The sequence below is a fragment of the Phragmites australis genome, chromosome 8 (genome assembly GCF_958298935.1).
Source record: "Phragmites australis chromosome 8, lpPhrAust1.1, whole genome shotgun sequence".
In the NCBI taxonomy this organism is placed as follows: Eukaryota; Viridiplantae; Streptophyta; class Magnoliopsida; order Poales; family Poaceae; genus Phragmites; species Phragmites australis.
This window is the reverse complement of record NC_084928.1, coordinates 24082397-24154485: the sequence shown is the minus strand read 5'-3', so window position 1 is coordinate 24154485 and position 72089 is coordinate 24082397. Positions and strand designations below refer to the sequence as shown.

The following is a 72089-nucleotide window of genomic DNA, read 5'->3' as shown; positions in this document are numbered from 1 at the left end:
CCCCACGAGTCAGTGAATTCCATGTTGCCGTGTTCGCGAAACACTTAACACACGCCAGTGGTGTGTCGCCAAGAATCACTGTATGACACTTTCCACTAACCAGACACTAATCCAGTGCATGTCTGCCCACTAGGTTTCACCGCCAGGCTTTACGCAAGCAACAGCTCCTACCCAGAAGCCCCCTTTTGTGCTGACCCAACACACACTGGACAGACTCTAATCAGTATGTCACACTTTACCCATATCAGCCTCGTGGTTGGTACGTTACTTCTTGGGTTGTCGCTCCACGAACCGGTCCTTACTTAGGTTACTTGAGCAAACACTAAACCAACATCATAACCATGACAACCATCAAAACCACTTTGCTCAAGGCCTAAGGTTCCATGTTGCTAGACCATTAACACATTAACGACCATTGTTGCATATATTCATTAGTCAAGATTATGACACTTCTCAACATCCCAAAAGCATGGCTAAGCAATCTACCCACAAAGGACACCTAACCATAAACCATCTAGGTTCCAAGGGATGATAAGGGAAAATCTAGGGAAAACCCTAACATAGGTGACGCTCAGTGTTGTCGAAATCTTGGTCTTGAAGTCCCTCGAACTGCTTCGGAATGTTATCGACTAATCGCGAGAACTACCGACAAACAACACAAAGGAAAACACTAAGAACAACATACCAACATCATTAAAACACATTAAAAATACTATGGTTGGATAGGGATGATTTTAGAAATATTTAGACACAAGAATCGTCTAAATTGGAGTTAAGATGAAAAGAGAACAGCTTTCGAGAGATGGATTAGACTGAAAAGAAAAACTAGTTTACTAGAGTTATCTTCCTATAGGAAAAGAGTTTATTGCACAATCACTGTGTTAGGCTTGACAACGTCATTGCGTAAGATTCAAGAAGTGTAGGGCAGACTAGACTTCACTGACTAGACTAAAGAGAATGATGTGGCGCTGACTTGGCATGCTATGCAAGTACCATCTTGGATTAAAGAAGAGATACGCTGAGATCTAGTATCGACCACCTATGATGGATCAAAAAGGTGGAAGGTTGCGCTTCTAGGTTAAGGATACTACTAGTGACTATGTAGCAGTGGTGGTTCGGGTTTCGTCGGAGATGACGATCGGGCATGTGGCCACAAACATCGATGTCGGCTTCAGTGGTGTTTTAGTGAAACGAGGGGAGCATGGCGTAGAACGCAGAAAGACTAACTCAATGGTATGGTTGGTTTTGGAAGGGTTCATCCGAGGTAGCGGCAAAACAACGATGACTGCTTCTAGATTTGGTGGTGACCGCGAACAGATGTAGGAACGAAGACGCTCGCGTTCCAGGAGATTGGCTATGAATTTTGAGGAACCGTTTGAACAAGGATGTTCATATAACCCGGGAACACAATGCTATGGCATGAGTTTTGGTAGATCATCCACTAAGAGCAAGAACGATCAGCATAGATGAAACGGGTGATGGCTGCGACATGCTGTGGTTGGCAATGGCGTCCTGGTCGTGTCGTTGCACAAACGGGGATGGGCTCCTAGGGTAACATAGAAGACTCCATGGGACACACCGTGACGCGGTTGGTGCATCCATACGGCTTTCGGATTGACGGGGGACGCGAATGCAAAACCGGTGCGCGTGCTGAACACGTGCAGAAACCGGACAGCAGGTATGTCGACCTTTATTTCGATAGTTTGGCTAATCTACTGGCCAAACCGGTTGGTGAGGGTGTGGGGAACATCATGGGACATGCACCGGTGAAAGGGCTTGGTGATTTGACCACTGGTCGGTCGGAAACATCGATGCCAATTAGCTACAGCGCGGCTGTCTCGCGGCTGTCCGCGACGGTGACGACCATAGCGGCATAGATCGGGGCTAGGGCTTTACTAGGGACTTAGTATGATGCTAAAACAGTAGTAAGGGAGGAGAAGAAGAGGTCCTCACCTTGCTTTGATGGTGGAAGAAGAAGGATTCGCGGAGAAGACGACGTAGCGTATCACGGGCGGCGGCGGCGGCGACTCCGGCGAACGGCGGCGCTCCGGCGACGCACGGACAGGGCAGCAGCGACTTCTAGGGCTTGAGGACGTGAAATAGAGGTAGGAGAGGGCGTGCAACTCATATATATAGGGCTAGGGGCGGCTGGATGAGGTGGAGTCCAAACCGAACACGATTCGGATTCGAGTCCGAGTCGGTTACGATTTCCTTTTTCGCAGCTCTGTATTGCGAGGATGATATCTCCGTCGTCCGGACTCCAAATTGGACGTTTCTTGATTCTAAATTGTAGTATTTGAAAAGATCTACAACTTTGTTAGTCATTGGAACTTCTGAAAACGTCATCTTGATTTCCAAAAATGCGCCACAAGATAAACTGTTTCAACTTGGACTTCTCTGCGCAGCACTGATTTCGGGGGCCATAACTCCCAGCTCCCTTATCCAAAAGAGGACTTCCATAGGTTCAAATCGAAGCTCTCGACGAGACCTACAACTTTGGTATTGTAAATATTTGCATTTGAGGCCGTTTTGAACTCTGAAACGTCATGAGAAGATGAGCCTGTCCAGGACTCCGCGAAAATTTGCTGATTTCGTGGATCCTTTGTTGGGCCATCTAGAAGACTTGGCTAAAGGTTTGGACTTAAGCAAGATTGAGCCCAAAGACAGTTTAGGTATATTTAGGGTTTAGAAAAGAAACTTTTGCAGAGAAATTTGAATAGAATTTGAATTTGAATTGAGTTTGGAGTGAATTTAGAGAAACGAAAAAGATGAGGTTGAACAAGAATAGGACTAGATAAGGAATTTGAATTTAGATTTGGGTAGAATTTGAGAAAGAGAAGAGATTGGCCTTAAACAAGAATTTGGATAAGATTTGAATTGAACTAGACAAGGATCAGATATGATCAAAAATTGAATAGATGATGAATTCAAAGATTTTGATTTCCAACCATTAAGATCCTTAACTTATTCACTACTGAGTTTTGTAAAAACCTTTTCAAAATCTTTTTCACTCAAAACACCAAAGAGAAATAAAAGGAACTCTAATGCATTTACCTGGCTCCTAACAAAACTCAGCATGCAATGCACAGAAAATAATAACCTATGTTGATTGATTGATTAAGAAAATAGGTTTTAAACCTATACTACTAGTGAAGCTATTCAATACTCTTGGAAAATTTTAGAAATTTGAGAAATCTGAAAATTAGGGTGTTACACACCACCAAACCGTGGGGACTCTTGGTCACATTTTCACCCGCACGTGTCTCTGGTCTGCTTGTTTGAGAGGTCGCATAATGGAAAAGTGTTCACTGGTCGTAGCATGCTCCGTGCTTGATGGACTTATCTCCCGAGCAAGGAAGTTCATGTCTGTGTCTATTGACTTAGCAGCTGCGGACTCGCGAGGGCTCAGGGGCTGGACGCTCGAGTGGTCCCACTACTCGTATGATGAGTGGTCGGGGCAACTTCACTCTCGGGGGAGGAAGGCCGGGCTCGGTCCGGCTAAGTACTCCTCGGGACATCAAACGAAAAGCAAACAATATCAAGACAAGCAAAATGGAGTTTCGATCCCAAAGAAAGGCTTCTATTATATTCCAAAAGAACCATTCTGGAGGGGATCACTCCCATATTTACAACATTCAAAAAACAAAAAATCTAAGCTAATCCGCAGGCTCCAACGGGGGCGAGGACGCGTCGCTACTGCCGCTGCTACTCGGTTCCGGTGCCAGATCCCACGTAAAGCACGCTGCCACCTTGGCGGCAACATCCCGAATGGCTTCCCAGGCGGTCGCTTCCTCGACCTCGACCACTCCCTGCTGGACTGGCTCCAGCGAGAAAGCAGGGTCTCGGCTGCGGTAACAGGCGAGAACGTGCTTGGCCACTGCCTGGGCCAGAGCACGCCCCTCCCGGGACGCCAGCTCCTGCACAGCCTTCGGAAGAGCCTTGAGGCGCCGGGCGATCTCTTCCAAACCGAGGGCGATGTGGCCGATTGTCTCTTTGTCCAGCCCCTGCTCCCCCACGTTTACGTGCCAGAGCCCGGCAGCCTTCACGAACTTCCACGCCTGATGAAGGATGTCTCGCATCATCAGCTTCACGTTGGTCTGCTCGGCAATGATGGTCTCGAGCTCGTCCTTCGTGATCTGCAGCCGGTCCTCGAGGCTGACATCGTCGGCAGCGCTGGCAGGGACGCCTCTGGTGGCTGGGGCCTTGGCTTGTGCCTGCTTCAGCTGCTCAGCCTAGGCCACGACGGCCTGCTCTCAAGCGGCCAGGTCGGCCTCCCGCTTGGTGGCCAGCTCCTCCCGGGCAGTGAGGGCCGACGATGCCGAGGTGGCCTCCGCCTCGCGTCGCGCAATCTACTCCTCCCGGGCATCCAGAGCCGTAGCCGTGATCTCAACGTCGGTCTCATGGACCGCGACCTCCTCCTCCCGACGAAGGACTTCGGCACGGCCGCGCTCGAACTCGTCGTTCCTGCGGGCTAATTCCGCCTGGGCAGACTGAACGGCCTTCTCGTGCTTGCCGACCACCTCCTCCCGAGCCAAAAGCAGCTGCTGCCGAGCGAGCAGCTTCGCGGCCTGCCTCCAGGATGCCTGGTTGCGCTCGGTCGCCTGCCGCTCCATGCGGCTGGCCTTCTCCTGCGCGGCGATAGCCTCGTCGCGTGTCTCCTCCAACACCTCCTGCTCCTTGGCCACCACGCGCATTGACTTCTCGTGGGTTGCATGAGCCGAGACGATACGAGCCTCCAAAAGCTTGCCGACCTCTTCTAGACGTCCCCTCTCTTCAACAAGGGTGGCGCGCTCCTTGTCGAGCTTGGCTCGCTTCGCTGCCACGGCCACTTCAAGCTGCTCGATAACCTCCCGGGCGCTTCCGAGCACATCCGGGAGGGGTTCTGGGGCCTGGCTTGGCGGTGGCCGGGAGTTGGGTCCCCTGCGAGCCCTCTCTGCAGAGGCGCTCGGACGGCACTGGCTGCTCAGGAGCGGCCGCTGCCCTTGGCTCAGGGCAGGTCGGCACCCTCAGCTCCAGGCTTGCTGGCGCGCTCGGCTCTGGAGCAGGTGCACTCGGCCCAGGAGCGGGAGCTGGCCTCAGCTCCTCTGGCTACCTTTGGCCTCCTACTGGGTCCTTGGGTGGCTTGAAAACAAAAAAGGTTAGTGCCTAAACCAACATCCGGGCAGACATGCTCGAGATAGAAAGGGAGCTTATGTGGACTTCGGCCTGCGGTACTGCCACCGGGACTCGGGGATTTTGAAGCCGAGGCCCTACAGCTTCAGTCCGGGCTTCGCCTTCCTCCTCTTCGGTGGAGGGCTCTGGCCCTCGGGCCGTTGAGGGGCCGCTTTGGAGCCTGCCTCCTGCGGTGGGTCGGTTCGGGCGCCAGCTGTTGAGCCACCAGGCGGGCCGTGCTCCTCGGGCTCCCGTGCCCTAGACCTAGCCTCCGTCCCAGACTCTGTGCCCGACGATTGGCCACCCCGGCCAACCTCCGTCGCGCCGCCTGCTGTCGGCCGTTGTCGTGGAGATTATGGCAACGACGAGGAAGATGGCTGGGGCACGTATGACCGAGGTCGCTTCCCCTTGTCCCCTTGGGCCGCCGCCCTGTCGCCTACGGCGTCCTTGTCGCCGGTCTGCTGGCTGCCGCCCGCAGCGTCCCTACCTCCGGTTTGCTGCCCACTGCCTGCCTCTTTGTCCACCTGGGGATTTGTATAGTTCCGGGGTTCCGGCGCCCTGGACGCTCCGCCAGGCCCTGGGCGTCGAACTCCGGCAGGGTCGCTTGCAGTGCCACCCAGCCCGGGTCCGCGCAGAGCGCCAGCTCCTCTCGGGGCAGGACCGCCCAGGTGAGGTCCTCGACACCGGTTACCACCGTTAGCAAGGTCGCCAGTGCTCCCTCCTCCAGGTTCCCATCCGTGCCGATGTGGGTCCTCGTGATGTCGTTCGGACCCATGTACATCAGGCGAAGCGGGCCCGTTCCCGCAAGGGGGCCAGACGATGACGCAGGTAGTCGGCCACCACCATCACCGAAGTCAGCCCCGCCCGGTGCAGGTCGTCGATGCGGTTCAGCATCGGGCGCATGCGCTCATCCTCTGTGGGGGCGACCTCCCAGGTCAGCCTGTGGGGTTCCGCCGGCGTCTCGGGCAGTGCGAGGTGGTCATGGGGGCTGACATCGACGTAGACCCAGTTCCGGCGCCAGTCCTCCCATTTGCTCCGCAGCACTTACAGAATGTAGAGTTTGCCAAGCCCATCCCACAGCCAAAAGTTACAGCAGCCGGCGACAACCACGCGGGAGGATCCCCTCTTCTTCCTGGCTGCTCAGAGGACGAAGAAGTGCCAGAGCAGGGCCACCGACAGTTGCACTCCCACGAACATCTCGCAGAAGTGCACGAAGACGGTCAGGATTACCACCGAGTTTGGACTCAGGTGGACGAGCTGGATGCCAAAGGTGTCCAGCACTTGAAAGAAGAAGGTGGAGAAGGGCGGCACCAGCCCGGCGGCGACGAAGGAGACAAAGATGACAATCCGCTCTGGCCGGCGCGTGGAGGGTGGAAAGCTCGCCGATGTCACCACTGATGCCTCCCGCTGGCCGGCGGGCACCATGAGCTTGCGCACTTTCTTCGCCCCCTCCTCATTCACGATGCGCAACTCCAGCAGCACACTGCCGGAGCCTGACTTGTCCCGGCGACTGCTTCCTGTCCTCAGCATCTTTGGGGGTGGGGAGTGTGCTGAAAGGAATGAGGGAGAGAGTGCGCTGCGGGCCGAAAGAAGGGCGAGAGCTCCTAAGCGCAAGGAAGAAGAAGACAGAGATGATGATCGCAAGAATGTTGTAAGGGGCAATGGTTCGCTCCCCTCTCCTTTTTATGTCCTGGGGATTTCAAACGGTGCTTTCCACAGCGCATTCGATGAGGCAGATTCCCTTGATCGGTGCGGGTGCCAGGCGAATCTCCCTCGATTTGTGCGGTTGCCAGGCGCACTATCCTCGATTCGCGCTGTTACCACGCGCGCCTCCTGCCTCATTATCACACTCCTCGGAAGTCAGAAGGACACGCGTCCTTTTGGTTCCCCGCTGGGACGTACTAAAAGCCTGGGCCAGAAAGACCAGTGCCCGAGAACAGGCCACGTGGCATCGGTGCTGGGATCGGCCTCGATGAAAACAAGGGCCCCATCCGCAGTCTCTGGGCCATCACCTACTAATGGGCCCGGGGGCTGCTGTCGGTGACACGAGAACCAGGGGTCCCCGAGTCCCGAGGCTAGGACAGCAGAGTGCCATGTGGTGCCCTCTCTCGGGAATTATCTCCCCGAGGTCCGAGAAGACCAAGTCCCGGGAGAGGGTGCTCGAGGCCATGAACAGTGGTCCCCGAGTACCCGAGTTTCCCGATGACCCGAGAAGGACGAGTTCCGGGAGAGGGTGCTCGGGGTCATGAACAGTGGTCCCCGAGCACTCGAGTTCCCCGATGACAAGAGAAGTCAGTTCCGGGAGAGAGTGCTCGGGGCCGTGAACAGTGGCCCCCAAGCACCCAAGTTCCCCGAGGACCCGAGCAGTTAAGTTCCGGGAGAGAGTGCTCGGGGCTGTGAACAGTGGCCCCCGAGCACCCAAGTTCCCCAAGGACCCGAGCAGTCAAGTTCCGGGAGAGAGTGCTCGGGGCCGTGAACAGTGGTCCCCGAGCACCCGAGTTCCCCGAGGACCAAGAGAGGGCATATTCGGGAGAGAGTGCTCGGGGCTGTGAACAGTAGTCCCCGAGCACTCATAGTTCCCCGAGGGCCTGAGAAGTCCTTCGCCGGTGGTCCCCACAGGGGCTTAGCGGTGAGATGACAACTGGTGAGAGGCCCGATACTGCATTTAAGAGGACGCGTGGCTTGTCACTTCCAACCACTCCTCCCATGCTTGCTGTCAGTCCCTGCCACAGTCTGGTAGGGAGGCGTGGGGACATTTAATGCGTGGGTCCCATCGCACGTCATCCGGTGTGCCTCGGGATAACGTCGCAGGGCTCGAGGCGTGACGCCTGCCACTCTACTGTGTCAGACTCACTCTGACCGAGCGAGCACGCGGGGCTGCTCGGTGGCTGCCTGGCGGGCCCTCCTCGCTGCATCCGCTGAAAAGCGGAATGATGATGACGAAGACCAGACGGGGGCGCATTTTCAACTCTCCCGTCACCTCAAGCTGCAGCCCATGATTGTTGCTTTCCATTTATGGCGCCTTGGAACTTGCACCAATCCTTTCTGGGCATGCCACCCGCCCCGCTGGGTATAAAAGAGGGGCGGGCTCCCCAGAGAAAAGAGGACCAAGACAAAGAGACGAGCCTGGAGAACACATCGGACGGAGATCGGTCAGGGCACATCCGACAAACTCCGGAAGACGAAGACAGAAGAAGCACGAAGCTCTAGACTTAGACAAACATTCTTGTAACATAGCAGATCCTTAGAGAGACGAGCCTGGAGAACACATCGGACGGAGATCAGTCAGGGCACATTCGACGAACTCCGGACGATGACGACGGAAGAAGCACGAAGCTCTAGACTTAGACAAACATTCTTGTAACACAGTAGATCCTCAGAGAGATGTTCTCAGAGCATTTATAGCATACACACAGGGGTAGAGTATTACGCTCAGTGCGGCCTGAACTTGTCTAAAAATCCCCTGAGCATTTACTTCCTCCTGCATCCTATCATCCACTCCACCTACATCTCATTTACTCCCATTTATTTCACGTACAAGGCGGACTCAGAAATCATCCCCTCAGCCGAATCTCAAAGGGGGTCCCTCCGGATCCCCGCTTGAGGAGTTCACCCTTCGACACCATGGTAGTGGAGAGATTAGGGGAAGAGGGTTTTTTGGGAGGGGGTTTTGGGGAAAGAGCGCAAGGAGAACGATGAGTGTGACGGGAAACAATTGATGACAGAAGAATGGACTTCGAGGTGGTCTATTCCTTTGCCTTTATGCAGAATGGAGGCTCCCGAAAATGGCATTTCAATTGAAGATGTGACATGACTCAAGGCCACAATATCCCTCTTCATCGTCATATCGCATTTAATGCCCAATGCATGCAGGGTAGTTGGCGCCATACCCTGAGGAGTTCAACTCCTTGTGCTACTACCGTAATCATGGTATTATGGTAGGAAAAGATTCTCACCACTACCTGAAATCTCTGCTACGATGTTTCAATTTCCAAAATTCACCAGTGACAAACTTTTTTCCTTCAAAAAGGGCAAAGCTAACAGAAAATCTACCCGGATGGAAAACCTTCTTGAGGACTCCCTTTGAGACTAAGAGACGTTCGGAATCCCGAGTAGAAAATCAAAAAACCCTCGTGTGTTCCCTTATGATTCATCTACTCAAAGCATCCCCTATTTCTTCAACAAGTTTATTAGATCGGCGATTCACAAATCGTCGACACGTTCCATTACACTTGTTTCACCATTTCATATGACGCATGGCTTTAGACTCGTCCATGTTGTTCCAAATATGCGTAATCTTGCGATGAAACATCTTCTGCTTTATGATGTCTAGATCTGGGATGTACCTTTTCTCCGGTCCAGGGTTTGTTATGAACGCACCAACTATCCCAAAGCTATATAGCTCATGGTTCCATGTGGCCATGATATCTTCCTTCATGAAAAACTTAGAGATATATATACAAGGCACTAATTGAGTCTCATCATAAGCAGCAATTACATGTGAGTATGGCTTGCATGATTGCCCCCCCCCCTCCATCGTCATCCTTTGTCCCTGCAAACAATTTTAAATCAGTGCTCTGCAGCGCCCATAGGCCTAGCCTGGTACATTTGTGCCTTATTCATCACATCGACCATTTATTAAGTTAATTTGGATCCATAGATGAATAGATCATCATTTATTGTCATAGAGGATGTTGCATACCGGTCTATGAAGTATTTGCATGTCCCATGTTGGGAATCCACTCACACCACACATGACCTAGCTGTACACCTTAGCTAAGTTCATCATCATGATGTCATATCTGGCCCCTTCGGTGTCATACAACAAAGCTCACTTCTCCTTTGTCTCACACTCAATCCTCTATAGGTCTGAATGATCTAGCAAGATCTGACCAAGAGCCATAGGAGGTCCTCCTCTCCAATCATCGGTGTCCTTTCTAGCTCTTTAGTTTGCTTCATGGTGAGCTTATCAAGTCTTTTCCACCGAGTGTTGTACTTACGTTGCTGAATCTAACTACACAATCTCTTGAAAAGATTCATAAGGTTCTTATTTTTGAACTTTCTGAAAAAGTTTGTACCCAAATGCCTCATGCATCACCTGCTCTTCAGGTCCGGCCAGATGGCTTGAACTCGGTGTTGTACTGAACCATGTTGCATATCAAGGATTGCCTGCAGAATGCATGCATGCCGGTCATGTATAAGACAAACATTCGACCGATCTATCACAACAAAATCTTCAGGCACTTGAGGAACTAATATAAGCTATTTGTGTTTTAACTCTCAATAAAGGCGAACACCATTGATAATATTTGGTTGTTTCCATTAACTCCAATTGTTGTGAGTGTCTGACCCTTGTACTTCCCGGTAAGGAACGTGTCATTGATGCAAAGGATAGGGTGGCAATGCCTGAAAGCTCGAATACAAGCTCCGAAGGCAAAGAATGTGTGCTGCAAAACCAACATACCGGGTTCCTTAACCGAGGAGTAGTGTATAATATCAAAGTAACTTATGGGGTTCCTCTGACAATGGTTGTATGGAGACATGGGACATTATCATATGATGTTTTATACGTTCCAAATCTCATCTCCACTGCCTTAATGTAACTCTAATTATGTAACAACTCTCCTCAATTGCTCTAATTATTGGTCTGAGCTTATAGTTTAGGTTATCCACAATCTACATATATAACATTAGCAACAAAACTGGACAACATGTTTATGTGGTACTTCTCCAATTCTTCTAACTCATAAATGTGCTTTGTCACTATCGAGCATTCTCAGTAATCAATCCACTTTCCCACCAATAAATCGTTCCTTGTATGGGTGAGCATACATTTTTTTTTTTACACAAACCAGCACCAAGTAATCAATCTCTTTGATTGCTTAAGGACAATAGGTTGCCTCTTAAAAGTCTATATGCAAAATTTATAGGGCCGTCCAGATTTGATGAACCGTAGCTGCAGAGTGCACCTGGAGCATTGATCAAAATTCAAGAGGTGAATTATCCCAATTCTATCAGCCTACGGTGCCCTGTTTGCTACATCAGCTTGACGTTACCTTACCTGCTTTATTTTCTCCTTGGATTCCAGGTGCTGTACGACTGTAGGAGTAGCTCGTGGATCTGTCAAATTTCTCTGCTCATAATTCATAATTCGAGACACAATTTCTTTGGCTGCAGGGAAAGAAATGACGAGAAATTTGTCGTGCTTCGCTGCAGCTGATGGCGTCGGGATCCCTGCGCCGCGCTTGGAGTACTGCCTCCAACGGGCAGGTTTCCTATTCCTAGTGCTACGGGGAAAAGAAAAAGGAACAAGCGATACTACTCTACCTGATAGGTCCCGCCCTACCCATCAGCACTCTCATTATTATGCCAACGTCACGTCGTGCACAGCTTCAGAGGCCCCTGCACGTGACACGTTCCGTGCGCCTTTCGGCAAAGCCACACGCGGGGTGTGTCGTTTGGTTGGAGCCGCATTGGGTAGTACCGGTATTCGAAACAATTAAAAAATAGACTATATATATAGTATCGTATTTATTAAAATGTATAATATATTAATATATTTATAAATTTAGTTTATATATTTGGTATTTTAAATATTGAAGACCTGATTTTGAAATATGAGGCATGGAAAATGGGTGAATCTACCTGCATTCGGTACATCAGATACCAAAAACGGTCTGTGAGTTGTCAAATACGATATACAGTGTCATATTTAGCACATCTGATACCGAATACAGCCGACCGTGCTGTGCACCTCACTCGCCGGAGAAAGGTCTTGTTTGTTTCAGCTCAGGATTATAATAAACGGCTTATAAATGGTGAATTATAATAAGTTAAATTATGATAAGTTGGAGGGAAATAAGATGTGAGCTGTTTGGCAAGCTAGATTATTGGTAAAAATTTATAATACCCTCAATAGAAGCGGGGGATTCGGGTGTAAGATAGGGGGAGTGGCATTGACGGGTAATTTTCCCTAAATTTGATGGGCAGTATAGTAAAAGACCAAAATAAACCAAAATAAGCTGAAATAAGCTCATTTTTATAACTTATGAGATTATTATAATCTGTGCTTCAGTTTATAATAATCTGAACAAATAAGTTAGCTGTTTATTTCAGCTCAGAACAAATAAGCTAACTTATTATAATCCTGAGCTGAAATAAACAGGACAAAGAAACTAGTTTGTACGTATGCGTTTAAATTTTTTATATTTAACTCTCAATTTTATTTGAGAGTATAAAATAGTCTAAAACTGTTAAACATTTTTATGAATAAATTAGAGCTCACTAGCAACCCGTTTTAATTGGTTTGATCTAAAAAGACTGAGCCAGTATTTAATTAAATTCTCTAAATAAGCATACTTTATAAATTCTAGCAATTTTTAATCTCTTAAATAAATTCTTAAAAATCTAGAAAAGTTCACTAATATTCTTCTCATATGATGTACTAATTTATAAAAATATTTTCAACCCTAGGTTATTTAGTGAAAAATGAGTTCTTTTTAATGCTCTATTTATATGCATTTTTATTATTTTTAATTCACATGAAATGATAAACATTCATATAAAATAGAGCATTATAAAGGCTTAATATTAATATAAGAACAAAGTTTTGTGTATATTTGAAATTTTTTTATTCAAATTGAATTAAAAAAGAATATCACATGAAATGATAAAAATACATATAGATGGAGCATTACAAAGTAACTCATTTTTTAACCAAATAACCTAGTGTTGAAAATATTTTTATAAATTATTACATCACATGAGAAGAATATTAGTGAATTATCTAGATTTTTGGGAATTTACTTGAGGCATTAAAAATTACTAGAATTTATAAAAGTATGTTTATTTGGAGAATTTTAATTAAATATTGGCTCAGACTTTTTAGATCAAACCAATTAAAACGGGTTGCCAGTGAGCTTTAGTTTGCTCACGAAAATGTTTAAAAATTTTGGACTATTTTTATACTCTCCTACAAAATCAAGAGTTAGATAAAAAATTTAAATGCACATGTACAAATTCTTCTAGCTTCTTTCTCCGGTGAGCTAGACGCACAGTATGGTTAGCTGTATTCAATATCTAAGTTACCAAATATGGTATATAGGTGTCGAATACATATCGTTTATGGTATCTGAGATATTGAATATAGTGTACAGTATCGTATTTAGTACCTTAGATATCAAAATCTGACGTGCCACCTATTTTCGGTGCCTCGCGTTCTGAAATTGGGTTTTCAGTGTTTGAGATGTCGAATACCGATGTTAAATTTATAAATACATCGATATATTATTTATTTTAACAAATATAGTACCGTATCTTGTTTATTTCAAGGTTTTTGCCACTGGTATTTACTACTGTAATTGGATTGATGATGGTCCGGCTACCTCCTCTTCTCGATCCCCACAACGGCGTAGCATGTAGCTTTCTGCAACCATCGCAGTGTTCTTCATTTTTCATGCCTAAACAATCCACTCGTGCGAAAAAAAGAAAGAGGTACGTTTGCATTTTTCACGACATTTTCAGTTCCACCAGAAATATTAAAAACTTCACTCCTTTCGAATGTAGCCTCGGCTCATGCATCTAAAGTCCTATTTATTTGAGCTTTTATAAGAAATGGCATCTTCAGAAGCTTGTTTGCAGAGAAAGTATATTTAGACTTGTTTCTGCCTTCCAAGTTTTATAATAGAAAATACTAATTTTACTTCTCAAAAATTATAACTAGAAACTAGGAAAAATAGACTAAGAAGCCAAAAACCCGAACAAACAGAACCGACTAAAATAGAGTAGGTAAGTACGCATGGCGCCTTTTTTTATGCTATTTTCAATAGGCAATGAGAATCGATGTTGCCAGAAAATCAACCACATTTTGGATCAGCCAATCATTTTGAGATTTGCCCAAGCCATAGTGCAAAATTAGCTTGGGACAGCCACTATGTACCAGGTTGTTGACATTGTTCGAACCAGCAACCTATAATTGCCTTCTTGTCATCACGCTTTGTCGTTCTCAGATCCATCTCATTTATAGCCAAAGTTGCAGTGGACACCATCGTCGTCACTGTTTGCCCCACGCAATTCACTGCCTTTTATCTCATCGTTACGCGACTAATAATGGCGCTAGTAGCTACTACTATATCTACTATCCTGTTCTTTTTTATTTATCTTGCTGATTTTTCAGGGTCTTTAACTACTATTCTTCATAATAGTGTATCAATATATACTAATAAAGTTAAATCTTTTATGAAATTTTTTCTAAATAAAAATCTAGTCATATAATTCTATATAGCTAGTCTTAATAGTTTTAAATATATTACTATATGGATTCAAAAGGACAAATAAAAAATAATAGAGGTAGTATTGTTGTGGTTGCTACAATGTCACCACTGTACCATTGGACACAATCATCTTAGTTTGCTCACACAATTCATCATCGTCATCACCCCTCTAATACATGCCCTATATTTGTTATTCTCAGCAATGTCGTCGTCATCTCAACATATCTCTATATTGCCAATTAGTGGCTACATGAATATGAAGTTAAGATTTGGTTTGGCAGAGCCTTGATTTCTCACTCTTCGTTAGATTTTAAGGTTATAGACTATAATGAATTAATTTAAATTATTATTTTTAATTTAAAATATAAATAAGATACCTCACACAAATACCGTAAGTATACTAATAGTTTTAACTTCATAAATTTTTGAATCCAATAATATACGGCTCTAAAAAATTCTTAAAGTAAGATCTGTGCCAAACAAACAATGCACCAATCGCAAAGGCACGATTTTCTTTTTTTAAGAAGAGAACAAGGACTGATATATGTAGCACACTTGCTTTCACATCATCACATGGCCATCACAACAGGCACGATTCTTCCTCCGACTTCCCCTTCCCGGCCCAGCTTGCCAGTCGCCCCCTCCCCCGCGTCTCCCTTCACACTTCTCTCTCTCCCCGCATCTCTGAACCCACCAGATACAGATTTGTACTGTACACAGCGGAATAGCAGAGGAAAGGAAGCTGAGAGAGCAGAGAGTATGATGGCTCAATAGTCAGAGAAGAAAGGGTTGGGCTGCAGGGGAAGGGGGGACACCCAAGATCGCAAAGGCAAAGCGGCGGCCATGGAAGTGGAGCCACCACCGGCTGCCGTGGCAGCCGCGCTTCTGAAATGCCGTGGTGACGGTGGAGGTGGTAAGGTCTCGAGGAGCTCGACCCGCGAGGCCACCGCGGGGCAGCCGCAAGAACCGGACAGCGCCGACGCCGGCACCACCCCCGGGACAGCCCGTCGCCGCGTGGAGGAGGAGGAGGAGCCGCTGCGGCGGGGGCTCGCGGCGGCGCGGGCGAGGGCGCGGCGGAAGGCGGGGCACGCCACGCCGTCGCCGTCCTGGAAGCTGGAGGCGTCGCCGCCGCGGCCAGAGGAGGAAACGCCAGCCGAGGCGGAGGCGGGGAGGAGGGGCGCGCCGGCCGTGTTGGCGTCGGCGCGGCAGCTGGGCGCCACCCTATGGGAGATCCAGGACGTTATCCGGGTCGCCGGCGCTGGGCGCCGGATCCGTCGCCGCGGCCGTAGGGCGCCCGCCGGCGACGAGGCGGGTGCGGGTGCGGATGCGGATCGGGTAAGAAATTTGTTAGCAGCGTCGCTTTTCCCCGGTCAACTCGATGACGTTGATTGTTTGTATGTGTGCATCATGCACTGCTTTCCTTTCCATCTTTTTGTTGGGTTCTTGATTGCGTCGTTCGATCTTGCGTCAAATTACGCAAGCAACTTTGCTTTTTTGTTACTTTTGGTGGATTAGTAGCGAAGTGCTGCTACCTATGTATGTTAAAATGATCTGTTTTGAGTGCTTATCAATGTTGTCAAATAGATGCCTTTCTGTGACAATTTCAGATAGAAGGCAAAATGGAGTCGCGGATCATCTCTCTGGTTCCGTAGGCTTCTTGGGATTTTACGATTTATTGCGTTATAAGATCCTAGGCAGCACAATGTACATCCTCTTCAGTTCTTTATGACAAACAATTCAAAGCCCAGAATCTAGCACCAAGCACACTGTGCTTCCGTCAGTTATCGGTATGATAGTATCCCTGTGAGATTTGTAGTGTACTCTTGTAACTTGTATAGGTTTTACATATTTCTTCTCCACCTACTTTTGTTGGATTGTCAAGGGTAGCAAGTAATGCGCAATAAAAGCTGCGTCCTAGTTTTGTGATAATTTTGTCTGAACGACCCTTTCAATTTAGTGTTTGCTGGTACTTATTTGACTCATGAAGTGCTGGCCATATGGTAGATCTGTAGATGGCCACTGTATAGTACACTGTAGTGATTTCGGCTTTAGTTGCTTGAGCGATAAACTTCAACACCAATTCTGTCGATCAGTAACAGCTATAGAATTTTTTTCCTCAGATAGTACTGATAGTCTGCCTACTATAGTGGTTGTTTACTTGCCTTATATAGCTCCCGATTATCTGCCTTTTGTGGCATCCTGTAGATGTATATATTCAGGCCTAGAGTCCTCATGATGAATACTAGTGCTATTCATAACTAGAGCGTAAGCTAGAGTTAGGGTTTTTTTTTCTTTTCTCTGGCCGCCGGTCCTTTGCGCGTTGTAGTTGCGCCTGCCCACCACCACCATCTTGCTAGTGTGTTCTTCGTCTTGAGCATGTTTCTGGTTTCTATTCCATGACGCCAATTTGCATCTTGATCGCCAAATCCACTTCATCCATACCATGTCGAGTTGCTGCTCTTCGTTCTGAGCCAATGTTTGTCAATGTGTGGATAGAAGTCGACGCATGGTCCTCCCTGTTGCTTCCTCTTCTATCAGCAGAATCTTCTTCTGCCAGATTTGCTACCAAGAACCGCCACCAAGGTCCATCGTCATCAGCTTGTCGTGGATCCACCATCGTCGGCTCATCGCGACCTCACCCCTGTTTGCGTCGTTGCGAACCCGTTGCCGTCTGCCTGTTCACCTGTCGTAGACTCGTCAAACGCCGTCGCCACCACCGCCGTCGTCGTTGGATCTTCGTCGCCAACTCCGTTGTCATCGCTACATCTTCGCCGCTACCTCTGTCGTGTTCTTTGTTCTGAGTAGCGTTTCAACCCTCTTGTAACAGAGTAACATAGTAGCAAATCGGTTTTGTTAAAAAAAAAAGAAAGAAAGAAATGTCGTTCTCTTCTGGTCATGTCTCTGTTCCATGCTGCTCGGTGCTTTTCAATGGCACATCTTTTGACACGCGTGGGATTTTCTTTCTGGAGAGCTACCTTGTCCTCCTATTACCGCCGCATCTTTTGAGGCTCAATTCTCCGATAACAGAACATGGCGGGATGAGGATGCTCGTGCATGCTTCATTCGTGTTGCCAATATGCAGGAGCGCTTTGCCGATGATGTTGGTATGGACATTACTCAGCAGATCTAAGAAGCTCTTCATCGATGCTATGAGCCTACTAGATAGGCTACTTTTCTCGTTGTTATACGTCAGGAGCAGGCCTTGCAGTAGGTGACTCTATAGTTGATGAGTTCTTTGATCAGGTGTCTACTGCATGGTGTCAACTTGAGACTCTTGGACCCAAGCTATCTCCTAGCACGTGTCTGTCTTGTCATTCTCAGAAGATTCATTTGGAGCTCCGTCATACCTACGACTTCTTAACACGTCTGCGGTCCAAGTTTGAGCCTCTTCGTGCTCAGCTCCTCGCTCATGATCCCCTTGTGTCTCTGATTAATGCTCTTACTGTTCTTCGTACTGAGGAGGCTCATCTTCGTTCTGCTGGTGTTCTCCAGCTACCTTCAGTTCTGGCTACTCATTCATCTGCGCCTTGTTCTACTATCCCTCCACCAATGGCGCCTTCTTCTAGGAATGGCGGGGGTGGTGCTGGTTTTCATTGCATCTACTGTGACAAGGATGGCCATGTGGAGGCCTATTATTCTGGAAGAAGGATCTTCATTGTACAGGGTGTCCTCCTAAAGGTACTGGTGGCTCTTCAGGCACCGGAGGTTCTCAGCAGGGTCTTATTGGTTCTGACACACCGGAGATTCTTATGCTGCTTAGTCGCCTTGTTGTCTCTGCACCCACTAGCGCTTCTGATTCTATCACAACGGCTTTTGCACTAACAAGTTTGGTGCTTCTGCCTCTCAATTTTCTGGTGATGGATCACCATCCACTTAAGATACTTTCCCATGGATCCTTGACTCTGGTGCTTCTTTTCATATGACTCCCGATCACACCAGTCTTTTTTTCATTAGTCCTCTGTTTATTCCCATTACTGTTCAGACTGCCGATGGTTCTCCGCTCTCGGTTGCAGGATGAGGCACCCATTTATTCTTTTCATGTTCCTGATGTTTTGTATGTTCCTAAACTAACCATGCAGCTTATGTCCAGCGGGCCAGCTCACAGATCATGGCTGCCGTATTATCCTTGATTCTGACTCTTGTTGCGTTCAGGATCGCAACACGGGTCTCCTAGTTGGTATTGGCCCTCACCGTTGTGTCTCTCAGCGTCTATGGGAGCTTGGCTGGCTTTGTTTTCCTTCCGTTGCCTTAGCAAGTCTTGTCGGCTCGGCTTTAGCTGCTTCATTCACTTCGTCCTTCGCCCAGTGGCATGATCGTTTGGGACACCTTTTTGGATCGCGTCTCTCTGCCCTTATTCATCGTGGTTTTTAGGGTTTGTCTAAGGTAGTGTATCTTTAGATTAGTGTCAAGGTTGTACACTTGGCAAACAAATACATCTCCCCTATTGTTGTAGCAAGTCAGTGTCAAAGAGTCCTTTTAATCTTGTTTATTCTGATGTATGTGGTCTAGCTCCCTTCGTTTCGGAAGGGGTCATTGATACTACATTACTTTTGCAGATGATTTTTCTTTCCACACTTGGATCTATTTTTTGTCACATTGTCGCGATGCTTTATCTATATATAAGAAACTTGCCACCATGATTCGTACTCAGTTTGACACTACCATTCGGGTTTTTCGTGTTGACTCTGTTGGGAGTACCTTTCTGGAGCTCTTCACAATCTTCTTTCTAAGCATGGAACTTTTGCCTAGTTCTCCTGTCCTGGTGCTCATACTTAGAATGGTATTGCTAAGTGTAAACAGACATCTCCTTGAGACTGCTCGTGCTCTTATGATTGCATCATTTGTCCCGCCTCATTTCTGGGCTGAAGCTGTTTCCAGTGCCACATATTTGACTAACATGCAGCCTTTGTCCGCTCTTCAAGGTGGGATTCCTCTCGAGTGCCTTTTTGGCCTTCGCCTTTTTGGTTGCGTGTGCTATGTTCTCCTTACCCCTCGTGAGCGCACCAAGTTGACTGCTCAGTCTGTGAGTGCATCTTTCTTGGTTATAGTGCCGAGCATAAAGGGTATCGCTTCTGGGATCCCTTCACCCGGTTTGAAGTGTTCTAGTGTAATGTGTAGATGGGAGCATAGCCCCGTTATTTTTAGAACTTCATTGGTTGATTATTTTAAGAGTGTCCAAACAATAAGCTAAGTAAAACAAAAAGAATATTAAAACAAATAGCCTCCGAGGACATCTAATATGGACTAACGATGGCGATGAACTGGCTAATATGTTTGGTTTGCATGCTTGACTAGTATCTGTGTGCGATTGGGCTTCAATGTGAACTTGTATCTGGTATTCAAATTGCATGATTGATTGTTGTGATTGTATTTCTTTTTATTGTTTATAACATTTTCCTCAAAAAGATTGTGTCGCTAAGGGCACATACGTATCTTCTGCTCCTTTTGTATTGTTTGGTTTCTTTGCTGTCTTCATTATGGCAATTTTGTTTTTCAGTGCTTTCCCCTAATCTTTGCTTCTGTTTGGCCAAACTACATAATGATCCTGGAATATTTAGCATGCCTGTATGTGGTGTTTATTTGAAGACAGAAATGCTTTTGGTTGAAGGGGCCTAAGGTTTGGGGCTTTTTCTTAGTTTTCCTGACACCATTCATTCCGAATTTTTCTTTCATTGGTGGGATTTAATTGGCGGCAATCTTGCTTTCTACTGTAATGTCACAGCTTGGTGTTTTTCTATTTCACAAAGCCATGCATACTGATTTTCTTAAGTTTCTCCTTACATTTCAGCCACGGAGTTCAGGTGGCTGTGGAGCGCATCTTGCAGCTTCGTTGATGGAACATGACGAGTTACACAAAGAAAGATGTCACTCAAGACAGCCTCTTTCTCCTGCTAGTTACACTAGCTCAGTTGGGGTACGTAGACATTCGCTTTCTGTACAATCTTACTGGTTTCGTTTGATGTTTTACTTAGGGCATTAAGAAGAAATACTAGTTGTGCCAACATGCTGCTGTCTTCTGTCTCAGCCTTGTCTATATAGGAATTCATGGACCGCATTGTACTGGTCAATTTCAAGAGATCTATTTATCATCATATTCTGTTTTTTTTTTTTTGTATCACTGTGATGCCATTGCATATTATTGGTTTAGATTTCTGCAGCTCGAAACACTTTTGAATCAGCACATATTTATAAAAACTGTCCATTCATTTGACAGGCAGGAACAATAAACCTTGTCAGCCCAACTCGGTCATTGGATTTCAATGCTAGATCTAGGCAGGCAAGTTATGATCTTAAAACGTCAACAGAGCTATTGAAAGTTCTCAATCGAATTTGGAGCTTGGAAGAACAGCATGCAGCTGATGTGTCAGTAATGAAGGGATTGAAACGAGAATTGCAGCATGCCCAGGCATGCATTCAAGAACTCATGCAAGAGAGGCAGCGGTATCACCACGAAATTGATTCTCTATCCAGGCAAGTCACTGAAGACAAAATGGCTCGGAGAAACAAGGAGCAAGAGAAGATCAGAGCAGCCTTTCGTTCACTGCAAGAGGAGCTTGAAGATGAGAGACGTCTTAGGAAACATTCTGAAACTCTCCATAGGAAGCTAGGGAAAGAGATATCTGAGATGAAGTCAGCATTTTGCAAGGCTGTGAAGACTCTGGAGAAAGAGAAGAAGGCAACCTGCCTGTTGGAAGATCTTTGTGATGAGTTTGCAAAAGGAATTAGAAACTACGAGGAGGAAGTCAGGGTGTTAAAGCAAAAGCATGTAAAGGAGTATGAGCACAAGTTTGATAAGTCAGTAGTTCATATTTCAGAAGCATGGCTTGATGAGCGGATGCAGATGCAGAAAGCTGATGTGAGGGAAGATTTGCCCGCAAAAACCTCAATAACAGAGCGGCTGAGCAGTGAGATAGAGAGTTTTCTTCATCGTACTAAAAGATCAGGTAGCTCCAAGAATGATAAGTTAGACATTGGTAATGAAAAGCGAAATGCAAGTTTGTGCCGGCAGTCCCTTGAGTCTGTGCACCTGAATGGAGCCACTAGTGCTCCTCAGTTAGCTGAAGATGATGACAGTTCTGTTGCCAGTGACTTGCATTGCTTTGAACTGAACATGCATGGAGGTGCCATTAAGAATCATGACCTTGCAGGAACTCAACGGAGGGTCACAGGCTGCATGCATTCACAAATGAGAAGACTGGAATATTCCAATGGTGTATCTGTTGAAGGTTCACCCATGTCAAATGCACCACCTTGCTCAAAGAATGAAAAGGCGAGGTCTAGCATTGGCAGACAACAATTTATTGCTTCTACACCAGAAATTAGCTCACACAATGATGCCAGCATTGCTCCTATAGATGCCATTAAGAATCATGACCTTGCAGGAACTCGACGGAGGGTCACAGGCTGCATGCATTCACCAATGAGAAGACTGGAATATTCCAATGGTGTATCTGTTGAAGGTTCACCGATGTCAAATGCACCGCCTTGCTCAAAGAAAGAAAAGGCGAGGTCTAGCATCGGCAGACAACAATTTATTGCTTCTACACCAGAAATTAGCTCACACAATGATGCCGGCATTGCTCCTACAGATGAGCAGAATGAAACTGTTATGGCCCAAGTCTCCCGACGATTACATGATGACCTGCTGAAGATCAAAATAGAGGCCCCTCAACATGCATATCTAGGGCAAAAATCAAACCACCCCCGGACAAATCAATTGCGTGAATATACTATCTCACGGGATATTTGTGATGTGGGCAGTCCAGCACGGCAGCTGAATAACCAAGGTAAATTGTTGGACCGTGAAATATCTGAATCCCCGGCACATCAGCTGCTAGGCACAAAGGAGAATACCCTGAAGGCAAAACTACTGCAAGCAAGGTTAGAGGGGCAGCATGCTCGAATGAGCGCATCAGTATACCCCTTGATCAGCACAAGAAAGAAATGAGAACGCAGCTGACGCTCTTGAGCTCCCAGGTTTTCATTCCATGCAACATGTAGTTGCAACTGTAAGATATATCTGACTTAATAACTGAATATTCACTTGGGGCAACGCTTTCCAAGTGTTCCTGCACGCCCCCAAGTTGCAGGTTACGGGAATCCTAGCTCTATCTGCATATGAAACATAGTTTCATTGTAGATTTGATCTGTTAATCGTCTGACTAGAATCGAATGGAGGTGGACTTGGTAATCACATCTTGTAACTTTTGTATAGTGTTAAGCTCTAGTAATTGCTTGCTTTTGCCATGACCAATCTTCCGTTTTATTTTTTTTACTTTTTTGTATTTGATTTGCATATGCTGTTATATCACTTTCTAATTTCCTCGGTTCCTTTGAGTAAAATTCTCCCAAAAAGTTGAAAAACACAAAACAAAATTTCAACTCATGGCACTGTAAAACCTGAAATGGAATCATCCACAGATATTGTTTCCAGTTCCCAATCTTTATGGAATGATGCCTGCCCGAATTTCTGACCTGCTATGATGGTCTTCATTGTTCTGGTAGTAACCGTACACTGCATTTGTCTTGCTTTTTCTTATGGTTGGGGTTGGTTCCAGTACAGTTGGTAGATCGAAATCTTACAGCCTGGGCCATCATGCTAGATCGGAACCAAGGTGAGGCATTCAAGGGCCGTACTGCTACATCTTATAATTCGCCGTAAAGAAAGCAATAAGAAAATGCCGTGCAAGCTGCAATAATCCTGGAAAAGTCATTGTACCTATGTGACTATGACAGGGAAACTGAGCTGTAATTCAGCGGCTAAAACATCGTTGTTGTATGATTCATTCATCATGAATTATGCTCGAGATTCACGCTATGTGCTGTATTTTGCAAGGGTGCATCTCTTTCTTATGAGCTTTTGTATTTTATTGGTGTTGACACTTTTATACCGAAAATGACAGAAAATTTGAATCTTGAATCAGCTTGGTACAGCACGCTGTTGCCTTCTCGTGTTAATATAAACCACACGAAAAAACATATTTTGCATGGACAGTTTACAGATCGATGATTAATAAACAAAATCAAAACGCATCATGGTATGTGCAATTGAAAATTCAATAAATCATTTTTTTCTAGTTAAAAGCCACAAGTTCGGTTGAGAGTTTTTTCTTAGCGAAGTTGAGTTGAAAGTTGATTCCATTTTTAGTTGATCTCTGGAAAATACAGCTTAAACTACATTGCAATTTAAAGCTCCTGAAATTAAGCTGAAAGTTCATCCAACTTTTGGTTGGAAACCCTAGTATTTCAGTTTGAGAACTTTGAGTCTTTTTTGTAGAGCTCTTATGATCCAAATACTATAAGAGAAATGATTCTCTGAGGAAAGTGATTAACTGGTTGAAAGACTCTCTAATAATTCTTTAGGGTAAACTCTACAAAGGAGTAATTCTGTGGGGAAGTAAATAAGAGGATGTAGCGAAAATGGCCTAATTAGATCATGATTGTGATTTTGATGATTAATGACAATATAGTCAATGGAACTAACATGTTCGTCAAGAATATATGTTAGGAGATCTCTTGGATGCAATACATTAATAAGCCACCGCAGCTGGGATAAAGTTTGATTGAATTGAAAAAAGTCCCGGATAAATTGTTTTCACTGGAAGGTCCGGCACTGGAAGAGTTGCACTCACCAGAGCATTATGCCTAAAGGCAGGTAGCCTCATCGGATGATCCGGTGATAAAGAATATACACGTCGGAGCAATTCTGTCAGAAGGGGTCTGAGTGGATTGCACTCACCGGAAGTTCCGGTGATGAAGACACACACCGAAGGCTTCACAGAGCATTTAACAGAAGGTGTGAAAAATTCAGAAAATGAGAAGTTCTATACACCGGAAGGTTCAGTGATGAAGATAGTGCACACCGGAGTATTTTTTGCAGAGAAAAAGTTTGGTGCGGTCTGGCTCAGAATAACTCACCGGATAGTCCGATGATGAAGAGGATGTATACACCGGAGTATCCAGTGTTCAGAAGAACTCTGAGTGGAGTTCCAACAGCTAGTTTCTGAGAATGTACACATTGGATGGTCCGGTGCTTGTATCTCTGTTAACGTCGGATCATTCGGTGTTCACAGAATATGTGAGCCGTTGGGATAACGGCTAGTCCACGGGGTTGAGGCTATAAATACCTCTCCACTCATTCATTTGGAGTAGCTGGAGTCCAGAGAAATTCTTGTACACATAAGAAGACATCCAAGCCATCCAAGAGCATAAAGTGTTTATCCAAGGCGATTAAACACAGTATTAGCAAGTGATTAGTGCTTACAGGCCTAGAGAGAAGAGTTGCTAAGTGCTGCAACTTAGAGTGTGGATCAAGAAGTGATCCAAGCTTGTACCTCTAGTTACGCCGGCACCTTGGAGTCTTTGTGACTCGCCAGTAACTTGTTGATCCTCCGACTTGGTGTGGAGCGGCGACAAGAGGATTGTGAGGGGACGTGGAGACCCTTGTCTTTGTGACTAAAGCTCCAAGTAAAGATGGTGTACAAGTGACCAGAAGAAAGGTTAGTGGTGAGACTTTGCTTTGGTGGCTTAGTGGCTTATCGTGCTTCATGCCTTATCTTGCTAATTTGGTATCTCAAGAGCTGTGACTGGAAGAGACTTGACGACCGGGAGCATATCCTTTGTAGAGCTCCAACGTGGACTAGGGTGGCTTGTGTGCCACCGATACCACGGGATAAAAATGCCTCGTGCCGAGTTTTTCTCTCTACCTCATTTACGTTTCCGCATTTACTTACTTGCAATTTACCTTGCAATTCTCTTAAGCGGTAGAGTAGACACACTAGATAAGCCTAAAGCACATTAGATAGAAATTGAGATAGGCTTATCATGTGAAAGTTTTAAATAGTTTTAAGTGTCCTAATTCACCCTTCTCTTAGGATGTCCTCGATTCTCTTCAGAGGAAACTGGTTTTTAAGCTCTCAGCATCTAGTTTATTTCAGGGAATCACTCTGAAAGCTGAAACTAAAAACTATCGTATGACAGAGCTCTTACTAATTTTACTCTGAGAGTTTTGTCAAACAAATCCTTAGAATAGACATACTCATGAGTTGGACTTGGGAGACGGAAGTAGGGGCAAGATCCAAGAAGAGGGTGTTGGAGGAGGATTATCGGGGCCTTGTGAGTTTGGTATGCCAAAGAACACCATAGATGGATCTAATTTCGAACCAATACAAAAATTTCCAACTAGAAATGCAAATGAATAACATAGTGACCTACAGATCTTACACTCGCAAAAAAAGACCTGGAGATCTTACTTGCTCAAGAAAAAAAAATGAAATAAGACCACAAATTTTGCCCTAAATGATTTCTTGCCCAACGACACTTACAAAATTGACACCAGCTTAATGAAAATACTTTAGAACAGCATGTCTGATCTACACAAGAGTGCTTCATGGATTTAACATGGAAAGACTGTATAACAATGCAGATGCTTAAAGAGACTCTTTCAGAAAAAGCCTGTCTTTTTCACCTAGGAATAAAGTACCCATCTTGTAGCATTGGTGCTTGTTTAGACATCGATGCTTGATTGGTGCTTACCTCTGCTCATAAGTTTGCGAAATTCTCTAGGCACCTGTTGAAAAAGAGGTGCTTCAATGGAGGAGCTTGAACTCTTAGATGTGTGTTTAATGTTTTGGCATAATAAGCATCTTCTCAAGCACGACCATTGCATATACCCTAAGAGAAGAGTGTGAAACGAATGGGTAAGGCATTTGGTGCGCGCACACACAAATAAATAATCAGTCTATGCTACTGTAACTTACAAATAAGAGATGTTTTGAACATCATATCCAAAACATGACTAATAAATATTGTTTCGTGCGGTATACTAATAAAGTTCCGGTACTAAAAATTTATGACACAAAGTAACTGTATTGGCTATTTTAGTTTGGCCGACATGAAGTTCGTAAAGTAAAAGTAAGAAAAAAAGACAGAAGTGAAAAACAGATCAAATCTTAATTAGACATATTCCTTTTAATTTTTGGATACGCTGGATCTGGTTCTAATGGTCAAAAGAAGGGTAGGACAAGCATCTACAACCACCAAGAAAATTATGATGTCTGCAAGTGGAACGGCTTGATGTACTCTCTGCTCGTGCAACACGTGAACCACCACCTAATACTCATATAGATTTGCTATAAGAATTTAACTTTCCTAAATTTAAGTTTTACAGTTATACTATAGGAACAAATAATGTTCACAAGCATGGTACCACATGCCAAAAATATTTAACATGTGATATTCTGCAACAGTGGTGATATTTTACAGTTACAACAATAGTATGAGAGACATTTAAAGAAGAGTGGTTATTACACAATTTGTTAGCAATTCACTGCACTTGTTTAGAAAAAAGAACTGCATCTACAGACATGCAGTTCAAAAAATAATAATTACACTTTGAGACAGCTAGATTTCATGTTTTTAGAGTGGATCTAAATTCTAAAGATAAAAATGTTCATTTCTTTTCATATTTCAATAGAATACGTAGCAAGGAACATATAGGTGAAAAAACTGGATGATTGACCGAACATACCTCAGTTGCAGAAGGAGGTGCCTTACTCCAGACTAAACTGTATATATAGTTGAGGCAAGGCTTGGAGAGGATATGGAGCTCCACATAGTCCTAGCACGCTTTGACATTCATCACCTCCCACCGCATGCGTGCAGACTGGAAATTTCCGTGCCTCCCATGGATACCTGCTGCCTAGTGGATGTGATGGAGCGAGCTAGCGCTCGCACGTACACGACGAACAGAGATGGGAGAAGAGGGAGGGATAGGGAGTAGAGCAGAGCAGGTGCCAACACGAGAGTAAGATGGGGGGCATGGGTGCTAGCAAGATGAGAGGCGCCTCTATTTAGAGTGAGGTAGTGTCGGTGTATTGAGTAAAGGGGTACTCTGGCAAATGGGGCCCTGTGAGGGATATAATGGCCAGAGGCGTATATTTCCTAAAACTGGTTGGTCATGCGACTAGGCTATGGTTCCTGCGACCATTACAAGGCATACGCGACCAGTCTTCCTGCGCCATCACATAAACCCGCGATCGGCCTCACTAGTCGTAGGGCTGGATCTGACACAACCTATCCAATCGTATTTATTGACATCCACTCAAGTGTTTCCCTTCCCTAGGCGCCAACTCCAATGGACGAAGTCATGGACAGTGCAGAGGAGCATTGTTCCGTCTCGTAGCATTAAATACTACAGAGTGAGACTTTTGCAGGTCAACGCGGCACCGCACGACAGGCATGACGTTATAGTAGGCCGATCAAGCAAGTGGCTGGGGACAACACAAAGGGGCATTGTTCCATCTTTTAGCATTAAATGCTGCGGAGTGGGACTTTACAGACCAGCATAGCGGCGCACGACGATGAGATATACTGAGCCCTCCGAGCAAGTGGACATGTCTGGTTCTTCGTAATGATGGCTTGGGTTAGATATTAGATGAGCAAGGTTTTTGTTTCGACCTACATGTAAGTTCTCCTCCTCCCTACTATATAAAGGGATGAGGACCCCATTTGTAGAGTAGAGCAAATCAAGTTTGGCAGCTAGCTAAAACTACCTCTGTAACCAATTGAGATCCTTCATAACACAACACATAGGATGTATGGCTATTATTCTCCAGGAGGCTTGAACCTATATAACTCCATGTATCCCTGAGTCTATAGTACGCGCACACATCAATTCCTGAAACGCCATTCACACACCCGCTATCTAGCATACCTTGAAATCATTGTCAAGGACTAACCCTCGACATTTGGCGCGCCAGGTAGGGGGCCGCATTTTCATCATTTCATCAAGTTTGAAAAGCTTGATCAGGTTACCCATGGCCAAATCCATGGAAACCGCTGAGTCACGTTCCGAGGACCTAGGCCGTCGCGATGTATTCATCATGGGGTATCACCTAGATGAACCCAGTGTGCTCTAGGCATGGGACACCGAAACGGAGTCCAGGAGCTCTGAGACCCAACGCGAGGTCTGCATGCTGGACCATGCTGTAGGGGGCGCTACAGGCCCTCATGTCCCAAGCGTCGGCGGAGAACCCCCGGCTATACGCCTAGAGGGAAACCAGTTCGGCACCGGACATGCAGGTGCTTCGAGACAGCCCTCACATCCCTAGCGCCGCCCTAAGGAGCTCCTGCATAGGGCGCAATCTACAATGGTGTAATCGCCTAGGCCATCGTGCCACCCAAGCACCGAGGGCTCCCCCCTCACAACTTATCGCCACTCCATGCCCAGTGTCTTGACTACGAGACCATGACGCCGGTGCAGAACCTACAAGCCCTGCTAGTGCTCCTCAGCCACCCACCGGTACTTATACCAGAGGGCTCGCTTGTGACACCGTGGTTGCGCGATCTCGCCCTCCTGGCCGAGATCGTCCGACGATAGACCATCGCAAAGGCTGGTGAGGGTCATGGTTGCTAAGGGTCGTGACAGGGCCCACATTGGAATAGGTCCTATGCTCCCTCAACTACAGGGGATACTCATGGACCACCGCCACATCGTGACAGCCAACCCTCTGACCTGCGCGACTCTCTGCACCAATGTGTCCTCTGTGGCGTGATCTAGAGCTAGGTGGCCACTAGAGAGCAAGAGGATTGGGCAAGCAGACCTACCACATGCCTTCCCCCTGCAGGGAGGCATCGGACGGCTCTACCCCATCACTGGGACCCCGAAACTGCCGTCTCTCCCCCTGGGCTCGTACCGTCGCCCAATAATGAGTGGCTACCTGTTACGGGATAGGGTGCAATACCCTATCTACCTGGTTACGGGAGGTTCGCTGGCCGAACAAGTTCTGGCTGGTCATAGCCGATAAGTATGATGGCTTGACAAACCTGGAGGAGTTTCTGCAAATCTACACCACCATGGTGCAGGCTGCGGGAGGCCATGGGAAGATCATGGCCAACTACTTCCCTACCGCCTTGACCGGTTCCGCCCAATCCTGGCTGATGAACCTCCCCTATGGGTTGGTTCACTCCTGAGAGGACCTATATGACAAGTTCATCGCCAACTTCTAGGAGACCTATGCTCGACCAGGCGTCGAGGATGACCTATATCAGGTCCAATAGCAATAAGGAGAGTCACTGCAAGACTTCATACGGTGTTTCACCGAACACCGAAACACCATTCCAAGGATCATGAGAGTCTATGATCATACCATTCAAGCGGTGGGTCAAAGACCAGAAAATGGTCGAGAAGGTGGCCAGCTGGGTAATCAGAAGCACAACCGAGCTCTTCGAGCTCGCAGACATGTGCGCGTAGGCTGCTGAGGCCTGACAGGGGTAGATCGATGCCATGCCACGACCTGCTTCCGACTAGCCCACCTCTTCCAAAGGGGTCGGCCAGAAGGATAAGAAGAGAAAGCATAAGGCTGGACCTCCTGAGGTCTTGGCGGTCAAGCAAACTGGCCTAACACGCTGGCCTAACTGCCCGATCCACCATACAGATGCCCACGACCTGACCAAGTGCAAAGTCATTCGAGGCATCATCGACCAGGAGCTCGGGGAGTGCAAGCACAAGCACGACAAGGACGATGAGGATGGGCCGCCCCTGACCAGTCGGCACTGGGATACCAGTAGGCGGATCACATGGTCCACCACATCTTCGGAGGTGCCGTGACATATTCCTCTAATAAGGAATACAAGTTGGTGGTCCAGGAGGTGTGGGCGACCGCATCAGATCCGAGCCCGCGCTTGAAAAGGTCAAAAGTCTCGCTCACTTTCAACTAGGCCAACCACCCCGCGTGCGTCAAATGCCCTGGTCGCTACCCCATCGTAGTGGAACCCACAGTGTAGAACATCCGGCTGGGCCGCGTACTCATCGACAGGGGGAGCTCGATCAACCTCCTCTTCGCCAATGTGCTGGATGCCCTACATATTTTGATGAGCTCAATGAGGTCGTCTCCACCCTTCTTCAGGATCACCCCGGGCTCCTTGGCTAAGCTATTAGGGCATATCAAGCTGCCTGTTACCTTCGGCTCGCCGGACAACTTCAGAATTGAAAGGGTCTTGTTCGATATGGACAACTTTGGGACCGCGTATAACGCAATCCTTGGATGACCAGTGATGGCCTAGTTCATGGCCATTGCCCATTACGCATACCAAGAGATCAAAATCTCCGGGACAATAGGGGCCATCACCATTGTTGGCAACGCCAAAACAGCCATGCACTGCGATAAGAGGAGCCTTGACATGGTCGAGCAGACTTTCGGATTGTAGCCCATGACCGCTAAACCCAGCGGGTGATCGGTAAAAGTCCATGTCATCACCAGCCTAAATGATCGGCTCAAGGCAGTGAGCCTGGATGACATCGACCCGACCAAGTCAATCCAGATAGGGGTCGAACTGGACCCCTAATGTCTTTTGGCTTAAGAAGCTCTAGTGCCACTTACCAATGGTGCATTCTACTCATTCTTCGACCACAGCTTGGAAGAAACATTAAGGCATACATGGATGATGTGGTCGTCAAAAGCAGGACAAAGATAGACCTAATCGCAGACCTTCAAGAAACGTTCGACAATCTCCGGAAGTACTGCATGAAGCTGAACCCAGAGAAGTGTACGTTCGGAGTTCCGTCAGGGAGGTTACTCGGATTCCTTGTGTCACATTGAGGGATAGAGGTGAACCCTAACAAGATCAGGGCCATCGACCAGATGAGATCCCCGACCAGGTTAAAGGAGGTTTAGAAACTAACAGGATGTATTGCTAATCTAAGCAGGTTTATCTCAAGGCTAGGGGAGAAGGGACTGCACTCTTCAAACTCTTGAAGAAAAATGACCACTTCCAATGGACGCCAGAGGTAGAGGCAGCATTCCAAGAGCTCAAAAGGTACCTCTCTTGCCCTCTCATACTAACCGCACCTCGATCCGATGACGAGGTTTTGCTCTATGTTGCCTCAACACCATAGGTCGCGAGCGCGATCTTGGTCGTAGAGCGGGAAGGTCTCCAGCGACTAGTGTATTACGTCAGTGAGGTCTTCCACGTTGCGAAGGCTCAGTACCCACAAGCTCAAAAACTACTATGCGCTATCCTAATGGTCTCTCACAAGCTCAGACACTACTTTCAGGCTCACAAAATCAAGGTGATTTCCCCGTTCCCAATTAAGAAAATTCTCCATAATAGAGATGCGTTTGGAAGAACAACAAAGTAGACAGTAGAGCTCGTGAGATTCGATCTCCAGTTCATCTCCCGAATGTCTATCAAGTTTGATGCGCTGGTCGATTTTGTAGTTGAGTGGTTGTCCTTTGACCTCGAACAGGTGTAGTGACCAGAGGCAGACAAACACTAGACCATGAACTTCGACGAGATCGTTCACTTTAAAGGGAGCTGGGGCTGAAGTGGTTCTAACCTTACCTACTGGCGACATCCTTAGGTACATAGTTCAATTATATTTTCCAGCCACTAATAACACTGCTGAATATGAGGTCCTCTTATCCAAAATGCGACCAGCCTCCACACTTGGGATTAAATGACTACTGGCGATAGGGTACTCGCTACTAGTCATGAACCAGGTGCAAAAGGAGTTTCAGTGCTCTGACCCGACAATGGCGACATACCTCGTTGAAGTGAGAAGACTAGAGCGAACGCTTCGACAGCTTTGAGGTCAAGCACATCCCTTCCCTCACAAGGATACTTCCTAGCTGATGAACTGGCTCGTCTAGCTTCTTCTTGTGAATCTATCCTGGTCAAATTCTTTGAAGAAAGACTCTCACGACCATTCATCACGGTCTCAGGGCAATATGAAGGGGATGCTCCACTAAAAAATGGAGCATATGAGGCAACACCTTTGGAGGTAATGCCTCCTTCAATGCCGTCGACATTAGGCGTCCATCATATGGCCGCCCTGCTCGATTCGGCTACTGTCAGGACCCCGAACCCGGGTTCCCCTGTGCCTCCTGTATCAGTCCCTGGATCAAGTAGCTGATACGCACAGAATTCAACAGAATAATATCAAATACATACTTCGAATATAAATAAGTAAAATAAATACCTGAAAAGTGAAAAGATGGTTTGGTGGATAAGAATCTACAACAGAACAGCCAGGCAAAAGAGCCTACAACACAACGGAGCAAAACGACGATGCAACTCAATGCCACAGGCAACATGGGTGCGGACGCGACCTTAGACTTCTTCTCTTGACTTCATCTAGGTTGAGATTGATCTCCAACTCAACAATCTGAAAGCAACAGGACTGAGTACTGAAGGTACTCAACAAGTCATATACTACTTCAAGGGGTTGATAGATGCGTAATGGATATTTCAAGGATAAGGCTTTACAGCATAGTTTTAAGCGTAAAGCAGGTTTCATGCAAGTATCCAATTATATTCTCCACTGTTAATCCTTTTTAAATACATGTAACAAATCTTTTAAAAATAGTTTTAAAAGTAACAATTGTAGGCATCTTCCGTTGGTACTGAGTATCACCTCAAGTCCCTCAACGTATTAGAAGGTGACCTGGTAACAAAACTTTCGAAATAGTTTTAAAACCGAGTAACAAGCTTTATCTGGGGGGGTTTTGGTCCTAGGAGGGGCTATACCTAACTCCATAGTCCCTTTTATCACATTTGGTGTAGCTCTAGTACCACATAGCTTTTGGCGGATCGGGCCAGAAACCTCATCACACGGACATCTAGTCCACACACTCACTTATCAAGACACACACACCCGGAGTCTAGTCATCAGGGTTACTGCTTTCGCATGTCCATGACCGTGGACACGGCTATTCAAATAGGTTTACACTTTACAGAGGTTGTACAACTTTACCCATCCGATATGCTCAGCCTCCAACCGTTGCAAGCGCAGGAGTAAATCATACCGAGATCCTCCAAACACCTTTCCTGCCGGGCTTTTCTACATGATCCATCAAGCTCTTCAGGTCTCATATAGAGGGCAGACCCTCGATGATCGATTGGGGCGGAAACTCCTTCGTGTAGAACCTGAAGACACTTGGCTCAACGTTGCCTCTCAGGCCTCCTAGTATTATGCCCAACCCAGTCCGGTGAAAGAAGAGTCAAGTCCTGCCCATTCAGGACACATGGTTGCACGGGGGTGGCTAAGCATGACGGTGCAATGACTCGGTCCTTAAAAGGCCAGAGCAGGTATCTTCTAGCAATGAACACCACAAAGGTGACTCAATCCCCTAGGAGCATCCTCGTCTAGAGTACTACTCCACCTGCCCCCGCCAAAATAGTATTCACCCATTTTTACATATCTCCCACCATATCCCACACGATGTCAAGGATTTTACAACCATCATGAAATTCATAACCATCAAGGATTCATAGTATATGAGTTAACATTGATAACAATAAATCTTGTCTCCGAGGAGAAATGTTTTTTTAAAAGCGACGTCTCCGAGGAGACGTATTCCATCCTAAGCATGCTAGATATCAAGGCATCGCCCATCGCTAATATATTTAACAACAGGTATTCCTAGGGTGATATGTATTCTGAATGATGACATATAAGGCATGGCAGTGTTGATAGGATTAACTACTACAAGTAGTTTGAAAGAAAACACAATATATAGCACATGCGATAATAAGTTCGGTTTTAGTTGATCATATATATTATTTGAAAACCATAGGTTCAGTATAATCAAGGAGATAGGACTTGCCTTCATGAAGGGTCAATTCGCGATTGGTCTTGTCGCTTGAGTCATCCGGGGTTCTTCTTCATCGTTGGACCTTGCCTTCAGTTCCTTCCTTGCATTATTGCTTAGAACCTTGACTTCGAGCCTACACAGATTAACGACAAAAAGCGCACAAAAACTAAGCAAATGAACACCAGAACAAAACCAAGAAATACAAAAACGGAAGAAGAACGACTGAGGGAAAACGACGAAAGCTAAACTTAGCGAAGATGATCGGCAACTCTAAACAACACGAAGCTAATACACAGAGTATAACGGGATAATCTAGTGAAGCTAGGTTAAGCTGTTAACTCAGTTGTTTTATCAATTTAAGAGAAAGCCTAAACAATCACAATTAACTTGGTGAACGTTTATTAGCTTAATTGCCGAAAGACGATAGCTAGAGATTCTACGTGTAGGTGACTGCATGTGTACAAGCATGAATGTATGTGTAATACTTATGTCTATATGTATGTGAGCATGTATACATATATACGTAAGTATAACTCTAGACGATTATCTGTGCTTAAGTGTGGAGATTAAATATTCTAACATTGCACTAAATATGGTTATTTAGTGATTAACTTAATTACCTAGTGTTGTTTAATCTCCACACTAATTAAGCTATAACTTATTGCTATCATAAAAGCATACATGTAATTAATTAATTAGGTTAATCTATTCTTTGTATCTAATTAATTAATTTTCAAAAAGAGTATTCAATTAATTAATTATCAAAAAGAGTATTCAATTAATTAATTACCAATGTTAAATTTTCCTATCATATTCTATTAACATGTATTTATTTTTTTAACCGCTACACTAGTTAACTTATCATTAAGTATACTAAGATTAATCCTATAGCTTAATACATGAAATAACGATCGACTCCAATTAAAATAAAAGCAATCTTTAGTTTATTCTAATTAACAAAAGGATTAATCTAAGATTAAGCTAGGTTATCACATGCGACAATACTATGATCATAACTAAACATAATTATCAAATTATCTAACTTCAACTTTATTTATTAAAAGACGAGATCTAAATCTTGATTAAACGTCGCGACACGAAATAATTACCGGATGAGAAAATAAATGAACTCCAAAATTTACAAGTCTTGGCAGGGATGAAGATTATGATTTTATAGGAATATCGGCGAAAGAATCGCCAAAATCGGAGTTAAAGCGGAGGAGTTATTGATGTCGGAAGATTTATGGAAAAATAATCCTGAAAATAGAAAAAGAGCACTGTTTCATGGATTTGGTCCACGGGACTTGTGAACCGGAGGGAATTTTTGAGGAGGTGCACCGTGGACTGGCTTTTGGTGGACCGAGGCCGGCTTGGGTGGTTGGTCCACCATGGACCATGCCGGTGGACTCGGTCTGTTGGCCCACACGGTAGGGGGGAAAGGATAAGGCCGGCTGGCCTTATCTCCCGTGCGTGCGGAGCTTAGAGAGAGAGGGAGAGGGGGACCGGAGGGAGGAGATGGAGACAACGGCGGGATGGTGGCCGGTCGAGATGGGGAGCTCGGCGGTGGAGCTCGAATTCGAGCTGCGGTGGCACATGAGGAGACAACACAAAGAGAGAGGAAGGGCTCGACGGCGGGACAGCCAGAGGGGCGATCGGGGAGAGAGAGGGAGGGGAAGTGCCGGAGGGAGAGAAGACTAGCGGCAGCGGGTCGGAGGGAAGAAAAAAGGGTGACCGGCCAGGGGGGTGATGGCTGGGAGTTGAAGGGTGGCCGGACGGGCCAGGCCAGCGGCGGGGGGAGGGGATCTCGCCGGAGGGAGAGATGGCACCGGGATGGTGATGTGGAGCTAGAGAGGGGATGGCGGCTCGGCCACAATGGAATGATGGCCATATGCGACGCGAGCGGGCCAGCGATGGGCGGCGGCGGCACGGCACGACGCGACCAGGGGTGCGGCGCGCATGGTGGCTGCGCTGGGTGGCGACCGAGCAAATCAAGGAGGGAGGAAGGGGCACTGAGAGATGGGAAGAGGGAGGCTCACCGAGGTGTTGAGCGACGACGGTAGCGAGCACGTCAACGGTGAGCACGGCAGCGCAGGGCAGCTCAGCGCTACGGCGGGAGGACGTGTGGATGCGGCGACGCAGAGGGACTACGCCGTGTCGGCGGCGACAAGCTGCGGCGTGGCGCATTGGGATGCGCACAACCAAGAGGCTTGGTGACTGGGTGGCTGTAGAGCAGAGGGTGGCGTAGCGCGGCATGCAGCTGGGCAGCGTGGCGCGCACGGCTGGGCGGCACGGCACAGCGCACGGCGGTAGCGCGGTGTTTGTGTATGCTTGTGTGTTTGTATGCATGGTGTCAGGAGCTGGTCTGTGTGCTCGTGTGTATGTATGCTTGGGTGCGATGGCTTGTAGGTGAAGGCAAGGGAGGAGGAGAAGTGCCAACGGTGTGCTGCTGCTGCTGCTTTGGGAGAAAGATTAGGGAGGGAAAGAGAGTGTTTGCTGCTGATCGGAGAGAGAGAGAGCAGGGTGTGGGAGCATGGTTTGGTCGGTGCAGATGAACAGAGAGAGGCATACGGAAGGGGATGTGCGGAGAGAGAATAGAGAGAGAGAGATGTGAGAGAGAGATTTGTGTATTAAATCAATTGATGTAATCGAGTTTGAAATGATTCAATTTGAATAGGTTAAATTGAATCGAATTGGCATAATTCAATATATTTATTTGAATTGAGATATATGACGATTGAATGAATGTACCAAATTTTGAATTCGAATACGTGATGATTCAATAGAATTGGATTGGATTTGAAATTGGATGACTCAAAGGAATGTATTTGAATATGAAATCGAATGTATGATGATTCGATGAGTGACTTGAAATTGTAATTGGATTTGTAATGATTCAAATTGAATGATTTGAATTGAATTGGAATGAACGAATCAATGAATGACTTGGATTCAAATTGATTTAGAACAAGGGTTTGAATTAGAAATTGAAATTACCTTAGAATGAGAATTCGAATTAAGAGATTCAAACTCGAATTTGGAAATTGAATCGAATGGAAATGAACTGGATTGAATTGGTGAAGCGATTGAACCGGAAAGTATTCGAATATAACTCAAATGATTCGAAATGCATTTGAATACGAAATCGACGATGATTTGATTGAATCTGGATTTGAAATATTTGGGATTAAATTCAAATAGGAGTATTTGAATTTGGATCTGGATTTGGATTTGGCACTAATCAAATAAGAGTATTTGAATTTGGAGATTGATTCGAAAAGAATATTTGAAGTTGGATTCAAGATAGAGTTTGTCATTAACTTAACGAGAGTATTTGAATTAGGAAAAGATTCAAATTTGAAGACATGGGATTAGAGAGAGGTTTGAATTTAGGAGAATTGAATTCAACTTGTATTTGAGCTGAAAAGAATAAGGATTGGGGTTCGAATTTGCGAGAACTTCAATTTCGAATCGCCACACAAAGAACCATAAGAATCATTAAACCAAAAATGCATATGCTCAATTCAATGCAACGATTTATTTAGAAATTAATTTAGTGCTCTTTGGAATACTTAGCCAAAATAATATATTTGAATATATACATACAAGTATATACGTATTCAAATATATGCTTCCTTGATTTTATACTGGTTTAATAATTAGAAAAAGTTTTAATTTGGAGCAAATTTTGCTATATTTTTATATGCTAAAACTCATGGTGTTACAGGTACAACCTGAATGGATTAGATTATGGACTACCTTCATAATTAAGCAGTCCTTAACGATGATACGTCAGTAGAAAAGGTCACGCACCAAGCCCACGAATACTTCTTGGTAGAGGGATGCCTCTACCGCCGAGGGAGCAACAGTCTTTTACTGAAATGCATCACTCAGGAAGAGGGGATCACAATGCTCTCTGATATCCACAAAGGCATATGTGGTAACCACGCTTCATACCGCACCCTGGTCGTAAAAGCATTTCGGTAAGGATTCTATTGGCCCACTGCCCTGCAAGATGCCTACAAGCTGGTGAAATGGTGCGAGTTGTGTCAGTACCACAATGGAAATACCAACCTACCAGCCCAAACACTGTAAACCATATCACTCTCTTGGCCTTTCACTGTCTGGGGGCTCGATATCGTGGGACTGTTCCCTAAAGTTCTAGGCGGTTTTGAGTTCCTGTTCATGGCAATTGACAAATTCACTAAGTGGATTAAGGCTGAGCCCGTTAGGAAGATCACCGCCACAACAACGATTAAATTCATACGAGAGTTGGTAGTGCGGTTTGGCAGTCCAAACCGCATAACCACGAACAATAGAACTTAGTTCACTAGTAGTGCTTTTTGAGACTACTACGAAGAGATCGGGACCAAGGTTTGCTATGCGTCTATGGCTCACCCCCAAAGCAACAGACATGTAGAAAGGGCGAATGGGATGATACTTCAAGGGATCAAAACTCGGGTCTTCTACCGGTTTAAAAGCTATTTGAGACGCTGGGTAGACGAACTCCATATAGTACTCTAGTTGTTGCGAACGATCCATAGCCGGGTTACAGCCAAAAGCCCTTTCTTCCTGGTTTTTGGCGCCAAATCAATGTTCCCCTCTAAAATCGCCCTTCAGTCACCCTGAGTCAATAGTTACTCGGATAAAGACCAGGTGGCATGACGGGAGAATGAAATAAACCTGATCGAAGACTTTCGTGATCATGCTCTAATTCGAGCCGCCTGTTATTAGCAGAGCCTTAGATGCTACCATGACCGTAAGGTGTGAAAGCGAACACTGGTCATAGGTGACCTCGTCGTTAGGCACATCAAGAATAAGGCCAATCAGAATAAACTTTCCCCCAAATAGGAGGGACCCTACAAAGTGGTCGCCATCACCCGACCTAGCGCGATCAAGCTAGCCATGGAGGATGGCGTGAATTACACAACTCCTGGAATATCGCCTTGTTGCGCAAGTTTTATGTGTAGGGTCGCTTGAAGATGGGCTTGTCTTTCTATTTTGTAGGACCTTTCGGACGAGCATGGAATACAACTTGTAAGTTCTTAAATTAAAAAAAACCCAGACTCTTTATTTTGCAGGACTTCATAACCAAGCCACGGGCTCCCAACATATTGATTCTCCGACAACAGCACGGGACCACACCCGACAGCCACTACGGAACTTAGTGACCAAGATGCCAAAACGACTAGGAGGCTGGAGATAACGACCACAAGTCCTCGCTAGGGCCGAGTGCTACTCGCCCCCGATGGACTTGCTGAGCCGTGTCTTGTTCCGCGCACCAAGAACTTGACTAGCGTGCGGAATAGAACAAGAATAGGTGTCCAACCCCCATGCTTTTTCATTCATGGAAAGGTTAGGTTACAAGCCAACTAGTTACATCCGGTCGGACCAACTAGCCTATTACATGTCTGCCCTATCCTCACTGACTCAAACAGCTAGCGCAAAGTTAACAGAAAGGGTCCGCCAAACTCTCGCCTCTATTTGCCCTTGAATAAGTCAAGGAACCTCTTATACTCCTCCTTGGAGGGGCAACTCATCACTTCGGGGATCGGACAATGACCGACATAAGGTCCAGAGAAGGTGGCCGACACAAAGACCCTACTGGGGCTGCTGATCGGCGCCGGCGCACCCTGCAGACCTTCCTTCTGCTTCATCTCTGACTCTTCTTCTTCATCGATCTCCTTCTCCAGAAGGTCCCAATCGACCCCCTCCTCGTCATCAGAAATATCGATGACCTTGGCTGAGGGATCTGCCTGGGCAGGAGATCGAGACGAACCGGCAGGGGGCGGCCTTCTTTGGAAGGGTGTGAGCTTGATGGTTGTCTGCTTCAACCTCGCAAGCATACCAGTGACAACCGCTACCTCCGGAAGCACCATGGTGAGCGGATCCGGAGCCGGAGGTAACTGCCCCCACCGAACCGTCTGAGATCATCGACCTCTCCGACGATGAAGGAGGGGAGTACGCCATGGCCTCAGGGCCTGCAGACACTATGGAGAAGAATGCGGGACGGGATGGAGGTGAATGGACTCTAGGCACTAAAGGCTTGAGGGTGAGAAGGAAGGCTATAGGGTGGTTCAAAAGGCCATCAAGCACTCCTCTTTTGCGACACCCTAACTAGCACGACCTTCAAACCACTCAAAACCCGAGGGGGCGCACAAAAGAAACTAAGTCCTTTAGGTCCAGCGGCAATCAATATCTCTCTCTCGTGCCCTCTTTTTTTCCCTATGGGGACATTTAAACCTCCCCATGTGACGCGAAATTCAGAGTTGCACTCTGAGGACAAACATCATCAATGACCACTCCCTAGGTAGATTACATCCGCCCGGGGCCCAAGTGGTGTGATCAGGCCGTGCTACGGTCACAAGGAAGCTCGGGGGCTACTGTCGGTGTATTGAGTAAAGGGTACACTAGCGAACGGGTCTCGCGAGGGATATAACGGCCAAATACGTATATTTCCTAAAACTGGTCGGTTGCGAAACCAGGGTATGGTTCCCATGACCAGTATAAGGCATACGTGACCAGTCTCCCTACGCCATCATATAAACCCATGACCGGCCTCACTTGTCGTAGGGCCGGATCTGACACAATCTATCCAATTGCATTTATTGACATCCACTAAAGTGTTTTCCTTCCTCAGGCGCTAACTCCAATGGACGAAGCCATGGACAGCGTAGAGGGGCATTGTCCCCTCTCATAGCATTAAATGCTACGGAGTGGGATTTTTGTAGGTTGACACAGCGCCGCAGGATGGACAGGATGTTGTCAGCAAGCCGATCAAGCAAGTGATCGGGGACAGCACAAAAGGGCATTGCCCCATCACGTAGCATTAAATGCTGCAAAGTGGGACTTTGCAGACCAGCACAATGGCACACGATGATAAGATATACTGAGCCCTCTGAGCAAGTGGACATGCTTGGTCCTCCGTAATAATAGTTTGTGTTAGATATTAGGATGAGCAGGGTTTCTGTTTGAACCCACATGTAAGTTCTCCTCCTCCCTACTATATAAAGGGATGATGACCCCATTTGTACAGTAGGATAGATCAAGTCTGGCAGCTAGCTAGAACTACCTCTGTAACCAATTGAGATCTTTCATAACACAACACATATAACGTAGGGCTATTATCCTCCGGGAGGTCTAAACCTGTATAATTCCCTGTGTCCCTGAGTCCATCGTACGCGCACACATCAATTTCTGAAACACCATTCATGCACCTACTATCCAGCATACTCCAAAATTATTGTCAGGGACTAACCCTCGACAGGTAGGATGACAGATTTCTTGGCAACTCGAAGGGGAAAGGAGGAGGTAGGAGTAGGGTGACGCCTTGGGAGCAAGAGGGTGAGGTGAGAGGCATTGGGAGATGGTGCTACTCGTGAGCTCATCTGTACTGATTGGACTTAGAAAAGAGGTAGAAGAAAAGATGATATAGAGATGGAGCTTAGAGAGCCATCATTGCGGAGAGCAATTTTTTGGCTACAAGAAACTGGGGCTACTTCATGATGCGGAAGCACCAATGGTCACATTTCTCAAGTGCTAATTCCATGTACGCGTGCTTCCAAATTTCTAATCCACACGCGCACACATTTGCTTCCAAATTTCTAATCTACGTGTGCACACATTTCGCTTCCAAATTTCTAATACATTCATAGGTGCAAGGCAATGAGGTAAGGACCAAGATAGATGCAGTGTGCATTGTGAAGCACAATTGAGGAGGAGGTGAAGGTGGTGAAAGGGAGGAGGAAGGACGAGTCTTCACCCAGGATCTGACCGGAGATGGGGAGGGGCACTAGGATCTCGCAGGCAGGATAGGGGGTGGCCGGAGAATGGAAGCTTGCGGGGATCCAAATAGCAGTGAGGATGAGGACAAGGCACTCGCTGCTTCTTTCCTCTCTGGACGAGGACGGGAATGGGAGGGGTCAGGATGGATGTGATGTGAGACATGGCCCACTTGTCGGTGGAACCAAGGTGAGAGGAGGGTGAATGCTGGGACGGATGACCACTACCACCACCATACCACCACCAACTATGGTTTTTAATGTAAGTAGAGATATACCTAGGAGAAGAACGTGAAACGAATGGGTAAGGCATTTGTGCACAGTCACACAAATAAATAATCAGTCCATGCTATCACACCTTACAAATAAAGTGATGTTTTGAACATCGGCATTGGTATCCAAAACATGAATAATAAATAATTTTTAGTGTGGTATACTGATAAAATTATAGTAGTAAAAATTTATGACACAATAACTATATTGGCTGTTTTAGTTTGGCCAATAAATAGGAATTTTTTTGCTTTGCCACTAAGGGTAAAACGGTTCTTCATTAGTATGTTTCATGAATTTGTCTTTTTTTTCCCTACTCTTCTATTACCTTTGATTTTTTTTTTTAGCTATTCTTGTCAGTTTGACCATATTTGACTGAACAGAGGAATGTCGAAAGGTTTAAAAGCAACCCAAATATCTTCCATACATTGACAAGATGGGCACTCCAGGTATATATCATGGAACCCATCCTTCATGATTGAGCTGTAACTAACGTGATTGAACAAAAAATAGCGAAAAGTGGTGAAAACAAAATCGATTTATCGTAAGGGAGGGAAAAAGATGTCGGAGGCGGCGTAACGAAGACCAAGTAAGCGACGATAAAAGGAACACAAGACTTCCGCTTAGGTATTGCAGCATGAGGACAAGAGGAGGCAATGATCCCATATACTACCGTAGCTAATCACTTGGTTTTTTATTAGACACAATAAAACCTAATAGTTGTCCTCTACAACCCGCAAGATCCAGACACTCATAAACACGTAAGTATCTGTAACCTTATTTGCCAAATTGCGTGTTGCGTGGATTCTAAATACGTGGGTTTAAGCCTATTCAGTCCTGAGGTGCAGAACCTCAACACCTACCGTTCAAACTCAGGCAGGTTTAAGCACCGGCCTAAAAACGTCAGCAGCCAACCAATTTTCCACCCGAAGGCAAAAAAGGCAGGCACCCGGCAGCGAGTCGGCCCGGACGCAAAATCCCATCACCGACCAACACCCATCGTGCCCACCCACCGACATGTGGGCCCAAAACAAACCCATTGCAGCGCACCACCTTCTGGGACCCACCGCCTGAGCACGGGCCCGCGCTTGCCCGCACCGGGGGTGAGGTACCAATTCTTTATAGAGAGTGATTGTATGATACAAATAATTATATGGCTAAAAATGATTTTCTAGCGTAAATACTATAAAGAAAGTGATTCTGGATAAAAAATAAATTAGTTGATACTAACTTTTTAGTTTTTAATATCTAGTTTATTTAAAAAACCGCTCTTATAAATTCCACTCGAGCCATTAAAATCTAAGATCTGTTATTTAGCTCCTGATTACACTCGGCAAGCTGTCTTGCTCCGCATTGTCAAGCTGCCCAGTTCCCTTCACGTACATTTACATTTACACCCTCGGTTTCAGCTTATTACGACGCCGCCCCTCCACGGCTCCCCTTGTTCCATTTCTCTTGTTCGGTCTCGTCTCGTCTCCTCCCGCGACTCGCTCGCTCCCGCATCGCTATATCCTTCTCGAAGCTTCGGTAGGGTTACGGTTCGACCTCCGCAGGGCACGGCGATGGCTGCGGCACCGGCGGGGGAAGAGAGGTGAGGCGAGGCGTGTGGTTGATTGTAGGAGGAGGAGGAGGCGCGGATGGACCCGGACTTCTCGCGGGCCAGCGGCGGTCCGAGCTTCGAGTTCGCCTTCAACTCGGTCAACTTCTCCGACCGGGTGCTGCGGATCGAGATCGTCGCCGGGGACGACGCCCCGGGGGCCAAGGGCGCCGCCGGCGAGGGCTGCTCCTCGCTCGCCGACTGGGCGCGCCACCGCAAGCGCCGGCGGGAGGAGCTCCTCCGCGGGAAAGGTGACCGATGATTCCCTCCCATTTTCTCTATCTGGGCTGTCGATTCGAAATTGGGGAAGAGCAGTGGTCGTTTGAATTGTTCCATGAGTTGGGTGGGGGAAAGGAAGCTCCTTGCTTTTTTCAGGTGATTTGATTTGACCTGACCGTGTGTTGGAGCTTTAGGTGTTAAAACCTTCGGCCTTAAGGAAAGCACTTTTCCTTTTAATCGAAGCTGTAAAATTTGGAGGTATCATTCACTTTTGAATCTTTTGAGTTGTCACCACGGAAATTTAGCCTTTATTTTGATCAGCAATCTGGTGCCGAGGAAATGGCCTAAGTGGAGGAATTTAGAGGGGACAGTGAGGGCGATTTTAACTGAGCCGATTCGGATTTGAGTGATTTGTTCTACCATATTTGTAGGATCCTATTCAGCTCAGATTTAGCGAATTGAAAATAATCTTTCATCAGCGGTACACCTTGATCATAGCCTGCGATATGATTTGTACATGAATGAATATGTGAAGAGATGTTTGCAGACTGCAATTGAACCAGCGGCATGCACAATTAACCGAACACAATCAGCAGATTAGGGATATGGGAGTAGTTTCTTTGGTTGCTGCTGCATAAGTGACAGTCTGTGGATGATCGTACCTTCTCAGTTCTCATTATTTTCTGAAATTGAAAAGATCGAATGTTTAACATACTTTTTATCTATTTGGGAAATCAGGTAATGTGACCTTTTTGTCAGAATAAAATGTTCTTTAATAAATGATTAGGTATTGTCCTTACTTAGCCTTTAGTCACGCACATGGTGCTAGAATAGCTTGATTGACTCAAAATTGGACCTCACGTCTATTATTATGTCCTGGACATATTCTATAAAATGTAAAGTTTGCTGGCTAGAAATTATTGTACATTTTTTAAATTAACCACCTGGACAGTTCCTATATGATGATGTATGAGAGCACCCATTCAATTCCAACAGCGACATCAAATGATAGTCTCAGCTGAAAATGCATTCGCAAAATATGCTAGTGAGGATTTTTACCTGTTATATCTCTTTGTGATGCAACTAGCATCCAAGTAGTTTTCTGATTTGAGCTATGAAAGTCGAAAGTTACTACACAGGCAGAGAAGATAACATGAAAATAAATTATGTTTCTTGAATAGATAGGAGAAAACTCTGTTTTCTTTTAACATGTTTGGGGGAAATTAGCTTATCCACTATTAGTGCAAATATGTAAAAACTAGAAAATATGACATTTCAGAATTGCAATCAAACACTTGCAACTTTGATGACTATTATGCACAATAATGTGTAGAATTGTCACATTTTTAATGATATGGGTGTATTTGTTATCTAAAGTATTTTCCTGGTATTATATCTTTGGTAATTTTGTTATCATATACTACCTCCGTTCTCATTTAGATGTCGTTTTAACCTTCGGCACACAGAATAAGGTTATAATAAATTCTTTCATACATGACATGTTTACCTATCTCGATTTCTCCAACATCAATAGCACATAAACCACCAATCCACAACACTCATTGAATTAAAACTCCACTTTCCAATAGACATTAATATGGACACTCTAGTAAAACACCACGTAGAAAACCTAAAACGACATCTATTTAAAAACAAAATCAAATTCAACGACATCTATTTGAGAACGGGGTAGTAACTAGGAAAAGTAATGGTAAAAGTTTGTCTAGTGGAGACCGTGTTGATGTCTACAAGAACCAGTAAAAGAGAAAGTGGGAAGTAACATTAGCATCCATTGTGTGTCTGACTGCTGCTGCTGGGGCCACTTGACACTGAAATGCTGATTTTAGTTTCCATCTCTGATGATCTTTTATAACATTACTTACCAATTTTAGCATCGAATATCAGTATACGGCTCCCAACGGGTATTTCCACTCATATTCAATTCTTATTCATTGGTCTCACATGTTATTTGGAATGTGCAGATTGTACATTAGTCTTTACCATTTCATTATGTTGCTTCTGCATTATATGATTTGCAGTTTGTTCCCATTATATTTCTTCATAGTTTTTCATGCTCTTCAGTTATCGGCTTTGGTAATGTGCAAGATCTTCATTCTGAAAAACTGTTCTACTACCATTTTATGGCTCCAGAATCTGGAAAGTACATGTCAGACTCAGTAAACTGCAAAGTTGAAGCAGAAGAATGTGATACCTATGAGGAAGGCAATGAGGAGCCTGTAGCTATGATAGAAGAAGAATTTCCACCTGATATTGGGCAAGATGGTCAGTGTAATTAAATCTTGCTATCAGTTATGTTGTTCACATCTTTATGTTTTTCGGGTTCAGGAAATGGAACATCATACACTCAGTAAACTCCCTACATTTCCAAACTTTGAATGTGTTGCAACTTTTTGTGTTGGCTATCATTAGTGCTGATGATAGCTGCTTTTCAAGTTTCAACTTTTAACGCTGCACAATGTGTCAGCTAACTTGTTCATTTGTATTTGGAAGTTGGCAGACATGTTGGCAGGAGCTAACTGTAGCTTCCACCTGGTGCCTTACAATAGCAGTATCTGGTAGAGGACATACAGTAATTATTTGAAATACTGTAATATACTAGAGTTGTAGTAATTTTTTTGTTTATGTGCTTGATTCTTGAAACCCCAAATTGTGATTAAGGAATGATGTGGTTTCTGTTAATAAAATATAATTCTATGAGATTGTTGGGAGTATTTTTTGTATGCAGTTAATTTCCTTGTAGGACATTTAACTTGGACTACTTGAGGTAGCCAAGATGCACGGCATTCTTTCTGTGCTCTATCTGATAATGATTTAATACATTTTGTTCCTCATTTGCTTATCTCGTGGAGGCATAATTCCCTATTTGCCTATGTAGAAGTTATGGACGTTGCAATCCAAGTAAAAATTCTCCAAGTATGTAACTCTTAATGAGTTATGAGTAGAACACCCATCCTGTGATGCCTATGCACTGTTTTTTTTTTCTTTTCTCCTATTTGTCATTTATTCATTTTATGAACCTTTTCTTTGCCAGGTGAGGATGGAGAAAGCAGCGACTCATCCTGGAGTATGGAGTGTACTCAGGTTTTGAGAGTAAAGTCTATTTATATCAGTTCTGCAATTCTTGCTGCAAAAAGCCCTTTCTTTTACAAGGTATTTATTGTTTGTCTGAAATGCACTAATAATGTACTTTAATCGTGGTATAGTTAGCTAGCTAACAACATTACTGCATTCTTCTTGTTAGCTTTTCTCAAATGGCATGAAAGAATCTGATCAGAGGCATGCGACTCTTAGAATAACTGCTTCAGGTAATGTGGGAGCTGCAGTACACTCCTTGTTCAGTCTTTGTTTTTTTTTTTTTTTGACAAAAACTAAATTTCTGCCTTATTCTAACATGGTCCTCTAGTTACTGAAATGATAAGATCTGTTGTACAGAAATTATCAATCTATGAGGTCTACACTCTATTTATTTCTACCAAGCTAATTGTCTAAACCATTGTGCATCTTTCCTTTATTATATCAAGAATTTAAGTTCATATGCTTAACTTAAAAGCCTATTAATTCTATAATAACAAGGCTGTGTATATTTGTTTATTTTTCTAGACAACAGTTCAACTTTTGTCTGATCATTGTATTTGTACTTCAAACAGAGGAAAATGCCCTCATGGAGCTTTTAAGCTTTATGTATAGTGGAAAGTTAACGACGAATCAGCCAACCCTTCTTCTGGATATCTTGATGATTGCTGACAAGTTTGAGGTCGTTTCGTGTATGAGGCACTGCAGTCAATTGCTTAGAAGCTTGCCTATGACCACAGAGTCTGCACTGCTCTATCTAGATCTCCCCTCCAGCATCTCAATGGCTACCGCTGTTCAGCCACTGACTGATGCTGCCAAGGAATTTCTTGCCAGCAAATACAAGGATTTGACTAAGTGAGTAGTCTCTTTTGCGTAAACCAACAATCAAGTTATTGAAGCAACATGGTGCACTCAAGGAATGCTTACTCTTTTCAGGTTCCAAGATGAAGCGATGAACATTCCTCTTGCTGGGATTGAAGCCATCCTATGGAGCAATGATCTTCAGGTGGCATCAGAGGATGCTATCTACGATTTTGTGATCAAGTGGGCACGTGCTCAATACCCAAAATTGGAGGAAAGGCGTGAGATCTTGGCCACTCACTTGCTGCCCCTTGTTCGGTTCTGCTATATGACCTGCAGGAAGTTGCGGAAGGTCCTTGCATGCAATGATCTGGATCACGAGCAAGCAACTAAATGCGTCACAGAGGCACTTCTTTACAAAGCTGATGCACCACATCGGCAGCGTGCCCTTGCTGCTGATGTGACGACCTGTCGGAAATATGCTGAACGAGCTTACAAATATCGTCCACTTAAGGTGGTGGAGTTTGATCGACCATATCCACAGTGCATAGCGTACTTGGATCTTAAGCGAGAGGAGTGCAGCCGACTTCATCCATCTGGACGGATATACTCGCAAGCATTCCATCTAGCTGGACAGGGTTTCTTCCTCTCAGCACACTGTAACATGGATCAGCAAAGCTCGTTCTATTGCTTTGGTCTCTTCCTAGGGATGCAAGAGAAAGGTTCAACAAGTGTTACCGTAGATTATGAATTTGCTGCAAGGACAAGGCCATCAGGCGAGTTTGTCAGCAAATACAAGGGCTACTATACCTTCACAGGTGGGAAGGCGGTTGGGTACCGGAATCTCTTTGCTATTCCATGGCCATCGTTTATGGCTGATGACAGCCTCTTCTTCATTGATGGAGTACTACATCTGAGAGCCGAATTGACTATAAAGCAACCCTAGACAGCCAGTTGTTACTAACTGCACTTTGTGTTGTGGTGTCCAAATCCGTGAAATTACAAGGTGCAGTGTGAAAAATCTAATGTGATTCAGACGTATGTTTTTTTTACTCGCATCTAGATAGACAATTTGAAAACGAGAACTGAAATCCTTTTTGTTTTTACACCAAAAGAGGATCGTGTCATGTTCTGCACTGGCATTGAACTGTGAAAAATAACTCCGCTAATAGAAGTGATGATGTATTGGCTACCTTGGCTAAGAACTTGAGATATAGTCACCCCTGCTGAATTGTCGTCTTGTTTGCATTGATCTTTCAGTTTGTTGCTGATAGATACCTCCACCCTGGTTCAGTAGTGGTGTAAGATCTAGAATATGGCTTTAAAACTTGTCATGATGTAAGTGGTGCTACCGACAGGTTTGGTGTCTGGTGTGAGATTCCGGATGAAATGAAAAATGTGTGGTTCACCTCTTCCTTTTGCTCTTGGCCTCTTCTTTTGATCTTGTCCATGGCAGCTAACCTGCGTGTATCTATGAAAAATTGCAAACAACCAGTGAGCAAACCTGGCCAAGAACCTCGTGTTTCAGTCCAATTCTTGTGACCCTTCGACATGTTGCACTGGCAGGGATGTAAAGAATGGTCAAGAGTGCTTGTGGGGTTGTCTCTGTCGTTAGGCATGGACTGTTGGAGTTTGGGCACAAATTTAATTCCAAAATTCATACATAGACAAAATACTCGGAATATAAACGACGCGCTTATTACAAATCCAAAGCAACAGGCAGCTCAAAATGGTACTTCTATATAGAGGTGAGTGGTACAGATAATTCCCGATCCGATCCAAATTCGTTTTTAAGGACATAGGGAGGGCTTTCCAATTTTGGAGCAGATATGGATAATTCGATATCCAATTGGTGCGGATGTGGACTAGGATATGTTTTTATAAAAATCCGATATGTTTTTATAAAAATCCGATGGGTACGGATTATCTGACTATTTATATAGGATTATCCTATGCTTGAAATAGGATTATCCGATTTTTTTATTGTCACAGCCAACAATCCACCCGTAGCCTTGCTGCTGCTCTTCTTTTTTAAGAGCTATCGTAGTCTCTTCCTTGAATTAATATGATGGATTGATGGTAATGACTCGAGAGGGTGTTTAGATGATTAGGTCACACTAACATTAGGTTAAGTGCCATGCTGCTGCTTCCGTGTAATGCTGCTGCTAGCTGACAAGAATAAACTATTTTGTGTCTTGTGTGTATTTTTGGAAAATTTTATCAGCGTATAAGGCTTATACATGTAGTCCTAGTTGCATATTATTTCCGACATCTAAAAAAGTTTGTATCTATATCCGCATCCACATATTATCCACTCCGCTCTGAATTCGACAAAAAGAAAAAGTGGAGTAGGATATGGAAAGGTATTGTCTACTCTGATCAGATCCGTTTTCACCCCTATGTCTATATATACATTAGCACTGATATGAACTAACTCAAATCCACATGAAGCTTGGCAAAAGACAGTGCCAGCTTGACTCAGTGAAGGATTGATGCAGAGAGGTGAAGCAGCGCAGAGTAGTCACGCAGATGGCACTGCCCATAAAACTAAGGGCTCCTTTGAAATGCAGGAATTTCACAGGAATCACACAGGAATTTCATAGGAATCGGTTCAATTTTGCAGGAAAAACGCAGGATTCGGAAAAAAAAAAAACCACGTTCCAAAGGAGGCCTAATTGTCACCCATGTGTAGGAGATCTTTGCACTAACAGTTCACTTGGGGATTGTTCGTGAGTCGAACTCGTACTCTTGCCACACCTTTAACTCATGAACTCGAGTCAGACTCATTTACCGCTGAGTTTTTTTAGGAGAGGATTAGAGATACCGCTCGCTTCCCTCCCCTGTGCACACCGAGAAAGAAGTTGATGTGGAACGGCAGCTTAACTCCACAACACAATGAACTCCACGAGGGAGAAGAAGAACGGGTGGAATATGTATGTGTGTTCTGGACCTTGGACGTCTAAGCTTGGCAACGGGTCGGGGTGGGTCTGGTCCCCGTGGGCTTTGCACTCGGCAAGGGTGACGGCAAAATTTGCCACGATGGGCTCGCGGGTCGAAGTCCCGATATGGGGTCAGGTCGGGGGCAAGATGACCTAGTTCTCCATGGGTGCCCGAGATAGGAATGCATTGGCCATTTGGCCTAGCGTCGGGTGCCCCAGCCGGCCAACGACTAGCCTCTACCTCGTGCCGTCGTGCGATTGCCATTCACAAACTCGCCACACCTAGACGCCACACCTCCACTGCTGCTCCCAGTGTCTCTGCCACCCTCCGGATCTTCAAGCCAGGTGCTCGCGTGGCCGTGCCAGCCGACCTTCAACTGCTGTCCCACGGTGCTGCTCGCCTCGGTGTGAGGCTGCGACCCGTGCCACCCGTCTGGCCGGTGCCTACCCGCTTCATCACTCCTGCTGTCCTGCGGCCCATCGTAGATCCTGACTTCCTGCCCTCCAGCACCTTTGAGTCAACCGCGGCACCGTCTCATTCTCCTTCCCTCTTCCCATTTCTTCTCCCTCTCCCTAAACCAACAATACTTACCTCAGTTACATGGTTCCTAGCCGAGCCACCGCCAGATCTAGCTCTATCGCCTCCTCTACCACCGATCGCTCTCATTTTGCTGATCGTTGACCTGATCCAAGCGTTTGGAGAGTGGAGACCAACACCGACACCAACACCTCAACCCCTAGGCAAGCAGCTAGATTCTCTCCATCGAGTCATCGACCAATTATTTTGGACTCTGTAGGTACCCTTTTCTCTCTAACATGTAGATGTTCTTCTCTCACAAATTGATCGGCTCCTCTCCAGCCCTTTTTTCTTCTCCGACATATAGATGTAAAGTAGTTGGTTTGCTTATGACAAAAGTGATTCTCTGACATGTAGAAGTTCTCATGTAGATGTTCTTCTTTCAAGCGTTTGGTTTTCTTATGACAAAAGTGATTCTATTAGTATCAATTTAAATGTTTGGTTATTCTGGTGACTGGGTTTACTTATGACAAAAGTGATTCTATTCGATGTATCAATTCAAATGTTTGGTTATTCTATGATTAGTCGACCTTGTCTATGTATATGCAACTGTTGTACTTCTATTTTCAAACATGTTATGATATTTGCAAAGCAATTTTCACATAAGCAACGGTCTAATAATCAATACTGAAAATTGATTGCTATTTAGCAATGTAGATGTTCTTGAGTGTTGAATTTGGTCTTGAGTATCACTTAGCAATGTAGATGTTCTTTATGGTTGCTGAATAAGTGAAAATTGAACAACCTGACAGTATGCAAAAGTTTCTTTATGGTATGCAAAACCTGACAGTATGTAGATGTTCAATTAATTGTTTATACGCATTCTATATTTTTGTATGCATGGTTTGTATGTAGATGTTCAATCAATTGTTTATTTATGGTTTCTTTGTTTCTTTATGGTATGCAGAACCTTGATCATGTTTTTTTTTTTGTTAGCTTGATTGGAAATGTCAACTCCTGGTACTAGTGGATCTCATGCTGGTGGCGCTACTGGTGGTACTACTGCTACTGCATCCCATCTGGCTCAGCATCTCAATTGGAATCTCAAGGTACTTGTACTGATGATGTGGTTGAGATAGATGATGATGTTGCTGTAGGTAGTAAGAGGAAACTAAAACATACTGTTTGGCAAGAGTTCGATAGAATTAAAATAAATAATGCTTGGAAATCTAAATGCACCTGGTGTAAGAAACTTCTAGGAGCAAAGATAAGAAATGGTACCAAACGCTTGCATGGGCACCTTAAGATTTGTCCAAATTAAGCAGTTAGAAAGGGCTTAAAACAATCTAGTCTTAAGTTAACCACAAACCCACAGGAAGAAACATTTACTTTAGAGAAATATATCTTTGATCAAGATATTATTAGGAAATAACTTGCACTAATGATATGTGTCTATGAGTACCCTCTGTCTATTATGGACCATATTGGCTTTCGAAAGTTTTGTGCTTCATTGCAACCTGCATTCAATGTAGTGCTTAGAAACACAATTAGGAAGGATATTATGGATATGTATGAAGTGCAAAAGCAGTCTATGGTTAAGTACTTCCAGCAATACTAATCTCGTGTTGCCATCACCACGAACATGTGGACAACAAATCATCAGAGGAAAGGCTACATGGCAGTGATAGCACATTACCTTGATGATGAGTGGAGGCTGAAAAGTTTCATTGTGAGGTAATATTGAAGCTTCAATAATCATTCTTGTTTCTTATTACATCATTCTTGTTTTTATAAACATTGTTGAAAAGTTTCCTATTTTGTAATTTTTAAGTTCATTTATGTTCCAGCTCCTCATATCGCCGAAGTTATAACTAATGTTCTTCATGAAGTTCTCTTGGATTGGCTCATTGAGAGGAATATGTCCACTATAACCCTTGATAATTGCATCACCAACGATAATCTCATAGAGAAAATGACAGATAAGTTGCCACTTCTCACTTGTATGTTGAAGGGTAAATTGTTGCATATGCGTTGTGCTGTACACATATTAAATCTGAATGTGAAAGGTGGAATGTCTGTCTTGGAGAAGGAGATTGAGAGGGTTAGAGATAGTGTTGGATTTTGGGCAGCCACACCAAAAAGGCATGAGAGGTTTGAAAAAATGGCTTCCTAAATGAACATTAAATATGAAAAAAATTGCTCTTGATTGTAAAACTAGATAGAATTCTATTTATCTAATGCTTAGCGATGCATTAGGGTACCAAGAGGTCTTTGAATGCCTTGCTTAGCGTGATAAGTTGTTTACTCCTTGTCCAATTAAGGATGATTGAAAATTTTCTAAAGAGCTTTGTGATAGATTGAAGATGTTCTATGATGTAACTGAGTTATTGTTAGACACTAGATATGTCACAACAAATCTTTTGTTTCCCAAAATATACTATATTTATTTGGATATTAGGAAGTGGCAAGCTAGTAGCAACCCTAAGGAAGAAGAAATGGCAAAGTTGATGAAAGAAAAATTTAATAAATATTGGTCATATGTTCATGGTTTGATGGTTGTTGCTGCTATCTTAGATCCTAGGTACAAACTACAATTGTTGAATGCTCTTTTCCTCAAAATTAATGGGACTTAAGGTTTGACTGGTACTTTCCTTCCCGGACCTTCCTGCATTGAGGACCAAGTAATGTGTACCCTCACTACTGGGCAAGAAGACGTAAGATTGAAGTCAAGCTACGATCCATCCGCATTTGAGTGTTCCAGTAAATATCCTATAGACAAAGAGCAACAATATAGGAAAAATTAATATTATTGAAATAATCCTAACTACAAACTATAGGTTCATATCACTAACTGTTTCAACTTCATGTAACCAAGAGAGCCTAGGAGTTATTGTAAGCACATCCTCATTCTGTTTAAGCGCTTTCAATTTAAAATAGCTGTAGTCTGGAAACATATGTTCAAGTTGCAGGTTAATCGATTGTAGAAGCGCATGAATAGCAGATCTTTCAGCCATAAATCTTTGATCAGTTTCAGAGCTTGATGCTGTTAAAGTGATATATCCTTCTTTAGAAAAAGCAGTGCTAAAAGAGATAGTGATCTTGATTTTACTGTTATCAGCCAATATGATCGTCACCACAGGTGGTGTGCCACCAAGGTTCGCAATAATGTTACATAGCTATTGTAGATAAGGAAGCATCTGCATCCATCAGCATGTTAGTTTCTAAATTTGTTAACTGCAAACTACAATATTAATGGATCTTCTTATAATTTAGAGCAAAGGGATTTTCATCTCTGAGCATGCAGATGTACCTAAGACAAGTCACAGGTACGTCTACATGCTCAGAGAAAAAACGCCAATACCATATCAATCAGCACATGTGAATAATCTCGCAATTATATCAAGTCATCAATTGTAGAACAGGGAAGTAACAAACTAGTTACTTACTGAGAAGTGATGGTAACATCTAAAACACCGATATGGCGATACACATCTAATATCATTACATACACATCTAATAATAAGCCAACATATTTTGAACTAAAATACATATATAATTTCCGGACTTAAATTGGCTAACTAAAATTACTAACTACAATTTGCTAACTATAATTTGCTAACTTGAATTTAAGAACTAACCCAGGTGTTTCGTGACCCTTCCGGATAAGAATGGTATACACTGCTGAGGATCTAGTAGAGGCTGGGAGTACGAGGGCAAATGGATTTTCATCTCTGAGCATGCAGATATACCTAAGATAAGTCACAGGTACATCTACATGCTTAGAGAAAAAACGCCAATGCCATATCAATCGGCACATGTGGATAATCTCATAATTATGTCAAGTCATCAATTGCAGAATAAGGAAGTAACAAACTAGTTACTCACTGAGAAATGATGGTAATCTAAAACACCGATATAGCGATACACATCTAATATCATTACATACACATCTAATAATAAGCCAACATATTTTGAACTAAAATACATATTTAATATCAGGACCTAAATTGGCTAACTATAATTTGCTAACTTGAATATGAGAACTAACCCAGATGTTCTGTAATTCTTCCGGATAGGAAGGGGATATGCCATTGAGGATCTAGAGTCCTGGAGTACAAGGGCAAAGGGATTTTCATCTGTGAGCATGCAGATATACCTAAGACAAGTCACATGTACGTCTACATGTTCAGAGAAAAAAAGGCCAATGCCATATCAATCGGCACATGTGGATAATCACGCAATTATGTCAAGTCATCAATTGCAGAATAAGGAAGTAACAAACTAGTTACTCACTGAGAAGTGATGGTAACATCTTAAACACCGATATAGCGATACACATCTAATATCATGACATACACATCTAATAATAAGTCAACATATTTTGAACTAAAATACATATCTAATTTCAGAACCTAAATCGGTTAACTAAAATTGCTAACTACAATTTGCTAACTTGAATTTGAGAACTAACCCAAGTGTTTCGTGACCCTTTCGGGTAGGAAGGTGATAAGTCGTTGAAGATCTGGAGGCCAAGAGTACGAGGGTGGTCACTCGGACCCCGGCGGCCAGATAGGATGGAGTGGCCACCTCCACGCTGCCTAGATCTACGCCCTTCACCCCCACTACCGCTGCTGCTTGCCATGGGGACGTCAGGGATGCGACGAGGAGGCGGCAGTGGGATGGCGCGCGATGAGGATGAGGAGGCAATGGCGAGCCGACACACGTAGATAATGAGGAGGTGGCGGTCAGCACGTGATGATGAGGAGGAGGCAGCGGTGGGCCGATGCACGACGTGGAGGAGGAGGTGGCGGTCGATGCACGACGAGGACGACGAGAAGGAGGCGACGAGCTGATGTGCAACGAGGAGGCTGCGGACGGGGAGGAGGCGGTGGTCGGGGAGGACGAGTGGCATCAGGCTGAATGGAGCAAACGAGGAGAGCAACTAAGTGCTGGATATAAATATAACACATGCATCAGTGCGATTCTAATTTCAACCGACACTGATAGTGACTATCAGTGTTAATTCTAGTTCCAACCGGCACTGACAGTAACTATCAGTCCTGGTTCTTAAACTCCCACGCATGAGCAATAATTGAGGCACCAAGAACCGATACTGATAGGCACTATTAGTGCTGGTTCGTGACTGGAATCGGTATTGAAGTATCAGTTCCGGTTCTTGGCACCTCAATCGTAGTTCATGCGCGAGATTTTAAGAACCGGCACTGATATGTCAATAATACCGGTTACGCTCGAATCGATACTGATGAGGTGCTACTTATAACCTGTTATATAGTAGTGCCTCTAATATTATGTTTGTCCCTTAGGTTACACATTTGGATTGTATAGGAGGTTTTCATTCTGTTCCGCAGTCTTTACTTAACGTTACCCTAACACACTCTGTTGTGGAATTAGACCAAGGGATGGAGACCCATTCCATACGACAAATCTGTTTTCAGGACAACAGATCGAAAATTACAGCTTTTCGGAATAAGTTCCCAATGATCGATCGGTAGTAATAGTTGGAAATAAGCACTTCAGTGACGATTATTTTAATTTCTAATCATAAGATTATAATAATCACAACACGTACTATGCTATGTATGATTATCATATAACAAATACACATATACATGTTCTACCATGGCATATCCTAATTCAAGAGCGATTCACGCCGCGTGCAGATGCTGAACTGGTTGACTGGTGGCTTTTTACTAGGAAACAGGTCGCTAAAGATTTTTGTCGCGGTTTTGACTCCCTGGTGGTGCTGATCACTTGGTGCATTTGGAGAGAGCACAACAACTGAGTCTTTAATCGTGCCGTTTCCTTGCCCAGAGTTCTCATCAGCACAATTTGAGACGAGGGACGATACTGATGCTTGTCTGGCAATAGACATCTGTTGCTGCTTCTTCAATCTCTATAGCTCTATTGGACTTCTTGGGTATGGTCATCGGTTACATAGCTTTAGGTTTTGTTTTTTGTTGCTGTATTTCCGGCTTCCGAACGTCTGGACCTGAAGAAGCAAACTTCTATGCTTTTTCTATTAATGAAATAACGTGCTTAAACGTGTTCTAAAAAAATAATAACAGTTGGCATCATCGTCATGAACAAAATAGGCGCTAACAACCCTGATCTACCCATCAACTAATGGATCACGGTAACTTACATGAACGTGCTCATTTAATTTGGCGGTTATTGCAGAGTCCAATCCATTGAAGAAGACATCGAACAACATAGTCAAAGCAGTCAGATGTATTGTTAAAGTCGATAAAGCAGACTATCAACAAGCAGCCGCGATGGCGCTTCTAAGAGTCATCCTTAGCCGATTTTTGTTAGGGTTTAGGATCTTTTTATAAAGAATTTTTTTTTCTTCAGCGTTTCAACGGTTTTCGTTACCATTATGAAGGGAATTTCAAGTTTATTCTCTTTAGAATGTAATTATCTTTCTTTTCACTTTACGAATTCTTTTTAAAAAGAAGCTGTTGGAGATAAGAAAAAATAAAGGGAATAGAAATAAGAGGGGAATCGGAAAGAGAACGAAATAAAGAGAATATAATTAAAGATGATTAAAAAACCTAATTCGGTCCAACAGTGTGTACGATCACAAAGGAACGATTGACTTCAGAAACCTACTCTCCCCACGGCCGGTGCACGAAGTACAATAGAGAGACTATTCACGATATGGATGTGCAAAAAGAACTTGCAACTTTGCCCACATACGACCACGAAATTACCGGACCATTCATGCACACATGTGTTCTTTTATTTCTTTGCTTCAACTAGGTGAGACCAACTCTATTATTTAAAATGGTCTTCTTTCACCTTAAACAGCAATATGAGACTAAAGTTCCCCACCATATCATGCATGAGTGGGTGTTAGGGATTTATTTGGAATTTGTAGTTAGATCAGACCTCAAACTCTGACAATAATCTGGTGGCACACGAACACTAATATTACAGAAATTTAGATCCCCTTTGGCAGAGTTCATCTCATAGCTCCACATCAAATCTGTAGTTTATATGTTAAAATAAAATAATTCAAATATTTATTTACAGTTTAAAATAGAAATAATGTGGCTCACACAAACATCCTTGATGTACTTAACTTCCGATTAAAAAATTTGAAATTAGAGATACTAGCTTTAAATACTTTTAAAGTTGTAGTTATGTAAAACACATCTTATCGAATATTTGAGCCACCTTCTGCTTTCCATACTTCAAGTAAAGAAACTGGAACGAGTGTGCCCGTCCCACGTGAGAGGTGTGCCGTGGGCTCCCACCATAACTCCGGAAGACGGGAAGAGCTTGTATAATGATCTACACTTTTTTTTTTCTTTTTCTCCAAACGTGCAGGAAATCGGTCAACTTCTTGGCGACATCTTTCTTCTCCTTACGTTCAAGACACTATAAAAATATAGATCTGTGCTGGTTAAAAAATAAATTCACTATCGGTTTTTCAACTAATACTTTTTACTCGATACTGATAGCCAATGATTATCAGTGTCGGATCTAAAATCGGTACTATAAGTTCTTTTTAGTACCGGTTTGTGACCCCAATCGGTACTGAAAAGGTTTTTCGAGTTAAAAAAAATAAGCGAGCCACCTCGAATGATAAGGCCAAGCAGAGCCGGAGTGCCGGACTTGAGTCTGAGCCAAAATTAGATCGATAAAAAGAATCGAGTCCGATCGCCTTCTCTGTAGGTTGGTTTTGGAACCAGCACTGAAAAACAACTAGCAGTATCGGTTCGTGGTTGGAATCGGCACCGATATGTATTTCCAGTCACAAACCAACACTGATAGTTGGTTTCAATACTGGTTCTTAGTAGTTTAATTATTATTCATACACAGAAGATTAAGAATCGGCACTAATATCTTTTTAGTTCTGGTTCCAACACAATCGATACTGATATGATGGTACTTATTACATGCTCTGCAGTAGTGAAGAGCCATTAAGAAGCTTTATTTCCTGACAAGTGCTGAGCTGCCAATAGGGAGATATGGAGAAATTCATGGTCAGTGCTGCCACTAGGGTGATGAACTCCCTTCTGAGCAAGCTCGCGGCCCTGCTCGAGAAGGAATACAAGCTACTGAAAGGTGTGAAGCGTGACATAATCTTCTTAAAAGATGAGCTGACTAGCTTGAACTTGCTCCTGCTCAAGCTGGCAGACATTGAAGATTTGGATGTGCAGGTGAAAGATTGGAGGGACAAAGTGCGGGAGACCCACTTTTGATATAGCATTGAAGATTAATATGATATTAAGGATTGCATTGACATTTTCATGCATAGTGATCGCCCCAAAGCCAGCCTTGTTCGCAAGACCGCAGACAAGACAAGGAAGTTATGGCTGCGGCATGAGATCGGCAAACAGATTCAGGAACTCATAACCCGTGTCATGGAGGAGAGCGCGCGGCGTTATAGATACAGGTTGGATGACTCAACCTCGAGGCCTAGAGAAGTGGAAACTGACCACCCGCTGACGGCACTCTTTGTGGAGGCAAACAAGTTTGAGGGCATTGACAGCCCAATGGGGCAAATGGAGCAGTGGCTGACAGGAAAAGGGAAATCAAATCAAGAGCTCAAAGTGGTATCAATAGTTGGTTTTGGAGGTTCCGGCAAAACTACTCTTGCACTCCAAGCGTACAATAAACTCAGGGACAATTTTGCTTGCGCAGCTTTTATATCCGTCTCGAGAAATCCTAGGATCCAAAAGGATTTAATGGACATACTTAAAGATGTGGGAGCCCACATCAACACAACAGATGACGAGGGGCGACTCGTCAACAAACTCAGAGGATATCTCACAAAAAAGAGGTAAATAATGAGCATCATTCTCCGTGGAATAGTTTCCTTAACATAACTGTTCTTTTAACATGTACGTAACCCAAAGAAGGCATCTATTCTACCTAGCCTGCCAGCAACTCAATTGGGGTACACCTTCACCTCCTGTCTTTTACCATTTTGAGTTTTGACATATAATGGCAAGTTTTAAACTAGAAACTTCCAAATGAAAATTTCACCCGTCACCAATGACTGGTTTAGGATGACCTGTCACTGATGAGTCATCATTAATGATGGATCAAGTTTTCATCCGTTACCAATGATTAGCTTAGGATGACCTGTCACTAACGAGTCATCATTAGTGATAGGTCACAATTATGACCTGTCACTTTTATCATAAGTTATGGGTTATATTACGACTCGTCACTTATGTAGTATCTTCTTTGTCTGTTTTTTACATAGTGAATTTGAGTTGTTGAGATCGAACACTCCAAGTCCTCCCTGTGCTGGAAGGTCGCCCTCCTCATATTGCCAATTCAAGGAGTCTCTACAGTGGCTTGATGGCTAGGATGAAGATGTTGCAGTATATTATAATAGAGACAATAGACAACGGATAGAGTAGTGTAGAGAATGAACTTTTTGTTTCTTTCATTGTACTCATGTTTAGTTTATACATAATGAAGGAAAAAGTTCATGTCCCTTCGGGGAGGTATCCATCCCCCAATAGGTGTCCTATTGGGGAGACATCTTTCCCCAATAGTTGTCCAATTCATCATTGGAATTGTTTCATAACACTCCCCCCTTGAACAATATGGTCATTTGTATATAACGCAATGAAATCTTCTCCCATAACTCTATGGGAAAAATATAAGGAGAAATAATCATAATATGTCATCAAAAACTCCTTAAAAATTGAGTGAGAAAATTAGAAGAAATGATGTGGCATATATGAATGCTTGTATTAATATTATCTCATTAAAAACCTTATACGAGATACCTTGATATGAAAAATTCATAACGGAAAAGAGTGCAATATTTATGATCTGAGGATCATTGACATGTTATATTTTAGGAGTTTGCTCCCCCTGAAGTTCGCAACTATTGAAGTCGTCTCTTACCTATTCCATAAATGGAATAAATATGTTGGGAAATACTTTATGAATAAATATGCAAGATTATCACATAATATTGTTTGCAAAGTATCTATCCCCTCATTTATGTAATTCTTGAGGATTGTGATATTTCTCTTTATATAATATGTACATATTTAAAGCAATAGAAGCAATATTATCTTCATAGATAATGGCAGATGATTCTAATGAACCAATAACACACAATTCTTATGTTTGGTTAATCGTTCTGTGAAGCCATAAGCATTCATATGATGCTTCATATAATTATTTCAGAATAATTAGTAGAAGTAGCCACATGAGTCTATTTTGATGACTTCCACGAAAAGGCTTTTCCACCATATAAAATACAAAGTCTGTGTATGATATGGCATTAAGGGAATCAGATCTATCCAGTATCTATATATCTAACCATAGTCATGTCTTGGGTTTTCTAATAGAATAAACCAATTTTTTTTTTACCTTAGAGATATCTAGGGATATCCTTTACTCCTGGCCAGTGGCGTTTGTTGGAGTTGCGCTATATTTACTTAGCAAATTATCTGCAAATGCAATATCAGGCTTGTTGCAATTTGCAAGGTACATTAGTGCTACAAAGATAGTGAGATATGGAACTTCATGGCCTAAAATCTCTTTATCATCCTGAGATTTGAATGGATCTTTATCCATTTAAAGGGTTTGAATGACCATAAGTATTTGTATGATATATCCATATTAAATTTCTTCAATATCTTCTAGATATATGCAGACTAGTAAACAATATTCCTGAGGAAATATGTTCAAGTTGTAGACCTAAGCAAAATTTGGTTTTGCCCTAATGTTTCATCTCAAATTCCGTCTTAAGATGATTGCACATCTTGTATATTTCCGATGATATTGAGATCAACTATATACACTGAGATGATACAAAATCCTTTTGAGGATTTCTTTATAAACATATATGAGAAATCATCATTATTTGGATAACCATTATGCAGAAGAAACTCATTTAATCGGTTTGTACCATATGTTTTCGACGGTTTTACGCTATGGAGTGACTTTATACAATACATGTTGCGATTTACTCTGGAATTCGGAATTTCAATCCTTTCAAGGACTTTTATATAGATTTTCAAATAAAGTGACCAGATTCTGCCAATGATATTAAATATCATAACATTATCCCACTTATAACTGGAGAGTATGTTTCATTGAAAATCGATGATGGGTCTCTGTGTGAACCATTGTGCTACAAGTCTCGCTTTGTATCTTACCATTTCATTGTTTTCATTCCGTTTGTGAACAAAAACATTTAATCCCACAGGGAGGATATTTTGAGGAGTAAATATTATTGTGGTAAATACCTCTCTTTTATTGAGTGAGTGCAATTCTACCTCAATCACTTACTTCTATTTTGTCTAGTCCGAGTGCTTGAGGTACCTTACCATGGTCATGGACTTTGGTCTGGATCTAATTGAAGATCTTTTGCAATTTTTTAGGAGAAATATTTGTCGACAATTGTAGTATTTCTATTGTATGATTCTCCATAATCAATATAGTTTTGTGGATATTTCATTTACCCTTTCCAACTCCTCGTGATTTCTCACAATAATGGAGTTAGGGTGTTCTGATGTTTGAGTACTTTAAAATAGTGCACACATTTGTGCTAATTCATGGATGTTGAGCATCCATAGACCTTGGATATTGAGTATCCATAAGGTATCAATCAACTTTAGGTTAATTCGTATTTACTATTTAGTTTCCGTGGATGCTTGTAAAAAACATTATCCCTTGTGACCATACTTCTCCCCATCTTATTTGCATTTAAGAGTTGAGTGGTTCTATAGGTACCTCCACTCTTTCTGGCATATTGAATATGAAGATATAATTTAGTGACACATTTTTTTATCAATAAATACATCTAGCAGATAATATGCAATGTGTTACAAATTTATGATTCTTTAAACTTCATGTTCAGATTCTTTAGTACGTGGATGTATGGACTGAATGTCCATATCTAAGGATTGAATGCATGTGGCATTCTGATGCGCGTTTACCCAATCTTCCGAAAGGTAATATAATAAGTCGATTGGTGGAACTTCGACGTTGATGATCCAAAGGCTCTGACCAGAACAGATTGAGAACCCTCGTAACCACTACACCACTACTCTGTGGTTATCAACCGTATCAAGACGCGGTTAACCTCACCAAAAAGGCTTTTCCTGCAAGTGAATCAAGAACACAAGCAAGAACAGGTAGATGCAATCTGAATATTGCTAATTACCAATAAAGCACTCGAGTTTGGGGTTCAACAAACCGATAAATGGTGAAATTGTATTATACAGAATAATCTAAGCTAAATCCAAGCCTAAACTACGACGGCTACTGTGTATATATAGGAGGGGCGTGAGGAGATGAACCTAGGGTTGTGCAACTGTGGAGAGAGGCGTGCACAAACTGGACTCTGACTCCGACATGATTACAAAATCCGGCATGGTTCCAAATAGTGATGTAGAGCCTTATTCCTTTGACTCTGACTAAACTATAAGGAATATTTGGTCGAGCTTATATCCCTTAAAAAGGGCTCATCGTAAGTTTTCCAGAATGTCTAAACGGATTTCGTATGAGAGTTATGCCTGTTTTACTGACGTGCTGTCCTGGAGCTCAACTTTGACCATGACCACGACCACAGCTTCGACCACGACCACGACTAGATCTCAGCCTTGAGTCCGAGTAGACTTGGCCTTCAAGGAGTGACTTCCGAGTAAGGTTGTGTTGCTTCTCCCACGTTTCTATGCAATAAAACATCACAAGAATTTAGTAGTAATCCATTCAAAGAAACATGAACAGCGAGAAACGAGTTCACCTGTTGATCTAATTATCGTGCACATGCTCTTCTACTTGGACCTTGTATGATTTGAGGATTATTGGTGGTATTGATCGTATCCGAAGGAGCCAAGGGCTCATCATCCGCCCCCTCTTGAATTGGAATCATCCTCGACTCAAGCTCATCTTCTTCTCCCAAATATAGCTTCAAATCTGAAATGTTAAACGCGGGACTAACCCCAAAATCTACAGGTAGGTCCAATTTGTATACATTGTCATTGATTTTCTCAATTATCTTAAACGGTTCATCAGCTCTAGACATCAACTTTGATTTTTTTAGTTCTGGAAACCTATCCTTCCTCAAATGCAACCAAACTAAATAACCCGGTTCAAATTTTATTTCCTTCCTACCTTTACTTTCAGCAATCTTATACTTTTCAGTCATGCTCTCTATATTCTTTTTAGTTGTGTCATGCAACTTAAGAATAAACTCAGCACGTTTCTTAGCATCTAAATTAAGTTTTTCAAAAGTAGGCAAATGTAGTAAATCAATAGGATCACGGGGATTAAATCCATACACTACTTGGAACGGACTTACCTTGATGGTGGAGTGTACCTACCTATTGTAAGAAAATTCAATATGTGGTAAACACTCTTCCCACATTCTCAAATTTTTCTTTAGAACTGCCCGCAACATGGTCGATAATGTGTGGTTGACGCCCTTTGTTTGACCATCAGTTTGGGGATGACACGTAGTAGAAAACAGCAGCTTTGTCCCCAATTTATTCCAAAATAATCTCCAAAAGTGACTCAAAAACTTTATATCACGATCTGAGATGGTAGTATTAGGCACTCCATGTAGTCGAACGATTTCCATAAAAAACAAATCAGCTATGTTTGTAACATTATCGCCCTTGTGACAAGGTATAAAATGCACCCTTTTAGAGAATCGATCCGCAGCTACAAATATGCTATCCATCCCTCTCATTGTCTTAGGCAATCCTAAAATAAAATCCATGGAAATATCCTCCCAAGATACACTAGGAACATGAAGAGGTATGTAAAGACCTTGTGGATTTAAGCGAGACTTAGCTTTATTGTAAGTGGTGCAACATGACCCGTAGCGCTCGATGTCACGTCTCATCTTTGACCAAAATAAATGAGCGGCCATCACATCTTCAGTCTTCTTTGCTCCAAAATGTGCCATCAATCCTCCTCTATGCGCCTCCTGCAACAACAAAAGACGAACGAAGCTAGCTGGAATGTATATCTTGTTAGCATGATAGAGCAATCTGTCATTCAGCACATATTTATTCCATGATTTCCCTTCTGTACAATGTTCGAGCACTTCTTTAAAGTCTAAATCAGCAGCATATAAGTCCTTAATGGTCTCTAAACCAAAAATCTTATGATCAAGTTGAGATAACATGGTATAACGCCTAGAAATCGCATTAGCAATTACATTGTCTTTTCCTTTCTTATGTTTTATGAAATATGGAAACGACTCAATAAATTCTATCCATTTAGCATGTCGTTTATTCAGTTTAGCTTGACTTCTAATATGTTTCAGTGATTCATGATCAGAATGTATAATAAAATCTTTAGACCATAGATAATATTGCCAGGTTTCAATAACACGAACTAAAGCATACAATTCTTTATCATAAGTGGAATAATTTACACTTGGCCCACTTAATTTCTCGCTGAAATAAGCAATAGGTTTCCCTTCTTGAATTAGCACACCTCCAATTCCAATCCCACTAGCATCACATTCTAGTTCAAAGGTCTTACCAAAAGCAGGGAGTTGGAGCAATGGAATATGGGTAAGTTTCTCTTTCAACAACTTGAATACTTTTTCTTGTGCAGGTCCCCATTTGAAAATTACTCCTTTCTTTGTCAACTCGTTTAATGGAGCAGCAATGGTGCTGAAATCCTGCACAAATCGTCGATAGAAACCCGTAAGACCATGAAAGCTTCTTACTTTAGTAACAGTCTCAGGGGTCATCCAGCTCTTTATGGCTTCGATTTTTTCTTCATCCACCTCTATTCCCTGTGGAGAAAAACATAGCCAAGAAAAAAACTTAACATGCAAAAGGTGCACTTTTCGAGGTTACTGAACAAATGTGCATCTCTCAAAATATTAAAAACAGCACGTAAATGATCAAAGTGTTGTTCTTGTGACTTGTTGTAAATCAAGATATCATCAAAATAAACCACCACAAATCTTCCAATGAAAACACGTAAAACTTCGTTCATCAATCGCATGAAAGTACTAGGTGCATTAGTTAACTCAAAAGGCATTACTAACCATTCATACAAACCAAACTTACTTTTAAATGCAGTCTTCCATTCATATCCAAGTTTCATTCTAATTTGGTGATATCTGCTTCGCAAGTCAATTTTAGTGAAAATTATAGAACCACTCAATTCATCAAGCATGTCATCTAACCTAGGGATAGGGGTATGATATCTAATAGTAATATTATTGATGGCTCTACAATTAACACACATATGCCAACTACCATCTTTCTTAGAAAACAAAAAGAACAGAAACAGCACAAGGGCTAAGACTTTCTCATACATACCCGTGGTCCAAAAGGTCTTGGACTTGTCGTTGAATTTCCTTAGTCGCTAAATTACCTTGACGGTTGAAGTTCAATCGGTTCCTTTATCATTCATCAAAGGTGTCACGTTCTTTCTCAAAATTTCATCATCCGCGACGGACTCCTCTTGTTCATAGGTTGCACCATGAGGATCCATTCGACCATTGTTCAGTGGCAGATTAACCAATCGATCAAAGTGTGTATTGAGCATTGCAATGCTTTCATTGAGTCGCTGCAATGCGGTATTGGTTCCCACAAGCTTCTTGTCAATGTCGTCATTAATAGTTTGTCGATGATCATCCAACAATATTGTGAGTTCTTCCCTCAAAATACACTCATGTGCATTCGATGCTTCTCCTGCCATGGTTAGTCGAAGATAGAAAACAACGAAAGATAAATTATCTCTATCGACTACTAGGTGGTGGAGGTGGAGTCATACACTCTCAAGCGTCTTACCACACTCTTACAAGTGTTCTTACCAATCACCGCAGTTGGCACAATTGGTGGCTGGTTCGTGATACCTTATCGGGTGCGAGTGTGGTAGTTGCAAGGAAAGATACCATTCTGATCGAGAGAAGGTGTAGCTTGGATAGGCAATATTTAGTAGAAAAGAATAGCAATTAATGAAATCAGGTTAGCAAAGCTGAATAAAAGTTCACAGAACTCGTCACAATTGCTAGCCCGAACACGTTCCTAGAACTAGCTCAAGCAAGTCGAAAACTATAACAAACACAAGCACAATGGAACAAAATTCGCAATGCAAACTGATTCTCTCTTTTTTTAATTCTCTCTTTCTTCTTTTTTTTTTGCACTCTTTGCTTCTTCTTTTTTACACTCTTTGCTTCTTCTTTTTTTGGCACTATTTGCTTCTTGCTTGCTTTTTTTTTTTTGCGAATGTGACACAAACTCAAAAACTCTTCTACTGCCTTTTCTAAGACCAGTGAGGTATGTGGGTCACAAACTTTTTCCGGAGAGCAGGGGTATAAAGGTAATAAAAAGATACTCTCTCTTTCTCTCTCTATCTGAACTTTGGCTACCTCTGTTTGGGCTATCGAGTGATACTGCTTTGTCGGACAATCCGACTAGGTTATGGAGGCGAAAACGAGTGGGTAGTTGAATCCGACTAGGTGGTCGAACCTGAAAGGATGATCGGATTCAAGAAGGTGGGAGATTTCTATTAGGTGGTCAGAGTGACTATTCGGGACCCCGAGTGAGTGGTCGGAGTGGCCAGTCGGACCCCGAGTGGGTGGCTGGAATAACTAGTCGGGACCCCGAGTGGGTGGTTGGAGCGACTAGTAGTTGAACCTGAGTAGATGGTTGACTCGACTAGTGGTTGAACTCGAGTAGATGGTTTAAGCGAGTCGAACACGACTTGATGGTCGACTGGACTAGTGGTTAAACTCAAGTAGATGGTTAAAGAGACAAGTGGTCAAACATGACTTGATGGTCGACTCGTCTAGTGGTCGAACTTGAGTAGATACACAATCTTGGCTATAGCAAACATGGCCAGACCGAGATACATGATGACTAAGACAGCAAAGACTCGATACTAGAAACTAGAACACGATGACTCGACCAGCAACAAAGACACCGATGATGCACTCAAACTCAACAACGCGAAAACTAAAAACAAAATTGTGAAAAGCTCAAAGTGGTTTGGACAGAAAAAAAATGTGATCTAAATATTTTTGTGGGGCAATTTTTCTGGACTCTAGGTAATGAAACAAAACTAAACAAAGGGGATAACATAGATTACCTAATGGGAAACCGAGGATCTGATACCACTTGATGCGCATTTGCCCGATCTTCTGAAAGGTAATATGATAAGTCGATTGGTGGAGCTTCGACGTTGATGATCCAAAGGCTCTGAACAGAACAGATCGAGAACCCTCGCAACCCCTACACCACTACTTCGTGGTTATCAACCGTGCCAAGACGCGGTTGACCTCGCCAAGAAGGCTTTTTCTGCAAGCAAATCAAGAAGATAAGCAAGAATAGGTAGATGCAATCGGAATATTGCTAATTACTAATGAAGCACTCAAGTTTAGGGTTCAACAAATCGATAAACAGCGAAACTATCTAATACAGAATAATCTAAGCTAAACCCGAGCCTAAACTATGACGACTACTGTGTAAATATAGGGGGGACATGAGGAGGATGACCTAGGGTTGTGCAGCCGTGGAAAGAGGCGTACACAACCTGGATTCCGACTCCGACACGATTACAAGACCCAACTAGATCCAAAATGGTGGTACAACACCTTATTCCTTTGACTCTAATGACACCATAAGGAATATTTGGTCAGGCTGATATCCATTGGAAAGGGCTCATCGTAAGCTTTCCAGAATGTCCAAGATTCCCTAAAACGGACTTCGTATGAGAGAGTTATGCCCGTTTTACTGAGGTGTTGTCCTGGGACTCAACCACGACCACGACCTCGACCACGACCACGACTAGTGCTCAGCCTCGAATCTGAGTAGACTTGGCCTTCGAGGGGTGATGTTTGGGGTAAGGTTGTGCTGCTTCTTCCACGTTCCTAAGCAATAAAACATCATAAGAATTTAGTAGTAATCCATCCAATGAAGCATGAACAGCAAGGGACGAGTTCACCTGGTGGTCTAATTGTCATGCACGTGCTCTTTTAATTGGACCTTGTATGATTTGAGGATTATTTGTGTTATTGATCATATCCGAAGGAGCCATGGGCTCATCAAGAAGCTTCATCATCACGCGGTTGCTCTAACTTTGTTGAGGATTAGGCCATGGCTTCAAGTCAACCTATCCTGCAAAAGAAATTATTCCCCACAAAAGCATAGTTGTACCTACTCGTGGTGGCAGAAAAGACACTGCATTCTTGCCCTTCATGTACTTCCCTCGAATTGGCGGCAACTTGTCCGATGGTGGCCATGGTGTTATCTTGCTGTCCCACAAGGATGGCCATGGTTCAAGTCACAGCTCCCAAGCTAAAGATGAAGGGAGTGATCGAGCAAGAGAAAGCCTAGTCCATTTTCTTGTGCATGCCAACCATTTCATTGAACACAGATAGTGCATCAATAATCATGTTGTCCAAGATGGAGTGGAAAGTGAGTACCAGAACTGGTTGTGGTGAGCAAAGAGTTTCCAAGATGTTATCAGATTTGTTGGTGATGAGGCAGTCACCATCCATCATGACACCAGTGGTTTTAACGATCAAATCATTGACGCCCTTGGAGTCAATGTCCGCACGTGGGAACCCACCTCCAAAAACCTGCTGCTCAACATTGTCCTTATAGTGGTCCCACACTGGATTGGCGATGATTGATGGTGCAAGGTTGGAGATGACAATGTCGCCCAGCTTGTTCGTTGCAAGGGATAATGGCACAGATAATGCCGATGCATGGCAAGTGGGATCAATAGCAAGAGATGTGCCATTGTGGGTGGCACCATGAACGGCCTTGATCATGTGGTCTAGTGTGGCGAGTATCCTCGCACACAGACCCTGCATCGTCTCCTTTGTCTCCTCTGATGTCTCCATGGTAGCAGGGTCCCGGAGGTTGGCATGTGGGTTTTTTTTTATCTCCAGTGGCTAGGAAAGGAGTGCTCATAGCCCCCAAGGTAGTTGACACCATAGTAAGGGTGGTAGTTGCAACCGCTGGTGTGTCATTTTCATGGCTCGATACCAAATCGCCCAGGCCATGGACATTGCCATGGGCTGCCACAGGGGGTTGGCAGCATGTGAAGGGATTAGTGATATTCTAAGAGGGGAGGGGTGAATTAGGATACTTAGAACTATTTTGGCTCCAAAAATAATATAAAATAAATTTATATCAATTTCTATCTAAATGTATTCTAGGTTTATCTAGTATGTCTACTCTACCGATCAAAGCACTTGTAACCTATATAAGAAGGTTAATTGCAAAAATATAAATTCAGAAACGTAAATAAGGTAGAGAGAGCAAAGCCGGCATAAGAATTTTTCCCGTGGTATCGATGGTATGAATGCCACCACTAGTCCACATTGGAGCTCCACAAAGGATATGCTCTCGATCGACACCCGGTCACGGCTCTTGAGCCACCAAGTCAAAAAGACAAGGCCTCCACCTGAATGAGCCACCAAGCCACCAAGGGAAAGTCTCACCACTAGCCTATCTTCCGGTTCCTTGTCGCCGTGATCACTTCGGAGCTTGAGCCACCAAGGCAACAGTCTACGCGTCCCCGCACAATCGTCTTGCCGCTACTCCACACTAAGTTGGAGGGTCAACAAGCTTACCGGCGAGTCACCAAGACTCCAAGGTGCTGACGTACCACTTGGTACAAGGTTGGATCAATCCTTGATCCACTCTCTAGGCAACAATCACCTAGCAACACTCTCTCTAGGCCTATAAGCACTAAAGACTTACTAATATTGTGTTTAATCACCTTGGATAATCACTTTAAGCAATTTAGTGGCTTGGATGTCTTGTCATGTGTACATGAACTTATGTGGATTCCAACACCTTCAAATAGCTGAGTGGGTGGGTATTTATAGCCTCAATAGCTCAGAAAAATTATTAACACCGGATAATCCGGTGAGAATAATACTACTAACATCGGATCATTCGGTGAGTATACTCTCACAAGCTAGCCGTTCGAACCCCACTCAAGCCTCTATGAACATCGAACGCATTGGTGTATACTTCATCTTCATCACTGGACTATCTGTTGAGTTATCCTGAGCCATCTGAGACTTTCATTCTTCTCTGTGTAAATTCCTCAAGTGTATGCATTCGGTGCACATTACTTCATCACTGGACTATCCAGTGAGTTGACTTCAGCCATTCGAACATTTCCTTCTTCCCTGTGGAAATTGCTCTGGTGTAAGCATCCGGTGCACATCACTTCATCACCGGACTATCCAATGAGTTGACTTCAGCCATCCGAACATTTCCTTCTTCCCTGTGTAAATTGCTCTGGTGTAAGCATCCGGTGCACATCACTTCATCACCGGACTATCTAATCAGTTGAACTTCATTCTACCTCTTTGCACTATTCATTGTCCGGTATGTGCAGCACATTGATCACCGGACCATCTAGTGAGTGAAGTTTGTTCTGCCACAAGAAATTTTTCTCTGCAAGAATTGGTTCGGTGAACACACCATCTTCACCGGACCATCCGGTGAACTGAGCTTCAAAATTCTTGCCTTGGAATCACCTCTGAAATAATTAGTCTGGTCCAGTCATCATTACATCACCGGATAATTCAGTGAGTTAAACTTCACTGTTTCCTGGGCAATTCCACCTCTGCTGAAATTAGTCTGGTGCAATTTCAACACTACACCGGACCATCCATTGTAACACTTCTAACAAGTTTGGCCACGTGTCACCAAAGAATTCATCCGGTGATTTCATCAACTTATGCATCGGAGCATCCAGTGAACTTATCTTCTTTTTGTCTTGATAAGCAATCAAAGCTCCGGTGAGTTCAACACCCAGAGTACCCGACCATTCGGTGAGTCAAATCTTCGTGGGACTTCTCCAATTTAGTCCAACTTTATCTCAGCTACAGTAGCTTCTTCATGTATTG

The 72089-nt window shown here is 43.8% G+C and overlaps 3 protein-coding genes across 3 annotated transcripts; all 3 read left to right on the top strand.

Annotated features, from left to right (window-relative positions):
• Positions 1-14997: 14997 nt before the first annotated feature.
• Positions 14998-22677, top strand: LOC133926825 (uncharacterized). The gene is made up of 3 exons (XM_062372948.1): positions 14998-15758; positions 20212-20337; positions 20638-22677. The coding sequence occupies exons 1-3, from the start codon at positions 15267-15269 to the stop codon at positions 22369-22371; spliced, it is 2352 nt and encodes a 783-aa protein (XP_062228932.1). The 5' UTR covers positions 14998-15266; the 3' UTR covers positions 22372-22677.
• A 20812-nt stretch (positions 22678-43489) lies between these two features.
• Positions 43490-48996, top strand: LOC133926824 (BTB/POZ domain-containing protein POB1-like). The gene is made up of 6 exons (XM_062372947.1): positions 43490-43914; positions 46034-46165; positions 46935-47053; positions 47145-47208; positions 47551-47830; positions 47912-48996. Exons 1-6 carry the CDS (start codon positions 43704-43706, stop codon positions 48720-48722), a joined length of 1617 nt encoding a protein of 538 aa, XP_062228931.1. The 5' UTR covers positions 43490-43703; the 3' UTR covers positions 48723-48996.
• Positions 48997-59226: 10230 nt separating this feature from the next.
• LOC133927673 (disease resistance protein Pik-2-like) lies at positions 59227-60045 on the top strand. Its single transcript, XM_062374110.1, has 2 exons — positions 59227-59418; positions 59491-60045. Exons 1-2 carry the CDS (start codon positions 59227-59229, stop codon positions 60043-60045), a joined length of 747 nt encoding a protein of 248 aa, XP_062230094.1.
• The last annotated feature ends 12044 nt before the right edge of the window (positions 60046-72089 follow it).

What these genes read in the sequence shown, in the direction of transcription:
- LOC133926825 (XM_062372948.1), top strand. Translation starts at nt 15,267, where the DNA reads ATGGAAGTGGAGCCACCACCGGCTGCCGTGGCAGCCGCGCTTCTGAAA. An exon ending in CGGGTGCGGATGCGGATCGG is followed by an intron (nt 15,759 to 20,211) that starts GTAAGAAATTTG and finishes CTTACATTTCAG; the next exon opens with CCACGGAGTTCAGGTGGCTG. An exon ending in GTTACACTAGCTCAGTTGGG is followed by an intron (nt 20,338 to 20,637) that starts GTACGTAGACAT and finishes TTCATTTGACAG; the next exon opens with GCAGGAACAATAAACCTTGT.
- LOC133926824 (XM_062372947.1), top strand. Translation starts at nt 43,704, where the DNA reads ATGGACCCGGACTTCTCGCGGGCCAGCGGCGGTCCGAGCTTCGAGTTC. An exon ending in GGAGCTCCTCCGCGGGAAAG is followed by an intron (nt 43,915 to 46,033) that starts GTGACCGATGAT and finishes TTATGGCTCCAG; the next exon opens with AATCTGGAAAGTACATGTCA. An exon ending in TCTTAGAATAACTGCTTCAG is followed by an intron (nt 47,209 to 47,550) that starts GTAATGTGGGAG and finishes TACTTCAAACAG; the next exon opens with AGGAAAATGCCCTCATGGAG.
- LOC133927673 (XM_062374110.1), top strand. Translation starts at nt 59,227, where the DNA reads ATGGAGAAATTCATGGTCAGTGCTGCCACTAGGGTGATGAACTCCCTT. An exon ending in TTGAAGATTTGGATGTGCAG is followed by an intron (nt 59,419 to 59,490) that starts GTGAAAGATTGG and finishes TATGATATTAAG; the next exon opens with GATTGCATTGACATTTTCAT.